This window comes from Photinus pyralis, unplaced genomic scaffold (assembly GCF_008802855.1).
Source record: "Photinus pyralis isolate 1611_PpyrPB1 unplaced genomic scaffold, Ppyr1.3 Ppyr1.4_LG3b, whole genome shotgun sequence".
NCBI classification, from domain to species: Eukaryota; Metazoa; Arthropoda; class Insecta; order Coleoptera; family Lampyridae; genus Photinus; species Photinus pyralis.
In genome coordinates this window covers 7,223,414-7,295,502 of record NW_022170510.1, presented here as the reverse complement: position 1 = coordinate 7,295,502, position 72,089 = coordinate 7,223,414, and the positions used below count along the sequence as shown (strand labels likewise).

Here is a 72,089-nt window from a genome sequence, read left to right as displayed (position 1 = left end):
TAAAACCAAAGGCCGGATCAGCAAATAGACCTTCAACGTCTAGATCTCAACCAACTGGTCATCCAATCTCCAGGAGTCTGCCCCGAGAGACTGGCCAACGGTACCCGCGTCAGCGCAGACAGCAAGAACAGCGGTACACCAAACCAAAGGGACAGATCAGACCAACATACAGCAACAGATTCAATTATCAGAACAAGAGCCGCCAATAGTTTCTTGTCAATTGGCAAGAAATTAGAAACATCCCTATAAAACGAGTTTGGAATCTCTTGCAATAAGAAGAGCTCCCAGGGGGTTTGGTCAGTAGATGAAGGCCAGTTTCACATCAATTGTTTAGAGCTACTGACTGCGTTGATAGGATTAAAGTGTTCGGCCAAAGAACTTACTAATTGTGAAATTTTACTACGGATAGGCAACACCTAGGCTATCGCCTATATCAATCGACTGGCTGGCCGGAGGTCAGCACTTACAATAGCTAGAGACTCAAAATTTTTACTAAAAGTTTTCTGCTATAGTGCAGATGTCCAGGCTCTAGTCTATTTTGAGTTTGATTACTCGTGCGATCGATAATTTTAAACTTTACTAATAAAATACTGACTACCAAAAATGCGCTTTAATCATGCATATGCTGATTTACAATTTTATAATAATAAAATATGTGGCCGGACTAAATTGCTGAAGTCTTTAAACACCTACCAATGATCATGTGGGTAGTGGAAGGGAGGAAAGTATAATTAATGATTAAACGAACTTATCTGCAAGTGAAGTTTGATCACAAATTCACAAGCATCCCTCCCTCGATCACTCCCTTGCCATTGTGGACACAATTACTCCACACGTTCTTTAGTACATTTATTTATTTTTTTGTCTTGCTACTTTAATAAACTGTGACAGAAAATATGAAAATAAGAAATGTGACATACACCGTACAATCATTTTGAACTAAACTAAGAGTATGAGGAGGTAACAACAATAATCTTAATATAATGTGATGGACGCAAGTAGCGTCAGTAGAAGGCTTGGAGAGCTCAGCAAGTATCCACTTGAGTTTTCTGCCATGATTCATTTTCACAATGAAAATATTTCGTCCATTCCTGGATGATCTGGGAGGGTGCCCCTAATGCTAGCGGCGTTTGCACGTTGGATGGCAAGCGATATTCTTTGGAATAGGAAACTTTTAGCACGGCTGTCTCCGGATTCTGCTATGAGGTTTTGTCCAATACACTTCAAAAATGATGTTGTTTCCGAGCTGCAGGGGCCAAAGGTTTCAAAAGCTAGAGCCACAAAGAAAAAATTGTTAGATTTCGGAATATTTTTCGTGCTTCTTCTTGAATTTCACTAGCTGATCCGGCGGTTATTGATGTTTGATGTATGTATGATGCCGTAACAGTGTCCACGCAGGTGACATCCCAAATTAAGCGTTGCCCTCTTCGCCATGGTGCTAGAGTGACTCCATCTGGTCGTTTTCCATGTCGCGTGACAAACCTACAGGCTCCAGAATTGAACAAATCTTAATTGACGCAAGGGCTCTCTGAATTATGTGATTCACCTCTGTGTGCCATGAATGTCTTCCCTTGCTAGATAAGCAGCTTAAACGTGATGCATTGGTGCTTTTGAAACCTCTTTATTTTATAGTTTTCCAATGTTGACATGCGGAATTCGAAACCGTGCGTTTCCTTTTGACACTTTATGTTTGAAAAAAATACCAGGTCTATTGGTTATTTTTTCTAGTAGATATTGCCTTTTGTATTGTACTCTCGAGATAATTTTAAAGGTGAACCCTCGTCATTTGGTTATCGCGTTGTTCTAGTAATGGGATTTTTCTCTTGGATTCGTTGGATGTCTAAATTGTGTGATCAGGTTCTTGATCAAGTACGATTACCGATAGTTCCTCCATATTGGTCAAAACTGGCACGGCTTTTGGAGGTTCCAAATTCCACCCATCCAAGTTTTCTGGAATGGTTTGCCCAGCACCATGTTTCGTCAGTAAAATATATATTCCATCATGTTTCTCCGTACCTTTTGATTGAGTATACATATTATGCTCTTTTAGCAGATATATTGCTGTTGCTTCCATTAAGATGGGCCTATTCTCCAATTTCTATAGGAAAAATTCATACCTTTAACTCACTTTTTTAATTTGTGAAAAATTCGGAGACTCGTCTGTGAGTTACAACTGATTATAATTATCTACTCAAGGGTGCTTGTGCCTTAGGTTAAAACAGGGAACATGAATCGCCCAAAACGTACTCTTACATTGTTTTTATGGAACCTTGCCACCAAACTGAACCGATCTTAATTGGAATTACCGTGAAAAGGACATCAAGTAATAGAACACTCTTTAATAATTTACTGAAGGTTGAAGCAATGTGAAAATTTACACACAAGCACATTATATATTCTCAGTACTAGGAGGAATCCGTATTGAATTTGTAAGGGACATTGATTTCGTCGACAGAAATGCATTTAATAAATCACCAATTTAACGCTCTCAATCTGATAAAAAAGTAGTAAAAAACATATTTCGCCGTATATAAGTATGAAGATCGTGTAAAATATGAATTTGCGCTTGTTGCGTTACAGACAGGCTATATATAACTAACACTAACTAGATTCATATGAAAACTTTATAATCATCTTTCTTCTCAATTGAGATCAAACTAATTTAACTTATACAGGTATAGGTGTATAGATACAAAAATAACTTAACTTCAATTCAACTCTTACCAATTTTCAAGAAGGAAAACAGGAATGCGTAGTAAGTTAATATGAACAGAAATTCTATCGGTAAAATTTAAAAAAAAAGTACAGCGCAGACTGAGAGAAAATAAATTTGGAGAAATTGGGAACGTCCAGCGTGTATGTATATGCCATGAAGGTTATAACAACATTTTTTGTTTCGAATCAATTTCACGTGTACTGTTGTTTCAAGATAAGAAAATACAGGTGTAGTTTATCGTTCAACGGCGCATTAATTTGTTAATGAAATGGAGGCGGAGTTTTAAATCACGGAGACGTACATTATTGTTACTTTTTTGGTGGTGGAGGGTTTTGGTGTACCTCAGTCAGTGTAATTTGTTGCAAAACGTTCAGTCTTGGTGAAAGGTAGTTGAGTATTAAGGGAATTAAAGTCGTCGTGATAAAAGTTAATGTTTTAAATCAAACTAAAAAGTGAAGTTTTCGAAGTAGTTGTTTCTCGGTAACTTGAACAAACATAAAAAGTCATAGAATTTTTTGAATGAGGGATTCATAATGTGTATAACTATAAGTATTTGAAAAGTGCAAAACGAAACGGTTAATTAGCAGAGTTTTTCAAAGAGGGCTTTTTGTCAACGTCGGTTTCTAAATGAGTTATAATCGCATCAGGTAGGTAGCTTTAATTTTAAAGTTCAAGCGTTAGGGCCCCCCAACTGGTGTCGAATTAGTTTTATATTCCGCTAGATGTGTACGTGTAAACTGTGATTGAAGACAAATTTAACGTTTTCGGGAATGCACTCCTCCACATACATTTATTTATTTATTCGATGCTTCGTTATTATTAATCATTTCCTTTCCACGAGTGCACTACGGTTACATTAAAACTGAACCAGAGCATTTCTGCTATGATTTTACTCGCAATCACTGCGAGATTTATTTATATTCATAGAATTTTTAGTTTGGAGTTACTATCTAAAATTTATTTCTACATTCAATCCCTTTTTTTATATGGAAATTGGGAAATGCCTTTTGCGTCCTCTCCTGTTAAAATATGGTGCAAAGGAGTGTGGAGCTTTCACCCACTAAAATCCTTCTCCCAATCCTCCTGCGACGTCCGAGTTCAGTAGGCTACCCGACTAGGACCTCATCTTACCCACCTTATATTAGTTACCAGTACCTAGTGCTCAGAGGGATAATCTATAACTACACGTAGTATTTTGATTGTCTTTTCTGCACTGATTTCTTGTTCCAGTATGTCCATTGTGACTTTACCTATCCTTCTGCGCCCAGTTAGAAGGGCCACTTTTGTCTTTTCAGGCACCAATTTTAGTTTTTTCCACTCCATCCATTGGTTTATATCATCTGTTATAGCTTGGGCCTGGCTATTTTCATGCTTCTGTTTTCGACAGCTATGTTTTCACAGATCGTTACCCCAGAAAGCACCTTTATCCTTAAAACTCCATCTCCAGGTTATCTTCTAGAGGGTTGCTTCCAGAACGTCCCCCCTTCAGCTTCAGCTTCTGGTTTAAATGTACATATCCCCCCCCCCCCCCGGGGTTCAGCACTTCGACCGTCCGATCCCTGGTCCGATCAGTGGGGTAACTTTTACACACTTATATTCTGATGTTTTCCTCAGAATCTTTTCGAATATTTTCCCTAAGAAATCCAGTCTAATCCGGGCTCATTGGTCTATCTGCATTTTTTGCTTTATGGATCAGGGCAAGCCTACAGTGTTTCCATTCCTTGTGTATATACCCTCCCCCAGATAGTTGTTCGGCAGGTTTGCCTATATTTCCGGCCTTCTGTTGACTGCATACCTGATTACTTTTGCCGGTAACATGCTTGGCCCGTGCGCCGCTACCCATTCGAGTACTATTTCCCCTCTTTGTTTGGTCTTGGACGATCCCCATGCCTGGGAATCCGCGTTAAAATTTCTATGATTACTTCTCCCACCCCTATTTCACGTATTTTCCTCCAGATCTCGTCAAGCATTGCTACATACCAATGATGAGGCACATTTGACGAGAGATACCCACCTCCATTTACGCGTGGTCATCCCCGGCATACTAGTGTCACTACACCGGTTTTTTCGCAAGTGTTCGTGATGTTTGCATAATGATGATGATCCCAATCCACAGCCTTGGTATGGTGTCCAAGTGGTTTTTTCACTTCTTCGGTAACCTGAGTGTGGCTGCTCTTTGTTCGCTTTCGACTACCCTAATTTCTGACAACTCATCACTTCACGTTTCCCCAGGGCCTCCACCACAGCCCCCTTGATCTCCTCTGCGTTCATTATCTCGTTTATATCTCGTATGTAGTAGATGACTCTTTCTTCCTCCATCCTCACCCTACACTAGGCCCCCTCGCCCAGTTCCTGCTGAAGCTATTCCTTGAGTTCCGTTGCATTCCCTTTTGATTTGTCTATGATTATTTTTATCCGACGATCATCGGTCTTATTGGGTTACTTTCAGTACCGTTTGGTCCTTGCCCTCAAGTGCTTTACGTGCTCCTCTCAATAGGTCCGCGTAGGTGCTATTCACTCCTTTGACTCCAATAGACTCAGAGGTTCTTCTTATACTACTGCGTCCGTCTGGATTTTGGGGTTTTCCGTCAGGTCGCCCTGGTGGTTTCTCTTATATGCGAGGTTACGTATATTATCGACCCTTAGTCTAGTTAGTGGCTTCCCTACAGTTTCATATACGCTCTTGGCTTTCTCTACGTTGTCTCTCCCCTCCCCTCCGCTGCGAGGAATATGTCCCATCCTTCTCCTCTTCGCGCTCTTCCATAATGGCATCTGAATGTTGCCATCCAGCCTTTATAAGCCTGCACGTTTTCGATTTGTTGTTGAAATTCCGGATGAGGATCGTTAATTTCCGACCTCACCTTGTCATTCTTAGCGGTACCATGCAAGACAATTTCGTTGTTAAGCCATCTTTCTTCTCTCTTGGATGTACCTTTCGGCCATTCTTGTCTTAACTTTTGGCAAAAAATTTGGACCACTTGGTTGGATCACAAAAATACCTGGATAATTCTTATTTGTTGTTTCTGCAACCCTTCTATTTTACCTCTTTTACAATTGTACTTGATGCAGAAAGTTCTTTTACATCTTTGATCTACAGTGTTTCGTTTCTTGAAAATTAGTAGTCATCGTGCTTCTTCTTCGTGTAACATACTCTTCATAATTGCCATCTCAGTGCCACTACTTTACTTAGTTTTTCTTTCGACATTGTGTTGGGAAAACCATTGCAGTAGTAATTAATTTGAACGCAAGATACATGGCATTTCTTTAAAGCGATTGCCAGAACTTCTACAGTATATTGTATCAGCCTCGACATAAAGTAAACCGGATCTAATTTTCCGGCAGTTCTGTTTCTTTGCAAGGAAACGTTTAGTTGTAGAAACGATTGGTGTCCTTTGTTTCCAATCACGCACTGAATTTTTATTTATGTATTTAAGGTTAACTGATTAACCCTTTAAGTATAATTATAACCAAGTCGATTGTCTGCAAAGAGAGACGATTCACAGAGAAAAGTTTGGAAAACTGAGGTACAGTTAAAAACTTTCCAAATTACTAAATGATTTCATTTTTTACAAAAGCAGGTATTACAGCAAATTCTCGTTTTTTAGTTACGAATAGCGGTCAAAAGCGTATTAAATATTTTTGTTTTACTTTAAAAGCTTCCTCCGCTCTAGTAAATATTTGCTAAAATGACACAATAGGTACAGGTATAAAGCTAATTGTTTCTCACGAGGCTGTTTACTTGCTTGCTTATTGATGTGCAAATTAGAGGTAGTAAGTATAGTTCGGTTCGAGGGTTCATGTAATCATATTTTACAAACCGCAACACGTCAACTTCAGTTTTCGGAAATTGTATCTAACTAATAGCTGTGTGTATACATTACAAAGCATTAAATTAATTAAAACCATCTGCATCAAAGACACAAAACCACAAAATACAATTGCACGTATCGACAGCAAAGCTGTGATCTTCAACGATCTAATTAGGTTTTATTTATAGAGCACGTTCTGACAAACCTCATGAGCATCCCCCATCGCGAGTCTGCCTGTTTCCCTAGAAGGCCAGTGATCAATAGGTACAATACTGTGTAATTTTTGAGGAATTCCAAATTTTCAATAAAAAATGACTCACCCTGTATATCTCCGTTAAAAAAAGGAAAGCTGGAGTTACCAACATAATTAGTTGAATCTCACTCTTCGCGTTACTGTATGTAAAATATCTGGTTAAGTATTGAGACACTGCAATTAAATCCCTTGCTGATTAATATAAGCTTTTAAGCTCGTTCAACTTGTCCTTAACTTTCTAATTGCATTATGGTCTTTTACTGTATGCAAATAAGATAAATTAGTTTCAACAAAACTCGGCGTGTAAATTTATCTACAATTTTGCTGCAAAATTAAAGCAATCTGATCCAAACGAGTAACGGAAGTGTGAGGTTAGAGATATAAACTTTAATGTACATGACATTGATTTTCCGAATAGACGAAACTTTTGACTGAAACCGACGAATATTCATTAAGAAACTGAAGTTCGTAATTTATATCCTACTGAGTGAAACAATTACTAATAGAAGCGTTAATCATTTTTCAAAATTACACAATTGTTAACTAAAAGTTTAATATTTTTTAAAATGTAACGTGCCTGAACATCAATTTCACAGAGTTTGGTCATATTGGAATAAAACAAGGTTAGAATTATATACAGGCTTAGAAGTCCCTAGGCTTGTTGGGGTGTCTTCCTCCACCTCCTTCTGTCCATGGCTGCTTCTTCCCACTTCCTTTTCTGCCTCCCTCTTCTCTTTTTTCTACGCTCTTCTATTCTCTTTCCCTCTTGCACTTCCACATATGTTGTCTTCCCCATGTTAATTCTTTCTGTGGCATTTCCATTATTTGCTGCTTACTTCTGGCTACTAAGGCTACATCGTCGGCGAAAGCAACTATTTGGTGTCTATCGTGGTATAGAGTTTGTGTCGAACTCGCCTCTCACTGCAATTTGCTCTAATAATAAATAAATCGGTTGATAACGGGTCTCCCCTAGGGTGTCCCTCCAATTTTTTTAGTTCCTCTTCCTTTTTTCTCTGCTCTGCACATCTTCATACCTTCTCTTACTTTCTATGGTAGTCATCATCTCCATCCTGGCTTTGTTTCTTGTTTCAATCGCTTTTCTGCATTTCCCATCGAAGCAGTCTGTGCGCTTTTTCTTGTGGTCCCGGTCTGTCCTAAACTCTGCCTCTTCCTTTACTAATTTCTATATACTTTTCCAGCTTGCTTCTATTCTTTTGTTCTCAGTTATGTTTCGCAGGCTCTCTTCCAATCCCTTTCTATATTTTTTTTCGAGGAATTCTTTCGTTTTCAGCCGCCATTCTTTTCAATTGGTTTCACTTGTTCCATTTTAACCCGGATTGGCATCTGCATCTACCGTTTCTTACCATTCTGATATGTTGCTATTCCACCGGCACGCAGTAAATCGAATTGGTAGTTCCCCCATCTGGTGATTTCCAGGATCCAAGTATAATATGTCTTTGTGTTTGAAGATAGTTGTAGTTATAAAGAAAAGTAGCATTTCGTAATTGATTTGGGATGAAGAAACTATTTTGAGAATCCGAAGTGCTATAGGTTCTAGGGGTATGCACTGTCTCATCCAGAAAACGCTCATGAAAGTATAGAAGGTTATAAGGGAGTTATCGAGTCCTCCTTTGCTGAGATCAGAATACTGCTTGGGGGTGGGGGTGGGGGTAGTGGGAACTTACCCCCGGCAGTGCTTTTTCTATATCCTTCTGTACTTTCATGGGTGTTTTCTGGAAATGATAATGGACTCATCGTATACTTTGGTATATTCCATACCGCAAAAACAAAACATTTAGTCCACAGGATTTTCACAATCGTTTTTGGAAGGGTTATCAGATTCTGTTTTCCAAAGGAGGATTTCAGCGAACGTAGTAGCGGGGGGTCTGGGGGGTATGGAAGACCTCCAGCAGGTCTCTTTGTAAAATGATTTTCTTGATAACCGTGTGTACATTCATGGGCGTTTTCTGGAAATAACAATGGAACCATCGTATATTGGGGTGTATTCCATTACCCTCAGATAGCGCGGTACCACTATTTCCTACAAAACATTTACTCCTCAGGATTTTCACAATAGTTTTTCGAAGAATTATTAGATTCTCTTCTCTGGAATACCCCTACCAGTACTCCTAACAAAGGATAACTGTTTTTTCTAATAACCTTCTGTACTTTGATGGGCGTTTTCTGGAAATGACAATGAAACCATCGTATACTGCGGTGTGGAATACCCCCCAGGCCCACCTAACAACGCCTATCCCTCAGAATTCTCACAATACTTTTTTTGGGAGGGTTATCGGCTTCTCTTCTTCACAGGATAATTTCAGGGAACGTAGGACCTGGCTGTTTGGCGGATATAGTACCTCTCGAGGTACCTCTTCTATAACCTGTATTTGAGTGGACTTTTCTGAAGATGACAATGAAACCATCATAATACTGGGAGGAGGGAGGGGATATATCCCCCAGACCCCGGGTAATCTCCTACAAAACGTTTAGCCCTCGGGACTATCGTAATACTTTTTTGGGAGATTATTAGACCCTCTTTTTCCAGGTAAGATTTCAGAGAAAGTAGCACCGGGGGTTCGGTCTGGGGGGAGGGGAGGACTCGATAACAGTTTTTCATATAATCTTCTGTACTTGCATGGGCGTCCTCTGGAAACGACAATAGAACCATCGTATACTGTGGGGCAACACTATCTCCTACAAAAAGGTTAGCCACCAGTACTCTCACAATGCTTTTGGGCCGAGGGTTATCAGATTCTCTTCTCCAACGAAGAATTTCAGGAAACGTGGCACCGGGGGCTCTGGGGGGTATGCAATGCACCCCAGCAATACTGTCAGTGCCTTTCCTATAACCTTCGGAACTTTGATCTCCAAAGGGGAATTTCAGAGGACGTAGCACCGGAGGGTCTGGTGGGTATGGAATACCCCCCCCCCCCAGATTTTCCTATAACCTACTGTCCTCTTTTTCTGTGGAATCTGGGAATCATAATGGAACCATTCACACTCGGGGGTCTTCTATACTCCGCACACACTCCCATAGCCAGTCAAGCCCTCATGATTCTCACGATAGTTTTTGAGACTCTTTTCTTCAAAGAACAATTTCAGGCAACGTAGCATCTGGGGGTTTGGCGGGTATAGTACCTCCCAGGACTCTCAGCAGTATACGGGGGGGAGGGGGGGATCTCCCAGACCCCCGGGTAATATAATCTACAAAACGGGACTATCGTAATAGTTTTTGGAAGATTATTAGACGACCCTCTTTTTCAAGGCAAAATTTCAGGGAAAATAGCACCGGGAGTCGGTCTGGGAGCATAGAATATCCCCCCCCCCCCCCGCAGAACTCCCGTCAGAGGAGGACTCGATAACCTTCTGTACTTACATGGGCGTCTTCTGGAAATGACAATAGAACCATCGTATTCTGTGGGGCAATACTATCTCCTACAAAAAGGTTAACCAACAGGACTCTCACAATGCTTTTGGGCCGGGGGGTTATCAGATTCTCTTCTTCAACGAAGGGGGTATGCAATGCACCCCAGCAATGTTCTGCTTTTCCTATAACCTTTGGAACTTTGATCTCTAAAGGAGAATTTCAGAGGACGTAGCACCGAAGGGTCTGGTGGGTATGGAATACTCCCCAGATTTTCCTATAACCTACTGTCCTCTTTTTCTGTGGAATCTGGGAATCATAATGGAACCATCTCACACTGGGGGGTCTTCCATACTCCGCACACTCTCCCATATAGCGTCAAGCCCTCAGACTTTTCTTCAAAGAACAATTTCAGGGAACGTAATACCTGGGAGTGCCTCCCAGCAGGACTCTCAGCAAAAGAGAAGTCGATAACTGATTTTCGTATAACTTTCTGTATTTGAGTGGCCTCTTCGAGAAATGACAATGCAACCCCTCAGACCCCAGGGTACTCCTACAAAATGTTTAGCCCTCAGGACTCTTACAATGCTCTGGGGCCGGGCGGTTATCAGATTCTCTTCTCCAACAAAGAATTTCACGAATACGTTACACCGGGGGTCTGTCAGTGCTTTTCTTATAACCTTCTGAACCTTGATGGGTGTTTTCTGTAAATGACAAACCCCCCTGCAGAGCTGGGTCGAGCGTTCTAAAAAACCGCTCGAGCGACGAGCGATCTAATTGTCTCAAAAATGCTCGCGAGCATCGAGTCGAGCGGCGCTTAATCCTTCAGCGCTTGAGGGCGGTTAAAAGCGTTCACGAGCGAAAAAAACGGCCAGGAGCGGAAAAAGCGCTCGGGAGCGGAAAAACGCGGAAAAACACTCTCGAGCGGAAAAAGAGCACACGAGCGGAAAAACCGCTCGTGGGCAGAATAAAAAGCGCTCGAGTATCGAGCACCAAGGGGCCGCTCCGAAAAGTGCTCGCGAGTGGACCGCTCGCAAGCACTTTTTTCGCCTGGAGCACTTTTTCGAGCGGAACCCAGTTATGCCCCCCAGGTTCCAGACTCCTCCGTCTCCTATAAAAGGTCTAGGATTATCAGATTCTCTTCTCCAAAGAAAAATTTCAGAGAACGTAGCACCGGAGAGTCGGCTTTTCGTATAACCCACTGTACCCTCATGGGCGTTTTCTGGGAATCCGTCTATGTGTTTGAGATGGTAGAGCGTTGGGCTACATAACCGGGAGGTCGGGTGTTCGAACCAGGTCTATGCTACGAATTTTTCATCTGTGAGAACAACCTTCTGCAGAGGCACCTTTAAAAAGATACGTTACTTTTCGAAAATGTAAAACAATACGGTCCTGTGAGGAAATTTTCCTTGAGAGCGAAGACAATGTCATAACATTTTCAAGAGGAATCTTGTTTTGAGAAAGTAGGACGGGGGCAAATTTTGGCGACGAAGATCCGGAGCACATATGTAACATAGAGACCATATACGACGGTAACAGTTAAAACGCGCACAAAACGACAACAACAAATCAACACAAAACGCGAATAAATGAGACTCGCTATTAAAAGCCCTCGTTCTTAGCACTAAGTTGAAGTTCCGTTTGATATTTTACCCACAGGATGCGCAAGTGGCGGATAAAAGTATACAAAACGATCACAAATTAATGTGTTAAGGGTTTTGCGTTTTTGAATGTGGGAGGACAAAGTCAATTTTGGTCGCGACAGAAACCTTCGTTTTTAGCAATATAACCTCAAATTAAAATTCCCAGACCTCCATTAATATTGACGCATAAAACCGCACAAAACGAGCACAAATCGCCATTCAGAGTTTGAATTCGATTGGAAATGTTGCCACATAGTCATTCAATTGCGACCCTGCTTTAAAAATTCTACATCTCCGTTACACGTGATGCACGAGATGTGAAAAGTTAGAACTCAATCGAGCACAAATCAAAGCGGAAAGGACTTTTCAATTCTTGGGTTGGCACGTGTTAATTTCCTTAGACAGTTGACAGTATTTGTAATTATGTTCAAGCGACAAATCTGTGGTATTTTATTAATGTAAATTCGTTTAACGAATTTTAAGTTATTGAAAATTGCCAAAAAACCTTATTGCCAGGATTTGCATTATAAACTAATATAAACTGAACAATTGCTATGAAATTTCCCAACTGGTGAAGATTCGATCGATATCCCCTGTTTAACTGCTTCATAATCAGTTTCAGCCAAAGTGTTCGAATGGAAATCGCGCGCTTGATGCAATTTTGATTATCCAAGTTGGATAGCTACCGTGAAAAAATGTCGCTGTGGAAATGACCCAATATATCGGCGTAGGTAATCGCAAAAATTAATGACTTCATTGAAGTAGATTTATTGAGTCGACCTGTATGGAAATATTTATGAGCTAAGAATGAAAGATAATAGGAGGCACTTGTACGCTTGTTAAGGCTGTCACACTTGATTTACTAATAAAACTGTAGAGGGATACAGCAATCATATTCTTTTAAATAATAACCTGTTCTGTTGCACAACTGCAACTGGGAAGACGTCATTATGCATCTTGACATTGAATAATAAATCAGATTTATTATTCAATGATCTTGATAATTGATTTATTTGGTGTCTAAACATACAATGCCTAAGCTTTTAACACAGACGAGAAAAACCTAGTCTCTCCTTGTCCTCTCCTTTCAACGTCCAGGGGATTAATTGCATAAAGCACAGGTATTCTGAATCAAGGGTCAAATAACATTTAAAAGGTTTACTTAGTAGTTGGCCGACTGTGAATAATTCTAACGATCTTATAAAATTTAATCCTTCCTAATAAAAGGATTTACTATAAGTTTTTCGTATACTCTAGAAACAATTATGTAAATTGAGTAAGCCGCAAACGCAAAGTTCAGTATCTCTATAATTTTATTAAAACCAATTTTAAAAAGGGGATTGAAAATCAATCCTTCTCTTTCGGATCGACTCACTTTGATTGCTCGACTTCGTAGGTGTCCAGTTTATTTAATGACTTACCTACATAATCTTTAACAGTGTCTCGGTTTCTCTGTGACATATGGCCATATATGTCGGAAACATATAGAACGCTAAACGCTATTGTCTGCAATCACCTATACACTCGAAGTACGACGAAAGACTTTTCACTCACAAAATGTACGATATATGGGATTACATTGAACCATACTATGTCCTTGCAAAACTGCAATGCAACATGCAAAATAGGTACAGACATTTTTTTTGCATCCCTTGGTCAAAATGCACATTGGCATCTGGGCTACTCAAAAAAACTTTTTTACTGTAATCGTGACAAAAACCGTCATTCATACTACAAAATCTATTTGGCTTAGTTGCCAGGTGTTTCATTGTTAACTGGAAATGTATAATTTTAGCAGAGACCGTATTCAGCTACTTACCACGTATGTGAGTAATAGAAGTCAATTTGTAAGCTACAATAACATGTTATCAAACGAAATTACCAGTGACTCATGGAGTTTCCCAAGGATCAATCCTTGGACCACTGTTGTTTTTAATTTACGTCAACGACTTAGCAATTTGAATCTGATACTATATGCCGATGATACAACTTTATTTACCTACGACCTTTGACGAAACTGTGCATCTTTATTGGTAACCCCCTTACAACATCTATTTAATTTAGCTTTGCAAACATGTACATTCCCTGAAGCTTGGAAATGCACCAGAATAACACCAATTCACAAAAGTGGAAGCCGAAAATTAGTTGAGAATTATCGCCCAATTGCAATTATACCAGCAATAGCGAAAATTTTCGAAAGAGTGATCTATACTAGACTTTATTCCCATCTCAGCAGTATAATTGCAGATCAGCAGCACGGTTTCACGCGGAACAGATCAACGATTACAAATTTAATGCAGTTTACGCATTTCTCAGCAGGAGCCTTGGATGAGAGAGCCCAGGTTGACTGTGTTTATACAGATTTTGCGAAGGCATTTGATACAGTATCCCATCAAGTCTTGCTCCGTAAACTTGTTTTAAATTGCGTAAGTAATCCGACCGTCAAATTCTTAAAATCATATTTATCTCTCCGTAAAACAAGAGTGAAATTCAATGGTGTGAATTCAGCCGAATTTTATCCCTCATCAGGCGTTCCCCAGGGAACACTTCTTGGTCCTTTTCTGTTTCTCTTATACATAAATGATTTACCGCGAGTGATAAAAAACTCGAAAGCACTACTATTTGCGGACGACCTAAAACTTTTTAATAAAGTCCAATCCCCAAGTGACTGTTTAAATATTCAAGAGGACATTAACTCAGTAATTAAGTGGTGTATCAAAAATAAACTAAAACTAAATATCAATAAGTGTAAAGTCCTTACTTTTACTAGATCGAAAAATCCCTTACTTTTTGACTATAAGATGAATGGAAAGGTCTTACTACGAGTCACCTCCGTTAAGGACCTGGGCGTGTTTTTCAATACCAACCTTAACTTTAACTTACACATTGAATACCTAACAAATGAGTGTTACAAACTTCTTGGTTTCGTTATCAGAAATACACTCAATTTCACGAATATACAGACAATGCTAACCTTATATAATGCGTTTATTAGATCCAAGCTTGAGTATGCTGCATGTATCTGGTCTCCTCAAACTCTCAAATACTCAGACATGATCGAAAAAGTGCAGAAAAAGTTCATCCGAGTAATGTTTTTTTAGGTCAACCCAAAATTATCCACATTTGATCTCTTACGGTACCCAGCTTAATTACTTAAATAGTACTTTCGGCTTAGATATAACGAGGTTAGAAACCCGACGGTACATTGCCTCCACAATTTTTGTCTTCAAAATTTTACACAACTTGTTATACTCTTCCGAATTACTTCAAGAAATTAAGCTTAATGTACCATTTGTTAAGCTAAGGCAAAATAATACTATTTTTGTAGTTAACAACACAACTTCCCCACTTATTAAGATCTTGATCGCTTTAAATAAGTTATCCTCAGTGAATGATATCGACTTTTTTCACGATCCCCTAAATTCAATAATAAATAAAATTAGATCCTAGTCCTAATATTTGTTCAGAGCCCCAGTGCCATGTAATTGGAATTTTTATTCTGTATGGTTTCTGGTTAAATAAATAAATAAATAAATAAATAAACTGCACGTCTAACAGAAAATGCTAAGGAAATGGCCAAAAGATAGTTCACTGCCAACAAACTAGTATTAAATGAAGTAAAAACTAATTCATTACTGTTCGCCCTTAAAACATCCGTTGCATCGGAAGCAAATTCCTTGAATTACCTCGGAGTGGTATTGGACAATCAGCTCGTGCTGATAAACACGTCGCCAAACTCGCCGTCGCCGCTTTTCAACTTAGATTTCTTTCCAATCTCTACGAAGGTTGGTTTATTTTAGTTATGCTCACACTCACATTACTTATGGTGTTATCGCATGGGGTCATTCAGCAATACTGAATAGGGTATTCTCAAAATGCAAAGAAGGTGCATTAGAAGTTTGTTAGGGGTGGGATACAGGGACGAGTGGCCGACTGAATTTACCAACAGGCTGAGTAGGCTGGAGCCTAGGACGGCAGATTTTAGGTGGCGGCAAATTTGGCCCACAAAATTTTAAATTATTGTAGAAATAAAAGCATTATTGTACAGGGTAAGTTTTTTCCATTTTGATTATGGATACCTACCTTTTAAACCGTAAGAGATACAAAGTCGCTTAAATGGGCAAAGTTATGCAGAATATTATGCTGTTAATTTTCTCTTTTAAAGCCCCTTGTACCTTTACAAATAGTGAAGTTATGACCAAAAAAACCGAAAAATTACATTTTCGAGAGCGCGGAAACGTTTGTTAATTTTGAAAGTTATAAAAAATAATTTTAAACAACCCTTAGTGATTTTTTTAAGCTTTCTGATGATGCTAAAATCAAATTTTTATGAATATACTGAATTTTTTCACTCAGTAAAATTACAAAATCGGAGATACCAAATGCTTAGTATTACATTCGGAAATTAATCTTGAATTTTTGCATTGAAATTTATACTGTATTTCTTATGGCCATAATTCCATGGCCACGTTGGTGAACACTATGCCAGACAATAAACAAAAAATGTTAAATAATTTTAAGCAAGCATTGTAAACTTCAATGCAAACATTCAAGATTAATTTTCGAATGAAATAGTATGTCTTTCTCTGTCTACTGCCGCAAACATACATAAGAAATAAGAAAGTTGGTGTAGAAAGGTGAGAAAAAATCACTAAGGGTTTGTTAAGTTTATTTTTTTATATATTTGAAAATAAAAGGTCGCCAGCGCATTCTCGAAAATCACATTTTTCGGTCGTTGGCACTTATGGAGTTCTAAGAAACTTTGAAACGAAAATTAGCATAAAATTCTGCACAACTTTCTCTTCTGGTTTACGAGATCCCCATATAGTGAAAATGAAAATCAGGTGCCGAATTCCTGACAGAACAGCTTCCTAGCTCAAACCAGATACATAATACTCTTTGCAGATACTAAAAAAAAATTTGCTGACAGTCTTACATCCTTTATGTCTAATCAACACGCCAAAATTTTATCGAAATCAAAACAACCGTTTTGCCGAAAAAAAGTTTTAGTTTTTTAACTTGGAAATTGTTTCTCTATTTTTTTGTAATAAAACCTACCATAATTTTTGTAGGTTGTACGCAGAACACGAAAGTCTTTCGCAGGGTCTTTCGAAAAGTTTAATAGAAATATTGCGTTGCTATTTGAAAAATAAAGTTCGATGCCCGATCCGTTGTTTTTCGTTTCCGTAATGCCTAATATACAGATCTAACATTTGAACTTTTCCATTGAGTCATTATTTGAAGGAAACAGAGAGGGTCGATGAAATTTTCAACAAACAAAAAGGAATTTTTCGGGGAGTAGAAGAAACGTTGAGAAGCTTATATGAAATTATACGAAGCTCACATTACGAAATTAATGGACATTTTGAAAAAATACGAAAGAATCCTGAGGAGTAGAGAAAAAGTGGAAAATACTATTAAATTTTTAAGGAAATTCTGTTACTTATGTCGTGTGGAAATTGTGGAAACTTAAGATAACACAAGAAGCATTAGTGAAATTAGTGGAAGTGCTGGGGAAGCATATTTTTTTCGTTAAAAAATGGACAAATTTTAAGAAACTTTGGATTAATTAGATGGAACTACTGGAAGAATAGGATGGAACTTTGGAGGAAGAGAAAATAAGTAGAAATTTGCGACGAATTTTCAATAGACATTTTCCACAAATTGAAGGAAATGCCAGGAAACACGAGGGTAAGTTTGGGATCATTGGGGACTTTCTATCTGGGATCATAAGCTAGACCTATTGTCCAAAGAAATGAAGAACAAGTAAAATACACGCGTGGAAAACAAAGAAAGAAAGTAGCAAAAAAGGAGGTCTCACAAATGACATATGGACTTATTTTGGATGGAATATAAAGAGATCTTTGCGAAAATGTTTAGGGATGAAGAAATTAGGATTTTTAGGTGATCATTTGTGGTGCTGTGCTTTTTGATTGATGTAAAATTTCTACGTTAAGGTCTCTTTCCAGTTTTAACGTGTACGCAAATAATGATGAAAAACAAAATTGATTAAAATGTACTCGGTTTATGTAAATAATAAACAATTAAGAAGAAAGTAGGAGTTTTTTCCCATGAATTGTTGATTTAAAATAGGCCATTTTCATTCAGACAGGAAATCATGTAGGACTACAGCAATTTTAATAGAATATGTTATGAATAGCCTATTAACATTGATGCTATTCCGGAAAAGTCACTCAAGCTTTAAACCAGCATGTCGAAGCCAAATTAACTAACTTTAATTTAACATTTTTACCGTTTACTAATTTAGTCTAAGCGGGTAAGTTATTTCAGTTAAAGTTGGACGAAATACTATACTAAGGTGGTAGATTGAGTAAGTTTTAAACCGTACCGTAAAACCAGTAAAATAAATTTTATTAAATTCATCCTGGTTAACGCTTTATAATTTAAAAGGGTGCATAATGAACATGTTGATGTAGGTAGGTTTTGCAGGGAGTGTACTAAAGTATGTACGTTGCTCCATAAATTACTTAACCACTCAAAGTTACAGATGTCAGGTAGAACCTCAAAAATCAAAAGACATGCTAATTACTGCGACTGCGTTAAACGCGATTCATTGAATTCTAACACATCACCCACCTACAATCAGACAAATTTAATATGAAGTGAGAACTTTTTAATTAGGGGTGGAAGAGATCTATATTATGTCGGTTTAACGTTGTGCTGAATACAGATTGGTCTAAGGTATTGTATACCCTAAGAACGCAATAACGTTGGATAAGGCGAAATATCCCGATTTGGTGCTTTTTTCCACACCAACATTTAAGAAGCAGCGCGTGTAACAATTTTTTTGGAGAATTTCACCCTGTTTCATGATAATGCGTGATTTTTGCAGAATGCATTGTCAGATATAGTAGGAGGGTTTCTCATTAAGATCGTCTCAATTTGAATTTTGTTTATTGTGCAGTTAATTTTATGCCAGTTATAATTTAAAATGGCCGCAATCGATGAGACCAACGTTCGTTGGCTCGGGCTCAGCTATTGTACCCCAAGCCGTGGGAGGTTATTGACTGGTTGGTACTTTATATTTAGTGAGTCCCAAAGAAAATAGCCTAGCAGTGTTAAATCTCACCTGGTAGCCACAATGTGTGGGAATAGAAAACGAGCCTTTTGCGGTTAAGGTTTCGATGGTTTCGACAACCCAATCGGCAAATAGCTACACGACTTGAATTCTTCCCTTAACACAATTTTGTAATAATGCCCAAGTTCCAATCCTCAAATGAACCGTTAAGCTCTTGAGTACAGGATTTATGGACCCTCAAGGGAGTTCACTATTTCAATTAGGTTTACATTTCGACTAATTCGAATTATGGGTTCAATTCTACACGGATTACTGGGACCGCTGTTAATAAATTCGCAGTTTCACACCATACATGCATGCGAAGAATGGAACCATATGGAGAGATTTTTGAAAGTGTTCTTTTCGATTTCGCAAATAATTCCAACTTTTTTATCTAGATAGGGCGTACGCATAATTTGAAGAAAGTGAAATCTCCACATTTGTTTGTATCTGGGTTTTTTTTAATGCGGAAATTACAATTCCAAAATTACTTCTTTTTAATATACGCAAAAGACACGAAAGCAACCTTGCACCGATGCATCGAATTGATACTTTAAATTCGCGTATTAAGAAACTTGTCTCCAAAATGACTGTATTCCATCCCCCAGACCCCTCGGTGTTACCGAGCCCTCCTTTGCCGAGAGTACTGCAAAGGGTATTCCAGACCTCCCGGTGCTAAATTCTCTGAAATTCTCTTTCGGAGAAGAGAATCCGATAACCTTCGCAAAAAGTATTGTGAGAATTCTGAGGGATAGACGTTTTATAAAGGATGGTAGTACCGAGGGGGCTGGGGTCTGGGGAGTCTGGTCTGTCATTTACAGAAAAACCCCATCAAACTTCAGGTTATAGGAAAAGCAGACAAGTGGCAGTATTGCTGGGGAGTATTGCACACCCCCAGACTCCTCGGCGCCACGTTTCCTGAAATTCTTCGTTGGAGAAGAGAATCTGATAACCCCCCGTACCAAAAGCATTGTGGGAGTCTTGACGACTAAACGTTTTGTACTGACAGTATTGCCGAATGCTGGGGCTCTTGTGGGAATCCTGAGGGATAGACGTTGTGTAGGAGACAGTGGTACCGTGGGGTGAGGGGTATGGAGTACTCCTAAGTATACGATGGGTTATGTCAATCCCAGAAAACGCCCACAAGGGTACAGGAGGCTATAGGAAAAGCAGTTTACTCTTTGCTGAGAGTACTGCTTGGCCCAGACCACCCTCTGAATTTCTCCTTTGAAAAAGAGAATCTCCCAAAAACATTTTCTAAGAGATAGTGCTACCGGCAGGTCTGGGGGGTACGAAATTTGTATTTATTTAGCATAATAAATGGATATACAAAGCAATGAAAATTGCCAAAAACCACATAAACCAAGGCTCGTGCGTAGCCGATCGTCGAGTAGGATAGTGGGGAGGGCGGCTCCATCTTCATAGGCATATGTACGATTCCATTTGTGGCTGGTACCACGGATACAGATGCTGGTGGCTCTGATAATATTATACAGAGTGTAAAGCGATAGGGTATACAAGAGAGAATTTTTTTTGAAATATTGATTTATGAAAAAAATTTATTCTTCATGATATTTTTTGCTTGCTTTGAAAGTACCAAAAACGTTTCGATTGTTTGTGGATTGATAGCAATACGCTATCTTGATTATAATGTAGAATGATAACTTTCAATAAAAAAAATTAATTTTATTATTTTTCCAGATTTCTATAAATAAATTTTAGATTATCGAAACGTTATTGGTACTTTCAAAGCAAGCAAAAAATATCATGAAGAATAATTTTTTTTTCATAAATCAATATTTAAAAAAAATTCCCTCTTGTATACCCCATCGCTTTACACACTGTACATATTTATATATTACATCCCATATCCCATATGGTTGTTTTCTTGAAATGACAATGCATACCCCCTAAACCCACAAAAAGGTTAGCCCTCCGGACTCTCAGAATAGTTTTTTGACATCAAATCATTAAAACTTTTCTTTATAACTACCTCTATATTGATTAAGTAGACCTTTGGCTCGTTTTATGTCCGGATTGTTTACTCCAATTTTTCAGATGCTTTGGATTTCACGGACGCTATGGATTCTTCCGATGCATCTTTAGGCAGAGTTGGTCTACTTTAGGAACAAGTATTTGAAAGCTTGTTTTAGAAACACTGTACTAAAGATTCAATTTTGGGAACGATGTAGTAATTTATTCATTTCTAAACAAATTCAACGCCGACTCTTCAGTACCATACTAAGTAGTCTTGAAACACCGTTAGCAATCCTTTTTTGTAAAAATTGGATTGTATAGAGATTTTTGGTATAAATTAAAGGTAAACGTTTATCTAAGTCATTTTATCCTATTTCTTTCACAGCTTTGGGGGGAGGGTTACTTCTTTGGTTATCCCACTAATGTTCAAGTGATAGGGGTGTCACGTGGAGTTATAAACTAGCAATGATAAAAACCTATATCTCTCGACAAGCAGTGTGATTTAACCCAGTCTATTGGCAAATTCGACATAAATTAATGAATGACTAATTAATATTAAGAAATTGTGAAGCATGGAAATACGCAAGGAAGCAGCCCGAATAGAGTGAATGCTAATACGTTAGTAAAGATTGGTTGCTAGAATCTTTTGCGCTACGACGGTAATGGAGAGTGTAACTTCGACTAGTGTTGGAAGCAATAATCTCCTAACAAAGGGAATTGAGAACTAGCAGAATCAGCTGCATAAGTTGTCAATACCGCTTTAACTTAGCTGTTGAAGGATTAACGTTGCATCCCGGTAAGTTCTAACGCAAACGAATATCCAGGAAAATTTCTAGTTCCCCTCAAGCACACATTAATAACATATTAAATCAAACTTTCGCTTCTAACAAAGTTGGTGTTATTGGAAAAATCCCGTAGAAAATTGGGTTTTGTCTGTATAACTACAAAATTTCCAGCGATTACAGTAAATATGGCTCGTTGATTATGATTATCTCAATTATGGATGTCTACTGTTTAGACATATGTTAGATTTACCTCCAAAATCGACGGGTGGGACCTGAAATAAGATGTCTGATTACAGTTAGCGTCGTTGTTTGCTGCCTATTACGTAATTGCCAGTCTGTCCTAATTTATGGTATGAATGGTAATGGCGGACACTATACATAGAAATGTGAAATGGAAAGATTTCCACAAGCTGATGTTCTAACCGCATGGCACTCCTGTATTTCTACAGTATACATATGATGCACAATTGCTCTTAAAAATGGATCCCTAAAATGCATTTTCCTGTCGCTTGTTGCGTTAGGGTCGAGTCGAAGTATGAATGGATCTCAAAATCAATATTGAAGTGCATAAACATTCTTTTCCGACTGGTATCTGTATAATGTGTGTAGCATGTGCGGAATTGAGTAAAAAATTAAAAACTCTATTTATTACTATCCGTGCCCACACTCTCGCCCACACGGGTATTGATACTATACAAATTTGTGATTTTGATAACGATAAACTTCCTCTAATGAAAACTTGCATTTTACGCCACCTCAACCACTGCATACAAAGATAACTGCAAATTATGGTTGTGGTAGGGAAGGAAGTGTCTATTTACTGGTTATATTGTAGCTTTGTATATTTGTATTTTTTATTCACGATAGGCTCAATGGAATTTAAAAAAACAGCACTTCATCAACTGGAAAGTTGCAATACATACCGCGTGATAGTTATCCTGAATACTTCAAAATATACATAAAATTGTAAACATGTGGTTGAGTTCTTTGGAGAAAATGTTGGCCTCCATCCCCTCACGACCCATTTCTTTTACAGGGTGAAAATTTTGCCTCAAATCTGAAAATCGGCATTTTTTTTAAACACGCTTTTTATGGTATCCAAAATTATGGAAAGTTTGCCACTTATTTTAAATTTGTGGTTCAGTGGCGAACTTCTACCTGGTAAATATCAAGTACAGTTTTCATTACATAGTTTTAAAAAGTACATTTTTTTGGATATAGCAGCATAAAAAACTTGGTACATTAGATCTTCAAATTTACTCAAATTAAGGGAAATAGTTTGAAGGTTAATTTCATGATTTACATTGTTTTAATTACAATAAATTGCTTTCACATAAATAACAAAAGAGTAACGTTTTTTCCAAAAAACTAGTGAAATTATTAAATTAATAATTGTTGTTGAGTTTTCTGTTATATGCCGGTTCTATTGCGCCTTCTCCACACTACTCTATCCATTGCTTCTCTTTTCATATCAACGTATCCTCTCCCCTCTTTCAGATCGTCTACTATCCTCACTTGCCTTCTTTCTCTTTTCCTTGTATCCTCCACGGCTCTTTCAGCAAACTATTTCATGACCAAGCCACATTCTCAAAATTGTTTTATATAAAAATCTCCCTTCTTGTATTCTTTTCAGTACCTGTTCGTTTCTGTCTGACCACTTTATTCCACGCATTCTTCTCCACATCCACATTTTCATAGCTTCAATTCGTTTCTTATCTTTTTTCCAAAATTGTCAGCAATGCGATACACACTTCGCTATTCTTTTCCCTATTCTTTTTCTTAGATTCATGTCCAACTTGTATAGTAGTCTACTCTTGACAAATGCCAATGCGGGGCTTTATTTCTTTCTAGCTTCTCCAATCATCTGTTACAGTGGTTCCTAGATACTGACAGTTTTCTATACATAGGGATTTATGCATATTGTTTTTCCCTATGTCTACTTTCAAAAAACAAGATCTCTTAACACTGCTCGCGAAGCTTTGTTTCGGCTAGCCAACATTGTCAAACACACGGATCAGGTTTGAGAAAAACCACTCAAGAAACCTACGGAGTCGCTTCTACCTCTCAGGGGTAACGATTCTCATTTACATACCCTGACCGTTTCTCTGAATCGCATCCGTAGCATGCACTCCAGGAAGATTATTTTGGCTCAAAACCCAATCGGTTTACATTTCAACCAAAAGTATCACCAATTACTAGCTAATAAAGAATTATGGCAATACAAGAACCAAATTCAATAAATATGGTACGCCGCACATAAAACAAACAAAAACCCCGACCAATCGTACTGAATGAACTGAATTTTAAAATCACCTGTTAAAATATATGTACCCAACATCTAAAATATAACCTAAATTGTATCAACATCCGGTATATTACTTTTAAATGAAAGCAGCCCACATCCGTAGAAAAGTTTCGCGTAAAAAATGTACACGATTCCCTAAATTATCTAAACACCCTGTAGATACTAATATCTTTAACTTTAATTAAGCTAAAGGAATTTTCCTAGCAAAATTTCCTCTCACAACGCGTAATTTCTATAAACCTAATTGAAGCGACATTCTCAATAAAATAAGTAAATCAAGCTACCCCTAACTACGACCCTTACTTAACTGTTAACCCACCCACAAACATTGAACATTGAGCAATGTTTTATAAGGCCCTGTAAAATTAAATTGATCATATCAAGTGCTAAGTAATGAAAAACAAAAGCCCTGCAGCCTACTTATTTCATGATAAATTTACAAAGAAAAATAAAGGTAAACTTTACCTAAGTTTCTTGAATAAACGCACGCACTCTGAACTACCCTCGGAACTACCTTAGTAACCATTTTCGTCGACTATAAAATGCCGCTACGATCTCGATCACTTATGAGAAAAAAACCACAGCCCATCTACTTGCCGACCTTGTGCAGTTAAATTGTTCATATATTTCCCAGTGGCGTAGCATGCGTTTTTCTGTTTTTTATCAGTATATCGCACAAAATTGAAAATGGTGGCACTAAAGAAAGTGGTTTTAGGCCGTATTATTAGCCTTTAGAGTTATCTAACAATTGGGCGAGTTACTATGGCATCCCTAGAACAGAAATATTGATTGATTTACAACCAGTAGTTCAATTGACAAATATTCAGTGTCAAAACGTTCATGTTTCATTTTTCAAAAACAAAATGGCGCTGCTGGATAAAATTTTCTCCCTCATTATTTGAAATTGGTCAAGGTGCAAGTATATACTTGTTCACAAAATGGCGGTAATCCTCAACTACACAACGAGAATTTACTCCAAAACTGAAACTTGTGGTACTAGAAAGAATAACTAACTTAAAGTGGTGCTAGCTAGAGAGATCTTCCTTTTCCCTGAAATCTAAAATGTTGAAGAATCCGAATTTTTAAATTCCTGTACTGAAAAGCGCGATCTCAAGTGCAATTGTACGTTATAATTTTAGTACAAATAACGTTATCAGCTTCCAAGACCATTTTCTTGTCCAGAACATAATTGAGGTTAAACAAAGCTTGATGGACAAATAACTTGTAAGAAAGAATAATAATTGGCCAATTATTAGATAAAGGATGATTGAATATTTAAGTTGGTCATTGAAGTGGCAGAGTAGGGACAGTTGCAATCAATTCAAGCACTTAAAAAGGACAAGCGCTTGATGGTCGTGAAGTAGTGTGCAATTGCAGTTTCTGTGACTCAGAGAAGAGCAAAGCTATTGCCGAATAAAGGTTAGATTTTTCTTTAATTTATTTATTATTATGGAATGCGTTTCGGACTAATGGAACACGCTAAAAATGTTTGTTAAATTGTCATAGCTCGTAATTAAACAATTCTCTAGTAAGTTTACACGATTTTTTACTTATGCATCTCGATCAAGTGTTTCTCTCAAAGCTTTGAAAGTAATGTGCAGTTCGCCGTAAGCAGTTTAAAGAAGTGGGTTTGGGATGCTTTAAAATTTGCGTAATTGTGCAAAGATAAATAAACAATCGTCAAGCACTTACTTTACGTGCACAAGGTAATTTAAAAAAATGTCTCTTTTATACGTAAGGCGGCTCGGTGTAACTTATATCAAAAGGGCCGGTATTGATTAACCTTTATTACTCTCGCTGGTATGCTTTGACAAACGATAGCGTTTCGGTAGATGTAATTAGCATTTTTAATAATAATATTAGGATAGAGTGGGATAGCCTAGTTTGAATAGTAAAACGACAAAGGGTAAAATCATGTAGGTACCGTAATTGTGCACATGACACATTCGAATCGGTCGCGTAAAGGAAGTATGTTTTAGAAACATGTTCATTTGCAATGAAGAGAAACAATTTTTTATGGGCATCGTGTTAAGAACAACATATCCTCATAATGTTGTTGACTGTGACACGTTGAAAGTTACAGATGATCTATTTGATTCACGTGAAAGGGCGTTGCTTGAAAAAATTCGCGTTATCCCAATTCGCGATTAATGGCATATATCGTTTTTGAATGAAATTTAGCTAATGCGTTTCGGTCAATTCTGTTGTGGATTATCGGATAAATTAATGCCATTATTGAACGCGCAGTATAAAATTTTATTTTGCTGAAAGCCTTATTTTGGATATACAGCAAGCATATGAACGTCACTAATTCAATGACCACAACCGTGTATTATTATGCATCAGATTTCCTTTTAACGGATACGTCCAATAACACCGCTACTACAATATTTTGCCATTACACAACAAACTATTTTAAAACCCCTTGTATGCTTCATAGTTGCAAAGAGGGAAAACGCTGTCCTTATGTTTTTTTACCTGTCGAAGCGACATACCTTTATCTGAGAATCTTTTGTATTGTTTCGTTTGGGTTAAAGTAGACGACGGAGAACCAAACTAAAATTTTCGAGATGCGGAGATTTAGGTCTTAATAAAATTATTTTGAAAAATAGGGCCTCCTTGCCTTTGCGATTCCAGCCTTGGACCAAAAAATCAGGAAAAAAAGGCGTCTTTGTGAAAGTTCCTTGAGATGAGCAAATTTTGACCAAGAGACATCCCATCCATAATTCTACAAGTAAGATTTTTGCAACACAACATTCCAAATTAAGAGTGGTTTTTAAGATTTTTTGATTTCTTGCCAAGAAACCATTTTCTAATTTAGGGAAATTTGTCTTTGAGACCTACTATATCCTCACCTCAACAACTTTTTAGAGTAAGATTAATTGTTTAAGTCAGTTCTATTCAAATCCGCCTCTGCAACAAGCCCCAACATTTTCACTGTACATAATACGTAAACTTTCCTTGCATCAAATATATACCCACCATCCTACCCCGTGTCGTAGAATACCCGCTCGTAGAGCAGATCCTCGACGCGGTAGTCTTTGGTAGATAGTAAAAACAACGAACCACCAACAGTAACTCAACCTACAAACTCCGCAGACTAGAACTACCCTTAGATGGTGTGTTCAGTTTGAGCTGTATGTCCCTAAACCTCAATAGGAACGCTTACGATGCAATTTATCATCTGGTGTCACGACAAAGGCAGTATAAAATAATGAGATAATTAAATGTTAAACGTAATAAAGTGACAGTTGCGAAATCAAAGCAAATATTAACTAACTGTCTATTATTTAATAGAGTAATTCTCGGTTGCAGTGCTTGCTGCAATTTTTCTATTACGATCAGTTAGTGCAGTAAGTTACTGACGTAGCCTGGCATTATGTGAATTTGTAGCAATTAGATTAGATAACCAACTTGAAAGTGCATAGGAAAGGAAAATACATGTACGTGCCATTTGCAGGCATGCAAATGAATTCGACGTTTCAGAGTAGTAATTCAGAGGAAATTGCCAGATTCCCTGTGATTAGGTATATTAGTAGCATTTCTACTGCCCTAAAACCTTACTTCTCGGTTACATTTAACGATTTTGCTATTTTTCAATTCCTTTCTCTGAACAGTAGGTATCCAAATCCATTAATTTTCATAGGGTAATTTGTTTCATGTTGTGCGCCCTTCCTCGCGCGCTGGAGCCACTTCAAAAACCACGATTCATCGCCGAGAATTAAAACGCCTGTTCAGGAAATGCACGAGACATTTTAAACTTAGTGGACTTTGTTTTATGATAATTCAAATTTGCTGCCTTTCGGCAGTTCTTAAACTTATACTTAGAGAGAATCCTCTAAAGTCGTTTATAGTGTAAAAACTCCGAAATCTGGCATAAACTTCGGTATAACGGTTTTATTACACCATCACCCACATTTCGAAATGTCTGGCTATTCCCTGTTTATCAGAAATTGCAGAATTAAAAAATGCATAATTAATCCATTTTTACTCTGTAGTGCTGCGTATTGAATGTGCCGCTTTTTCCAATTACTCCTTCTTATGATCTATAACAGCTACGGCTGAAAATGAAACTCAATAAAATAACCTTATTATCTTTAATAGCATTAACAGATTGCCTTGCTAGCCATCAACTTAATCTCAAAGATCTCCATGTCAACTGTAATTTAAAGACCCAATTCCAATGTTTCAAATTAAGTCAATGTAACGCTGTAGATTTCTCAATTAATTTTCGAGGATTAATCTCTCAATTTTACAATTAAAGTCATTGGGCAAATTTGACTTTTCGGTTCAAATTGTCCATTTCTAAACAATTTCAATTACACTTGTTGTGAACTGTGGTGCACTTGGAAAATTGAGATTAGTTTTAAAATTTTAACTCAAATAGAACTGAACATTACCAACTTTAGCTTTGGCTTAATTTTTAAATGTTTTTTTTAAACAATTTTATTTGTAATATTTTAATGTTGTAACCTTTTCTTAAATACATCTTTAGTCTAATTGCGGAACTCTAAATTTAAAACATTTTAACTCGCAACCCTTCACCATTTAAACCCAACATTTTAAAAAAGAAACAAAAAGACATTTAAAAAAAACCAGGCAAACGTAATGTTTATTTTTTTGCTCATGTACTCAGTTTAAGTTTTCTTGTTATACCACTGAAACTTTTTTTTTAATTTATTAATAACCAGATCAACATACAAAAATATTATACCCGGCTATTGAATAAAATTTTTATTCAATAACCTGGCTGAGTTGTTATGAACCTGTGTTAATGGTTCAAATGGCTTTGAGGCGAGTGACTGACTCCTCGATATTGGTCGGGGTTGATCCTGATCCTGTTTGATTTAGTTGTTGATGGATAATAGTAGTGGATGGCTAAAAGTTGAGGTCTTCTTGTAGTAGTTTTTTCTTGCGTGTGTATATTTTTACGTGTTGGCGAATGCGTTGATCTGTGATTTTGAGTTGTTTGGTTAAGTTGCGGATACCTCTATTGGATTTAATCCTAGTTCGTAGTGGATTTGTTGATTCCTCATGAACCAGGGTGCGTTAATTACAATGCGTAGTAGTTCATTTTGGAAGGCCTGAATTTTCTTGAGACACTGGACAGGCGTATATGAGTGCTAAAGAGAGCTTTGTATAGGGGATGCCACAATCATGTTGTAATGGTGTTTTCCGATTTAATAATGGGTACAGCTCTCTTAATCTGGAATATGCGACGTTTAACTTGTTGTTAATACGAAATCTCCATGTGAACCGAGTGTCGAGGTATGCTCCAAGGTATTTAATAGCTTCTTTTGTGTTATTCTATGGGATATATCCCTTCCGTCTAGACGTAGACTGGAGTGATTATGAATATGCTTCAATGTAAACATTTTGGTTCGGTTCCTACGGTTTTGAAAAACGGAAAATTATAACTAATAGTATGAACAGATGTAGTACTTCTTTCTCTAAAAAAACGTATTTAGACTTTTGCTTTAAAAAAATTAGGGGAGCTAGTAATTGACTATAAAGAAATTACCATTGAAATCCCTATGCTGCGTTGCGCTAGGCACCACCCTGTATATTTGGAAATCACATTATTTTTGTCACTCAGTTAATTATGGGAAAGAAGTAAATTTTTTGTGTTTAAGTCAATATACGATTTAAGTCCTAAAATCCAAGAGTTTTCCCGCTTTGCACGTAAAACATAAAACGATAAAACGATAGATTATACATAACATTTTTGTACGTACATCTGTTGTCTCTATATTATGGCCTGAATACGAAGAAAGTTTTGAGCCTGTTTTGTTAATCATATTGCGAGAAACGCCTATTCTCTTTTAAGGTCCGTGTAATTTAAAATATTTTCCAGTGTTCAATTTTAAATTTCACGTCACAAGTTTGAACGAAAACATACTGTCCTGTACTTACCATTCCGCTAAGTGGTTTCTTTTATTAACGCTTGTCGGTTCAATAAAATTCTCCAAGCAATGTCCGGTCAGACACTCTGAATCACAATTGCTATCCGACTGGGACAAGTCACATGAATAATTTTACAAAATTTGCGATATTCATGTTGTGTCGGCTGGTGCATGGTCAAGTACGTACTGACCTACTGCTGGAGATACGTAGTCCGATCAGATATGATATTATCTTTTATTTTAAGATTCTTAAATACACAAAAAGAATGGAAAACTACACGTGAAGGAGGGATTTCAAACAGTAAAAATGCTTGCACTGGGTTAAAATAAAAATAGAGGAGCCAAACTTCGACATGCTCTCACACCAATTATGATTGTCATTTATGGTAACTCTAGGAAATTACATATTTGGACCTGGAGTGATCTGTAATCAAACTGGTCATATTTTAATTTACTTTATAAATAATTTTCTTTAATGACGTAGGTAGGTCATTATAAGATGTAGGTATTGTAAGATGATGAATCTGCCGTTTGCCAAATCGGATTTTGCACCGGAACTCGTGTATTCAAGATGGCGTCCGAAACCGGATGCGCATACATGGTTTTTTCACATGTGTGGACCAATTAACGCACTTTAAACGTCGGGATGGGGGTTTTCAATGGTGAGGAGGTCGACCAAACACTTAAAATAATAATTCAACAATATTTTAAGGGAGAAGAAATTTTGAAAATACTTTATTTATAATTTTTAGTGAAATTATGAAAAGTTTGAAGAAGAGATGTCATAGCGTATTGAAATACGTCTCAAGTCACACTACCACGACAATTCACCTCACCTCTCGCTTGGGTGGCGTTTGAGCACGACAAATGGAACGCCTTAAGGAGATCGCCTCTTTAATATCACTTCAACACAGGTGTGCCATGCAACCAAACGCTGCTCAACAAAATTTTGCACCAATTCTGAGCCTTTTATTTTGGCACGAAGAAGAGATTTTCTGTGTATCCCTGTCAAAACCTTCCTGTGACATCAAAGAATTGTTTCCATCAAATGGAATATTGCATCTTCATCCGAAGGATCTGCCTTCTTACGAGACGGAGCCTCTTCTTTGAAACAGGTTTTGGGTTTGAGGCCAAAGTAATGATAAACTCCACCACAAGGCTTCTTGTCCTCTTCACAGCGTTCCTTCAGAAAATTGCCCAGGCTGCCCAAGACTGTACTGTGGGGGACCGCAAATAATTTGTTATAGTTAGGATCTATAGCAGTCAATTTGAGATCTTGTCCGTCACCAAATGAGTGCTCGTCCAGGTAATCAACAAACTACGGATAGATGTGGCGCCATAAAACCTGGAAAGTTAGTTTGTGGACCCTCATGCCTTTTGAGTAGGCCTTTGCCTTCTAAGACTTTCTTGCAGACAGATCCCTCAGCAAGAATACCACTTTCCTGCCACAGTTTAGCGAGATCACTAATATAATCGGGATATGCACCGAAATTTAACTTGGGGTCAATCTGCACTCCAAGAAACTTCACAAACGGTACATTAACTGTATTATGGGGTCTCAATGACAATGTCATTTGGACGGTTTTGTTTAAATTGATATTCAATTTATTTTCTCGACACCAATTCGTCGCTCTATTGAGTAAATCCTTCGATTTAGTGATGGTATCGTCCAAATTTTTAGCGCCAACTAGAAGGGTAGCATCATCAGCATATAATATGCAACGTTCGGTTTGGGAGATATAAGTAGGCATGTCGTTGATATATATCAAAAAAAGGAGTGGATCAAGAATGCTACCTTGTGGCACGCCTTTTACTAAACTAGCTTGGCTCGAATAAATATTGTTAATTCTAACGCATTGACATCTGTTAGTGAGATATGATTGTATAAGCTTTAGACTGACTTTGTCAAATTTATAGATTTGTAGTTTGTCAAGTAATATGCTATGACATACGCTGTCAAAAGCACATGACAAACCAATGAAAACGGCACGAGCATGTTAATGTGTGATTGACAAACGCAGCAATGGCGTCGGATGTAGAAAGACCTATTCTGAACCCAAATTGGCTATTTGTAAGTAAATTGTGTTGCTCCAAATATGAGGACATTTGCAAAGACATTATCTTCTCATACACCTTAGAAAATACAGGCAATATAGAGATTGGGCGATAGTTGCTAACTTCATTGATGTTGCCTTTTTTAAATATAGGAATCACTGCAGCAAGCTTTAGGGGATCTGGAAAAATGCCAGTCTTGAAGGAAGCATTGATTAATTTAGTAATGGGTGAGTCATATAAGCTAATATTAGATTTTACTAAATTGACGCTTATACCGTAAGCGTCTTTTGTGTTGCTGTTTCTTATGGATCGAAAAGCTTCTCTCACGTCACCATGTGTCGGAACGTAAGCTGAACTGTAAGCCTAAGGGAGTCTTGATGCAATGAACATAAGCCCGTGACGAAGGAGGTACATTTAGAAAATTGTTATTATTACTTTCACCCAAACCAGTAAAGTATTGATTAAACGTTTCTGGAGAGATGTTATGGTCTGGTTGTTTTTTAAGATTTCTATGTAAGTTAACTATCCTCCACATAGTGCCTATGGGATTAGATGTACTTATAGCCGTGCTATTAGCGTTAATTTTCGCTCTTTTGATGGCAGACTTGTATCGAAGATAAAATTTGCGTTTAAGTTGAAAGAGGTTTTCAGATTTATGCATTTGGTAGGATTCACATATTAAATGATACGTATCACGTAATTTCTTTAACTCAGTGTTAAACCATTTTATATCTGCACTAGATTTATTTAGTTTAAGTATTTTTTCAGGAAAAGCAATCTGGAAAGCATAAATAATATTATTGAGAAAAATAGTAAACTTTGTGTGTACGTCTAAATTGTAGTCATTTAGGTAGCCCCAATCACATTGGCTTAAGATTTGAAATAGACTGTTAACGCTTCTTCTTGTAATCGGTCTAAACACTTTAACTGAACGGCTCCCATTGTTGGGAGTGCAGGAAACGATGACTTCTTGGCCAGGATGATCCGACAAGTTAGTTGATATTGTACGGGTCGTAAAATTGTTAACACAAAAATTAATGAATATATTGTCTAAACAATTATTTTTACGTGTTGGTTGAGAAATAGTTTTTATGTATCCAAAGGAGTTAGTTAATTCACAGAGTTGTTTACTGTTACGGTCCTTAGTATTAAAATGGACGTTAAAATCACCAGATATGATAACATTCTTATATTTACACAGATTAATTAAAAGGTTTTCAAATTTATTTAGAAAAACACGAAAATCCCCTGATGGTGAACGGTAACATGTTAGGATGACAATGTTAAGTTGAGTATACAGGACAGCTGTAACTTCGCAGTGTACTTCGATGGCTAGCTCATTTATATTAGCAAGTGGTAGAACAGGAACCGAGTTAGGCTGTTTAGTGAGAATTAAAGTACCACCATGTGCAGAACTATGCCGACAAAAGAAGGAAGCTAGAAACCATTTCTCCATGTTGAATCCACTAAGTTCCTTACTTAGCATCCAGTGGTCGCTTATGCAAATTACATCGTACGCCTTATCATGTAGGTATGCTTCGAGAAGATCAATTTTGTTCTTAATCGATTGTTTACGGTGTTGCTTTGGGCTGGTGAGCATTCCAAAAAAAAACGATTAACACATGTTCCAACTGGCCACGTAGTAGGCATTAGAAGTGTGTCTTTAAATTCTGGCAGGATGGAAATTCTAAAAGATGAGTACGTGGTTGGATATTTGGAGGACAGCTTTTCCACATGAGGATCGGCAATATTACTGTTGATTAAGTGGTTGACTATTTGCGGAACGCTAGTACTAGGATGCAATCGCGAAACATGAAAGTTCAGTCTTTTGGCTACACCTTTAAGTGTGCATTCGGATTTACAAGTACCAGTAGTTAGACTTGGGAGTTTATTTTTTCTAGTCTTAGGTTTCTGCCAGTCTCCGTCACTAGCTGATTGACGGTCGGGAGCAGTTTCGTTATTGACGTTGATGTCGCTATTAATTTGAATTACTTTATTCATAACATCAGTTTGGACCTTGACATTATCACGTAGTAAATTTGATGCATTTTCTTCGAGAGGTTTAGAAATAACCTTCGAGTTATCCTTATCAACCTCAGTGTTATGTGCGGGAACCTCTATCTGACGCTTTTGATTAGAAGTTTTAACAACATTAGAATACTTTTTGACCGTGTTATCAATGTTACGAACATTATCGCTTTGATTGTTATTAGCAAAGGAGTCGAGCTTCTTTAGTATGAGGCTATTTTGTCCCTTGATAGTTTCAAATTCAGCTTTCAAAGGTAGCACGACCTGCTCATTATACACTCGCATCGCCGATTTCACGGCATGTGAAATCAAATTGTTTAATTCAATTTGAGTCAACGTAATAATGGGTTCAGAAGAATCCATATTGACATCGGTATCTCTTACCGTAAAATTATTGACGTCCCGTGAAATTTCACATTGGTTACATTTCCACGAGTTTATTATACCATCCTTTTGAAAGGAGGTGTACGTATCTATCGTTAAATTAACGCACGTTAAGTGAAACAGGTTACTACAGCTCCCTGTACAAGCAATGGAATCATCGTATCTACTTAAGGATTTACTACACACACCGCACACAGTGATAGGCATGATGCCTGTATCACGGCTAACGATATACTACTTGGCGGGAGGGGTGGAGGAAGGGAGGTTAGAAAGGGAGGAGTGACAGTCTATTTTATGAATTGTCGTGGTAGTGTGACATGAGAAGTATTTCAATACGCTGTCATTTCTTCTTGAAAATTTTCATAATTTCCACTAAAAATTATAAATAAAGTATTTTCCAAATTTTTTCTCCATAAAAATGTTGTATTATTATTATAAGTGTTTGGTCGACCTCCTCACCATCGAACACCCTCATCCCGACGTTTAAAGTGCGTTAATCGGTCCACAGAAGTGAAAAAAACATGCATGCGCATCCGGGTTCAGACGCCATCTTGAATACACGACTCCCCGTGCAAACTGGTTTGGCAAACGGCAGATTCGGATTCAGCGGGGCAGAAATATGGGATATCAGTTGTTTGCTTAATTGTTACCCGAGTTGCTTCTCGAATTCATAGGGATGCCGTTTCATGAAATGTGTCCCCGACTATCATCTATCAATTCCTGACACTTAGAAAACCGAACCACTTTGTTTGAAACCTGGCTGTTCAATGTAAAAATTGGAAATATGACATTGTGTTATTCAATCTCAGAATAAACTGTATTGAGCAGATTAATAATTAAGTAAAAATTATTGCATAGATTAAGTTACAACAACAATACGGTGCAATTTCAGTGTAAGGACGCATCGCTTACACATTGTAATATCAATGGATACTAGGTCAGTAGATTAATGCCCATTGAAATGTTTATATAATTAGTATTTAGAGAATACTATAAGGTTTCCAGTCTTGGTAGAAGTGACGGTCTGTCGCCTTATATTCTATTTATAGCAAACTTTATGAACGTAATTCAATTGATTTTTGCCCACTTTTGAATTTTTTTAATATTTGGAGCTAAAAGTCCCTTTTTGGGACTCTATAAATGTTTAAAGGCACTCAAGCTGAGTTCATTAAAATCGGCCCAGTAGCCCGGCCAACGTCAAAGAATAACATCAAGCAGCAGCAGAGTGAAAAATGGTCACCTTCATATCATGTTATACCCAACCATTTTGATGAATCTTTTTAACCTTCCTCTGAAAGCTACCCCCTAGGCTACCCCTTTTTCAAGAATACAATTCCATTTTCTCTATCTTTAATGGTTTTTAAACTACAACAGTGCATTGTGCTGTGACGTATAATATCTCTTTATAGCGCTAATTGGCCCAAGAAAGATGCCGGTACTAGGATCCACTTTCAGTCCAATCATTTTTAACATACAGACGAAAGACGTGGGAATTTTGGTTAGTGCGCTTCAAAGAAACCTAAGTTCCAAATGTCAGGCCCCCGCAGTTTCGACTAGAATAGACAATCACGTTTTTGCCGACCCTGTAGGAACTCTTCTTAGTGCTCCCCAAGGAACCCACATGCCAAATTTCAGCTTTTTACGTCCAGTAGTTTCTGGTAAAATCTAACGAAATTGCTACACAGGAAGGATCTCCATATAACATCGAAAGATGCCGTAGCCTATTTCAAGCCCCAGACTTTGTTTGGCTTTTTCCCAAAACCAATACACCTGCGCTGTGCTGCTGGACCTGGAGAATGCCTACTGTAACTTTAACTTGGATAAGTTGGAAAATAAACTATGCCGTCCGTGTGGCTAGAAACATTTGTTTCCATTTCGCGAGAACGCACAGTGTACGTCCGTACATACAACGGTAGTGTAATAGGCCCGTGATTTGTATACAATGGGTTACCGCAAGGGTCAATTTTAAGTATATACTGTATCAGTTTCCATACAGAATTAAAAGATAAAATCGAGGATAAAATAAAATAACATCTGCCAATATGCCGATGATATATGTATATACAGAAAAGAAAATAATTTACCCCAACTCATAGATCAAATGTCACAGGCAATGAAACCGAAGAATGGTTATCGGATCACTCATTCAGTCTGTCAACAAATAAACCCATAAAGAGCGTTTAAAAAAGCGGTAGAGCACCTCGGTGTGACCCCACGGGGTCATTGGATTTGACCCATTTTCAATTGGCTTGTTACATGTGGTATATATGTTAACTGTGCAAAGTTTGAACCGAATAGCTTCAAGCGTTTGCCAGAGGCAGAGAGGCGTGACCTTACGGGGTCATTGTCTTTGGCCCATTTTCAATAGACTTATTACATGTGGCTTATAGGCCAACTGTGCAAAGTTTGAACTAAGTAGCTTCAAGCGTTTGGCAGAGACAGAGAGGCGTGACCCCAAGGGATCATTGGATTTGACCCATGTTCAATAGGCTTATTACTTGTGGCATATAGGTCAACTGTGTGGGGTATTATACATAACACTAGCTCCCCAAGGTATCCTAAATCAAATAGATTCATAGAAAGACACGTGCAACTATTAAACAAATTCTTAAAAAGTGTTAGATAAGAAAGACGTAGACTTAGAGTACAGAAATACTCCCATAAGCAATAAGATCCCTTCACCTGCAGAGTTGTTATTAGGGCTGTTTACCAATGCCGGATGTTCAATTACATCCTCAATTTTAACAAAAACGCTAACCAAACAAAATTGTAAATATCGTCATAGATAGAAAATCACAACAATTGCCAAATCTGAAAATAAGACAAACAGTAATGGTTCAAAATTTTCTGAGAAGAAAACGGGAACCTGGAATTATAAAAAAAATTGATAAAAGACCTCGTAGTTATGTTGTAGAATTGATTAGAAACAGAAAATTTTGGAAACCCATTACTAATAAAAATTTATTTAATAATGAAATATTCAGGAGCAGAAGGAAAAAGTTAATGAAAATGTCAATACATTCTCAAATCGTAATTTGCAGCATACAGATCCAATTAGAGGTGCAGTGAATTATGACGGAAACAATACGTATGTAAGGAAGTGTAGCAAAAGTATAATGAAACCTAGGTAATTATTATAAACCTTAAATTCAGACAATATATACTAATAATAAAGTGATAATTTTGTTTGAATTTTTGGATTTACTTGTCAAGTAATGCAAGGAATTTTATTGTTTAATTTGTTATTGTAATGAGCTATATTATTGTCAGTAATTTTAGTGGGAGGTGAAAAGTAATTAAGATTAATGTATATTATATTATAAATTGTTAAACGGGGAGATGTCATGATATTATTTATGTTTGAATGGAATACATCTAGATGGCGTTTATGTAAATAGTTTAAAATAAAGATCATTGTTGAGTTGACAGTAGGTCGACAAAGTTGGCACCCCCACTTTGCCCAAATCAAGTAAAAATATGCCTATAATTTAAGAGTAATTAAAGACTAATTTGTACCTACAAAATTAGAATTTGTACTCGCTTAGTTCCGTCGGAAAACCGATTTTTAAAGTGGGGTGCTAACTTGAAATCACTTTTTCTGATTGAAATTTTGTTAGTCGCATCAAAAACTATGAATTAGAGACTAATTTGTACCCAAATTAGATTTTCATTCTTTAAACAATTTATACATTGTTTAAACAATTTTTTACTAAAAAAGGGCAATTCTCGGAAATAATAAAAATAAATGGAACGTATCAATTAAAGACTAATTTGTACCCATAACATTAGAATTTAAATCCGCTTAGTTCCGCCGCAAACCCAATTCTAAGGTTCAAGTTAGCACCCCCACTTTTCCCGATTGAAATTTCATTAGTCACATCAAAAACTATGAATTAAAGACTAATTTGTACCCAAATTAGATTTTCATTGTTTAAACAATTTATGCATTATTTAAACAATTTTTTTCTAAAAAAGGACAATTCTCGGACTTGTAAAAAAAATGGAACGTGTAAATTAAGGACTAATTTGTACACAGAAACATTTTTTTTGTAAACGAATTAACTGTTCGGAAGTCGTTTGAACCAGGGCGCAAGCTGGGAAGATGCTATCAGTAACGATCCTTGAGATTGTTTATAATTTTGTATTGCTGTCTGCCTAACTGTCCGTTTGTCTGTCTGTCCATGTGCACAATAACAATAACTGTTTAGTAACGCCCGATCGGTTTGAAAGTTAGTAAACCCGGTCTTAAGAATATAAAAAAGGTCAGTATTGTTTGTCAGAGACGTATAGACTATTGGCCGCCCGAATATGAATAATTTTTTTTAAGTAGTATCTGTTTTTAATGGATTTACATTATAACTCTATCAATATATTTGACAGGACATCTGAGGGCATAATGAGATGACAGTCCATTATGCCCTTTCATTAAGCTCTAGGACATCATGGACTGGTTTATACATCTCATATGACAGATATAATTAGCATATAATACGCAAATGAAAATTACATACATTTAATTAATACATATTTGATATTTCATATTGACAGACGTCTGCCAATCAAACGTTTTTCAGCAATTTCTGGAACATTACATAATATATGATACTAAGCGAATAAACAACGTCTGTGAATGTGCTAGCATCCTATTATTTTTTCTCTCCAATATTATATTAAAATTGATAGCACACGTTTATCAATAAACTTGTGTCTGCCTTGTTGTCAAAATTTCAAAAATTACAAAAAAAAGAACGGACCGCTCAACAGACGTATGATATGCTTTATACACTAGTTCTAGCCTATTTAAAGAGAAAATTGCGGTGACAGATGTTTAAAAATCAACACACAAGATCTGTCGTTATCCCACGGTCTATATATATTTTCGAACCAAAAATCCTCGTAACTTATTAAATGAGTCAACGCATAAATATGAATCTAGAGGACTGAATCTCCACATCCCACTCCACCGCCTATCTATTACCAATAAATTACCACTAGTGCGGACTATAAAACTGTTTATACTGTTCCAGTTTAAGAAAAAAGTAAAAAAGGGCATATAATCTTGAAGAGCGTTAATGTATGTTAAATGTAGTTTTTATCATTTTTATGATCTTTGTTTATGTATATTGTAGCGAATATTCTAGAAATCGCGATAGACATCGAGGGGCCATAAAAGATTAGTCATCGGCAATATGAAACGCAAGCGGATGTGACGCATTTTTTCCAGGAAATATGACGTGTTTGTTTGTTCGAGAACATTCTAGAATATTCGGGAGCATTCGGAAGTGTTCGAGACCTTTCGAAAAAGACCGGCGTTTGCGATATAAGCAAATAGAATTGTGGTTTGAGTCAGTTCTAACATCGATTCGAAGTGAAGTATTAAGCTCCCCCTCGTGTTATATTATATATTGTGAGTGATAAATAGGACTTAACTATTACAAAGTAAGTAAGAGTGTTATAAATGCATTGTTTGTACCCACGAGGAAATTGTAACGTGTAAACACACGTGCATGGTCTTATAATCAAAAGTCTCATCGAAAGGAATTGGTTCTACAAACTTTCACTTTCATCCACGACTCCTTTTTAAGATGAGTAGGTGGCGGGGCGAGGGAGTGGGGGTTAGAAATTTATTTTATCTTTCATGCTATTGCAATTTATTTTTATTTATTATTATCATTGTCCCTCTCTCGTTCTGGGCCCTCAACAGGCTTGCGCCCAATTACAGAATGACCCGCATAACGCTTTACTGAAATGTCTCAACGAAAGGAATTAGTTTATACCAACCACTGTCCTCCTCGACTTCTTAAAGTGATTGGTTCTAATATCTATAGAGCGAAGTGTCGGAGGAAGGTATTCACAAAGGGCAATTGGTTCGTTTGGAAGAAATATATCCATTGGTGATGTCAAATTTTTAGGATCGAATATCTCGAAAAGTATCAGAACCGGATATCCATAAAGGGCAAGGAGAACGCCTGGCCAAGACACATCCACTACTGACCACTTCTAACTTGATTTCAAGTTAGCACCCCCACTTTAAAAATCGGTTTTCCGGCGGAACTAAGCGGGTAAAAATTCTAATTTTGTGGGTACAAATTAGTCTTTAATTATTCCCTAATTATAGGCATATTTTTACTTGATTTGGGCAAAGTGGGTGGGCCAACTTTATCGACCTGTTGACAGTCATGGTGACTGGGAGCTTTGAAAAGTAAAGGCCACTATCGTGTTTAACCCTTGTTTAAATGTAATGATGTCTCTCCTTATCTAGAATTTTAAATTAACGCGGCTAAATGGGTTGTGATCCCAATAAAAGCCATAAAAAAAGTTTTTACACTGACCAACTTATACAGAGTCCTGTCACGGTTAAATCCCCGAAAAACTACCCGTCTTACAGGGAAATTCTATGTAATTGATATCAAATACAACTGCCTTTATTTGTCTGCCATAAAAACTTTATTTTTACAAAGCACACTCACATTAACGCAACAACCATACACAAATTAATATAGAACTACACGGATGAACGGTTTCAAAATAGAAATCCGTAAATCAGTGTCCAGCGGGCACGGTATTGACATAATCGCGAAAGCGAACTGGCATATCTTAGCACATTATATTAAAAGCAATTTCGCATCGATGCATTCTATGGGAAATAACGTAACAAAAAAAAAGAAGTGATAAATCAAATCGTTTGCTTTTGATTCTGAATGGCACAGTGGTAGTAGGTATTTTCACTTTTGGTATAACCTTTCAGCACGGTAGATGTTGTTTGAGTAGTTTAAAAAGGCCTCCAGACCGGAGATGGTGTTCTCCGTACTGCACTTATCTTTTTATATCTGCTGTTCACCGTCGTTCCCTTTAGATATATTTCAGTCAGGTGTTTCAAGCACTCCACAGAGTTACACAGTGGGTTAAGCGTGTCACATTGTCGGATTTCTCAGTCGGGTTCCCTTAGGCTCATAATTTCCCTCAAATTAACACCTAGGGTCTGTACACTGTTAACTATTCTAATTTAACGTGACAGTTTTGCAATATCGACCCGCCGCTTCGAAAAATTAATCTCGACACAAGTATTAATATGAATGGCTTAATCTTGACAAGTTTTTGTTGGAGAAAATAGCATTTAAGTGCACTTTTTTGATATGCGTCAGTCATAATTTTTGTCAACTCCGACAGCCATGTCCGTGTTCATAACACATCTACGACGGAGAGAGTTTGCCCAGATGGTGCCGATCATCTTCCATCGTCTCGTATTATAATGAAGCTCAAAATTAATTTCGAAAGTGTGGAGGTTGGTCGGGGAAAAAACGGAATCATTATTTACGATAAGATTTTTGAATGTAGCGCGGTAATTAAAGTTTCCCTTTTGTCAGCGTTTTCCATTATTTAAAGGTAATTAGTATAACATGGGGTAAACTGTTGATAGTAAATTCAGTGTAAGCTTGATAAACGTAGGGGTAATAATGTGTATCGCACGTGTGATGTGTTCTTTCACAGGTCACGCGTGCGTCCCGACGCTAACATCTCGGTTATAACGCGACTGCCTACACTTTTAATCCTCGAATGTGCACATTTTGTTCGGAAACAGATTCGTTTATTTATCGTTTCCCAATTGATTAGCGGTAATTGATGTGACAAATGCGGTCGGTATCTGTTGTCGCGTTCATTCCTTTAGCTACCAATACAATTTATTCGGTCTTATAAAAGTAAAAACCTCAATCCATCACTGGGGGAAGGGTCGCAAGTTTTCAATTAGAATTTAAAGTCGTACACCAAAAATAAATTCTTTCGGGACAGTAAGAACTTGGAGAGTTACGACGGAATTTAATGCAGGCAAAATTTTCTCGATTACTATTAAATAATGGGTCCGCTGATTCTAAATCTATTTTGAATACAGTACAACGTAGCCTTCCAAGAGATAAAACTTGTCAACGAGCAAAGCCTAGAGCTAACAGAAACAAGAATTAGAATGAAAAAGCAGAGCCTACATGCGAAGATTTCTCAAGATTGAGAGATCTGCATGGCAATATATAGATGTCGAATCGGAATATATCTAAACACGTTTCGCCGAATGAGACTTCTGTTTGAAATTCACTGTGGATGGTACTTTTCATTTTCTCCATCCGTTATTTGCCACATTGCATTAACGCCTTTCATTTACTGCCCACCCCAATCTCGGCTTGATGACAAATTGTTCGTAGTCGTGGCTTTCCCATTATCCTAGCTTTAAACTTGAATACTTCCTTAATTCATTGGTCATTAAGAATCGCCGAGTATTTGCTCGCGAGCTCTATACTGATGATCTCTGTTCGTGGCATAATTCAAGAATATCTCGTTAAAGAACGCGGCTGGCGCGGGTGGTCCGTAACGACAATCCGCGATGCGCCCCGTTCGCTATTAGCTGAGATGCACGGATAATTTATATTCGGCGAGCAATGAAGTAAAGACGATGGGCGGCCGGCGCGGCGCTGAAACAGTTGCGGTACGGACCTAATGAGGTTTCCCGCGTTACTGCCGCACCGGCTGTGCCGCAAAGACATCCTGATATCAATATCAATCATTATATATTTCTGTTTCAGGATCATCGGTAGATGTGAATAACAATATCAGCAAGCCCTTTGTATAAGCACCTTTCAATATGGCAAAGACCTGCATCATCGCTGCTGTATTGGTTTTCGCCTTTCTTACATATGGTAAGCTTTCACGTTTTTATTGCTTTTTGAAGGTTTCTAAATATCAAGAATAGTTTAGCAAGACGCGAAACTCCTTACTTTGGAGTAACTCTACTTACCAAAGTTTCGCCACCTTTTCATTACTGTAGACTAGGCCATTACAGAGTTGGAGAGTGGAAAACCTCCTCATTGATCATTATTACAAACTCGCCATAATCTAAAAGTAAAAAGTTTAATAATCGTACTCATTCGCCCCAACTACTTATGGAATTCCTAACGATCGGTACCATATTTATAAGTGCTTCCTTCAAAAAGATTTATGGCACTATCTAATAACTATGAGGAAAGAATCAACGCTTTCTATAAATGCATTGTCCACATTTTCCAGTGTTGCCCTTAAATTTTATATCCATTTAAATACAGACATTGATTCGTAATCTGATGCTGAAGCACATGGTACTGCAGTAGCATTATATGCGTGCGTGATGGTAGCCAGTACAAGATAGCCGTACCCGCCAGTACTCTGTAGTACCGCGTGAATATTATTTTAAAATGACAAACATAATTTGCTTCCTATTAAGGACGCCGATATATTGATTTACTGACTGGCAGTATTTTGCAGCTTTACTGCTTTTTGGGTACTGACTATATACATAATCAGTTTTTTGATACACCTAAGGGTTGCTTTGTACTGACTACTATGCAAATGCCGCTAGCCAGTACACGAGAAATTGATAAACAGGAGTTCCATGTAGTACTAATTAAGGATTGATTAAATGTACATTCATTATTAGCATTCCAGGGCTACAAGGACGATTGCTTGTTGCCTGGTGGGTTATCTTCCTCGATTGGATCTTGTTGGTCACTTCTTCTTTACAACTACTTATCCGTATTTTCTTAAGGTCTTGTTCAATTTGTTCCTTTCATCTACTTTTTGGTCCCCCTCTTCTTCACTGGTGTTAAGTATTCTTTTTGTGTTTGGCATTCTTTCCACGTGTCCTAGCCAACTTGGTTTTTTGTATGTATTACTCCTATTATGCTTGGCTAATTGTATAGTTCTTTCTCTTCGTCCGTTCTTCTTGACCATACGCCATTTGTTGTTTTTCCTCTAAATATTTTCCTTTCCCATATCATCAATCTGTTCCTTGGCATCCATTGCCCTTGTTTCGTTGCCATAACTTAGTATTGGTTGTATTACTATCTTGTATACGTGTATTTTCTTGTCAGAGTTCTATTTGACGCATATGTGCCATTATTCATTGTTTCTCGGCTTAATTACGAAGAGCGTTCCTAAGTATATTTTCGAATAAGTGCACTCCTGCTGCAACGTCTACTCTGAATTTTTCTCCTTCTTGGAGATTACCATCTGTCCATTCCATATATTTTGTTTTCGTATCATTTATGTACAGTCCTATTTTCTTTGCCTCTTTGTGTTGTGTTTGCTATCATTCCACGTAATTCCTTTCCGTGTTTATTGCCACGTCGTCTGCGAAATAGAAACATCGATTTTTTTCCTTTGTGACTTTTTGCTTCGCGTGTGACTATTTCTAGGCAGACATTAAACAACGTGGATGACAGTGGATCACCCTGTTTTAAGTCGTCAGAAAAATTAAGGCGAGGTACACACTGGTGTCTAAGACATCATGTCTAAAAAAATCCCGCCGTAAATTTTCTGATGACTCATTCCTCATTGTGACTGTTCACTGTGTTTTGTAATGTTACCATTCCTTAACTTCCCACTATTCCCAACTCCGTGACTGTTTCGTACATTTCTTTCCTTTTAATTGTGTCGTAGGCCAGTTTAAAGTGAATGAAGATTGCTAGCGTTGGTATATTGCCTTCGTAACTTTCTGCTTGTAAATCTCTTAGTGTAAATTTGGTCGATTGTTCTTCTACCACGTCTAAATCCGCACTGGTATTCGCCTAATACTTGTGCAATCTCTTCTTCCAGCCTGTTCTTTATATACTTTGCTAGAATCTTGTAGACAGTATTGAGTAGCACGATTCGTCTGTACTTCTGGCAGTTTATCTCCCTTTTTGTGCAAAATGCTTTTCTCCATTCTCCATATTTGTTCTTCTAGTGCTCTCCCTTTAAAGTGATAATTTCAACTGTTATGTCCTGCACTCTTGTTTCTTTTTCGATTTTTGAAGTGAAAGTTCTTTAGGCCCGGTAGTAGGCCAGGTAAGGTAAGTTGAATGCTACGAGCGCCAGCGGTCACGGTCACGAAAATAGTGAAACACTCGGAGGGGAATCAGTGGAGAGAGCAAGGGTTCCCCAAACCTCACGGTGGAAGTCGGAGCAGGGCCGGTGCGCGAGGCCAAAATGAGCGCGGGACATAAGGGCGCGAGGATATATGGACGCGGGACAGAGTATTCTCTAAAAATATATGTTGTAGTTAGTTTGTGTTGATATTTTATACTAACAGCCATTACACAGAGCGTTTGAGATACAAATTTTTTACAGAATACTTTTGTTCGCGTCCTTTTGTCCACGCGCCCTTGCATCCCGCTTAAGTCCTCGCGCCCTTTCGTCGGCGCCCTAATGTCCTAGACCGGTATATCTATTAATTTATCTTGGGGTGTTTTGGTGTTTCTGATTCATCTGGTTCATCGTAGTTGTATCATTTATCAGTTATCGTGGAAGTCCTCTTTCCATCTGGATAGAATTTCTTTTTCTCCGCTGATGGTGTACCCTTTCTTTATCTCGAACAAAAATGGTCTTTTACTAGCATCATCTTCCTTTCGTACTCCTTGGCTTAAGTTTCTGAGTTCTCTTGTGTATCTTTGAGTTTCTCCTCGATGTATTTCCTCTTTTTTGTTCTTAATATCTTTCTTTGTTTTTGGTATGTGTCTTTTGCTGCTGTTGTTTCTTTTGTCAACATCTCCAATTTTCGTTTACTTCTTTCTTCTATCTCCCTTTGGCACTCTTTATGAAACTACGCTTTTCTCCTTCTTTTACTGTAACGAGTACTATTTTACCGTAAGAAAAGTAACATTTCTTTTGCTTTTTTGTTTAACAGTTATTTAATTTTTTTCGTCTTCTATTTGTCCTTCAAGGTGTAATTTTTTTGTTTCCCTTTTAACTGTTTGTTTATATTTTTCTTGTTCTTCTTCTGATATTAGTGTTATTATTCCGTTCACCCTTCTGTTTCTTGTTTTTTGTTTTTATTTTCCAGGATTTTTGACTTCTACCATAAAATGATCTGAGTCCGCATTTGGTCCTCTGCAAGTTCCTATATTTTTTAAACATTTTTTTCTTCCTGCTCTATGTGATCGATTTGATTCGTCGTCTTTCCGTCGAGAACTCTCCACATTCCTTTATGTATTTCTTTACTTCCAAAGTAGGTACTCGTTATAATGATCTTTCTTTCTTTGGCGAAATCTATCAAACATTGTCCATTTTCGTTACTGTCTTTATGCTTGGTCAACTTTCCATTTGTTGGTCGTTTTCGACTGCCCTATTTTCTCTTCTCTTCCTTTCCCTTTCGGTCGACTATTTTTAAATGTTTCTTCGTCTCCTCTTGCCGTTTTTCTCTGTCTATTCGTTTTGTTTTTCTTGAAGACTTAAATTTTGTTAATATGAGAAATTCGGCGGCCTTAACCGCTTCCCCACAATTCCAAAGAATTATTTAACGAGCTTTTAATGACCATCTAACATAATCTTGGGTGCGAATAGAACATGTATCATGAGAACTCCTATATCCTGGGCTCAATTAAACACACAGCTGATAATTTACACACGACCCAACTTTATATGAAAGTCACTCAGGGCCTGAGGGCAAATACCACGCAAATGCGATCGATTGAAACAAATTGTATTTAAAAGAAAATTCCGATTATACTTCGGAATCTTCCCTTCTTTACTTTCACTTTATTCTTGATTTAACTAACGAACTCTTTATCGCATGACCAGATTTAAATGAGATAAACCTTTAAAAAACACTTATTTCCAGATGTCCCTAATTTTTCTCAGACCTAATCTACTGAACAAATAAAAATCAAAATTCAAGGCGATTATTTCCACAAACAATTCTAATACATATCCTGGTTATCAATTTTCCGTTTGGACAGTGTAGCCAGTACAAGTCAATCCTTAAGGGTATCAGAAAACTGATTGTGTGTATAATCAGTAGGTGCCCAAGAAGTACAAAATAGTACTGTTGCATATTAATGTGCCGGTTATCGATATCCAGTGTACTGGCTAGCCTCCAAATACCTCCAGCCAGGAGGCCATGTTTTTGTCATTTTGACATACATGGATTGAAAGCGGTTTTCAAACTTTCCCTTTTTGTACAAGTTTTCTGTGTCCAATCAAATACATTTTTTGAATATGAAGCAAAGTGCGAAGAATCTGTATTAATCCATATTTTTAATAATTTCCTATTTCCCTCAATAGTTTCAGTTGTGTTTACATTTTTAATTTCTCATTTCAACCCATCAGCTAACAAACAATTGACCATATACATTTTGACGGCGATTTCTATTGAACGAGGGTAGTAGAAAAAGCTTTTTTTATTGTAAAAGACGGTGTCCAAAGATTGCCCTTTTCTATGGGTTGTAAGCACTAATTATTTATTACATGCCGGATTCGCGGTTTAATTGTGCTTCATTCATTCGACATGGTTGCGTGTTAATCAACAGCGTAGGTACCGCAAAATTTAAATTTATATAAATTCGAAGGCATCATACAAATCATCATCAAGCTGTCAACAAACGACAAGGAAAAGGAAGAGGAATCACTAATCCACATGTCCAGCTTAAATCCACGTAAGATTTCTTTATTTTTTTTTTATTTTTATCGTTAAGGTTTGAACTGACGTACACTTGACATCGACTGACAATAGGATTTAAATAAAAAAACGCGGAACAATATTATTTCAAAATTTCATTGTTATAGGTTAGATACAGAACCAGGTTTTGAAGCGATCGGGTTAAAGCGGTTCAAAATCAAATGCACTTAGATTGGAATGAATAACGATTATTGAGATCTTGGCTGTGACCAATCGCTTTCAAACACTATTACTTCTCAAACTGGTTCAACTAATGTTAAGTTACCGAAACTAACAATTTCGGCAGATGTTCAAAAACTGCTCTACCTACGATCCGCTTTAAAAAATTAACCTTCAAGTCCGATTGAAACATCCGATGCAAATTATAAGATCGCGTAGACATCGTTAGAAGACAGATATAATAACAAAAGACGGAATCTACACAATAATGTAAGGAAAATTCCGAGATAGAAACTGTCACTGTGGCCGTATTAAGGCAATTAATTGAGAATTTACAAAAACTGTTAAAGACCACCCAACGAAAGTTTGACGCTCTTTTGTATTATACTTCCTAAATAAGATCTTGGCATAATTAGAGAGTACAGTACAGTACCGAAGGGATTTCATTTTTAGCGCTGGTGTATCCTTTAAATACAATTGATCAAAGAAACAAAAATATATGATCCGCACACAAAGTTACAACCCTCGTAATTAAATACTGAAAAGCATGTAAGAACGCTATTAGCCACTCGTCTTTGTTCCATTGAATGAATATCAAAACGTCCTGAGAAAAACCACGTTGCGGATATTCGCCATCAATTTTAAAAGCAATGTATTATACCATGAATGTATTTTAAAAATCTTCGTTGAATATTCTCAATATCGTTTTTATACAGGGTCCCGTGACTCGATGGACATAGTTTAACACCATGTTCCTTGCTCAATTTTAAGTCGAAATTTCCATAAGGACTTTGTCCAAAACTCAATAGTTAAGAAGTTATGGGCAATATTAAAATTAACAATAAATCAATCGAGTAGGCGATGTAATTGTTTTGTCATATTGTTATGGCGACATTGTTAATTCTTTGACCTTATAATTTTAAGATTCAATTGGTTATACGTTTTCAAATCAAGAATATGCGGATATTCACTTATACTGTGACGGAAATGCAAGTTAGTCCTACTTAGCCCTATATGAAATTATGGGGCTTTTGACGATTAAATCAAGCCGCGTTGCACGATTTTTAGAAGGGGAGCCATCCGCCCTCCTCTGGGAGAGGGAATATTCACCCAAAAGGGAACACTAATTACCAAAATTTTTGACTACACATATAGGTAAAAAGGTACAATCCACTCTCTCATTTCCATAGCAACAGAGTACATCATCAAAATATTTAGTCATACATATCCTTAGACCCCTTTGTTAAGACTTAGAGCCAACCATTTGAAACAGGTGACCATTGGGACAAACCGAAAAGTGATACTCCCCATTAGGAGAGGAGGTGAGCCATCCTTAAAACTGCACTTTTGGTTTATAAAATTATACAGGGTAAGCAAATTCCCTACTAACTTTTATCTTTACTGGAACTTTAAGCCGAATAATCAGCTTTTTCAGATGAGATATATTTATAAAACACTAACAAATTAATTAATTAAATTTATATTTCTTAATCAAAATCGATATGCTCATCTTCATTTGACCTAAAAATATATTATGGAGATATTCTTAGTGTTATTATTAATTAATTGTATAACATGAAAATACTTACTATAAAGTACATCTCAAATTTGGGGATTTACATGAACATTTTACAGAAGAACGTCACTTGCAGTTGCATTTAGTCAATACTTCGATTCCTTCATAAACTGCTGACTTGGTGGTCTATATGGGCAACCAATGATCATCCATCCATCTCCAACCCCAATATTTTGGAGAAGAATTTTGGATCAAATTGTTGAAATTACCCCCCACGGCTGTTAGCTGTAAATTCAAGATTTCCTTACTGTATTGTAAAGTAGTAACTCCTTTGCCTTTGAGAGTAAACGATGAAACGCTGTTGCAGCCTATAAAGGCACGAAACCTGATCCTGATCCATTCTTTACAGCCAGGGGAGAGGATTATAATTTCTTTTTGACCGAACATGTTTTTAAGTAAGGTTTTTGGTGTTTTCGTAAACATATCTGTCAATGTCAACTCGAGAAACTTGCGGCTACAGTGTTGCTTCAGACTGATTTTAACAGTTGTAAGGGTATTGCTACCCTAATGAAATAATTTATTCAATAGTATAGCAATGATCAATCACAGCAAATGTTTTAGACAGGGCATAATTATCACTAGCCGTCCACTTTTCATTTAAACCACTTAAAATATTTATCATCTCAAGCACATCGTTTTATAGTCTCAATTAATCAATTACAATTAAATGTCGATAAAACCAACATCGTTATATTCGGGAAAGCAGTTTAAAAGTTTAAATGTTTTTCTGACTACTACTACTACATTAGAAACAACGACTCTCACCTCTAAAAAGGGTGAAGAAAATGTGATTTTCGTCTCTAGTGAGGAAAGTAAAAAAACAATTCCTGCGTTAATCTTACTAATGACATTTAAAATTGAAACACACGCGGTGTCCATACGATAATTTTTCAATTTTGATTGTAGTTTCAGAAAAAAATATGTGTAAAACTTGAGAAGAGTGTGTTTTTCAACTCTCGTTAAAACGTTGAACTCGAGTTGAAAAACTCCACTTTCTTCTCTAGTTGTTCATACGTGGAAAATTTTAGGCCTTGAATTTTAATGAAATGGTGCCAGCATAGCTCATCCTTACTTTTAAAACTAAATAAAGCTTTCTTTCCCCAACCGTGACGTATCACTATGACACATTATGGAGTGTGGTCTTTTGGGAAAACTCAAACCTTACGAGTAGTATATTCAAGCTACAGAAAGGAGCCCTTTGTATTCTGGTTGGATCGTATATAATTTGTGATTATTGAATGTGCTTATTTGCCAATTTATTTTAAGTTTTGCGGGATCCCGCAAATACCGGGATTGAGATTTTGCTGCGGAATTACATTCCGTAATATGGACCTTTCGTACTGGAATATAATTTGTCAAATAGTAAAGAAACGTTTTGTTTAATTTTTCTGGAAGGCTATCGAATTCGGAAATTTGGTGCCATCATCTATCTTTGTAAGAAATTCATAACTTGTTCCCCACCAATTCTATTCTATTCGCAGGGGAGCCCGACCGGGCAGCACTTAGGCACACCAGAGGCCCATTGTGCCTACCCCCTTTCTTCGCAACTGAGTTCAGAGCCCGTTCCTCTCAATGAAGGATAGGACCCTGTTTAGCCTAAGTTGCTTCACCCTCTTCGGTTCCAGGTATCTGTCTCCAAGGAGTTGATATCTGTCCCTGATCAAAGCGTCACAGTGACAGACCACATGCTCGGTAGTTTCATCTGCCTCGCCACAGAACCTGCACGTTGACTCCTCCGCGAGCCCAATGTTATGCAGGTGATAGTTGACCATCCAGTGTCCCGTAAGGACACCAGTGATCTTCCTAAGCTGGCTTCTATTCAGTTTTAGAAGCTTAGAAGACCCCGATTTGCCAACGGGCCCTGTTAGAAAGGCCTTGGACTGTCGGAGTCCGGTTACTTGTTGCCACTGAGCCTGGAATTGACTGGTCAACCAGTCTTTAATCCTGGCCCTAACAACGGAGGGAGCAATCCCTAGGGTAGGCTCGGGCCCGACGAAGACCCCACCACTGCCTTCGCGAGCCAACTCGTCCGCCCTTTCGTTGCCCCCTATTCCGCAGTGCGCTGGCACCCAAATCAAGCTTACCCTATTAGACTCACCTAATCTATCTAGGGTTCGCCTGCAATCAAGCGCCGTAGCTGATCGGAACCTGTCTACCGACAGGGCCCTCAACGCCGCCTGACTATCACTGCATATGTATATATGCTTGTTACGGTAACCTCTACGGAGGTTTTCCTGTGCACAGGTCATGATGGCTAACATCTCTGCCTGAAACACGGTGCTATGCTGACCAAGGGAGACGCTGACGCTGGCTCTCGGTCGATCACCATATATACCCATGCCCGTTCCCCTTTCTGTTTGGGACCCGTCTGTAAACCACACGAGCCCCTCAGGTTTGAGGAACGAGCAATCCGAGTTCAGCCACTGCTCCCTATCCGGGAGAATGACTTTATAACGCTTTGGTCTTAGCAAGATAGCCCGGATCACGTCCCTCCTTGCAAGGAGGGGATCGGTTCTGAGGGTTTCCTCCCAGATCCGCCCGTGCCCAAGGCTGCCTCGATCCTTCCATTCATCCCAATCGTTTAGCCGTATGGAAGCTTTCCGAGCCTCTGCCTCCACAGCTAAGTGTAAAGGCTCTAGTCCCAGAAGTGCCTCCATGGCCAAGGTTGGCGTGGTTTTTAGGGCTCCAGTGACTCCCAGACAGGCGAGTCGCTGGACCTTTCCTAGCTGCTTCCTGTAGGTTACCCTGCGCATGGCAGGCCACCATACAAGTGCACCATACAGTATTATTGGCCTTATCACTGCAGTGTAAAGCCAGTATACCAATCGAGGGTTAGCGATACAAATGCAAAATGGCTTGAAAAATCAACTTTTACTTTAAGCCTTCGCGACCGAGTACGTTTTGACTTTGTGAAACGAAAATGTGTCCGATTTATTATCATTTGAAGAATCATTATGGAAATAGTTTTTTTGTTTCATAAGTACGAAAAATGTGCGTTTTCAGGACGAGGAAGGCTGCGGGACGACGCGTCACTCTTCTCCGACAAAGCTTACCCTAAGGTATGCGCATTGAATAAGGGCGCAAACAAACAATTCTCATTTCAAAGAAATTTGGTATCTGGTTTCTAATGGAAAAATTACGAATTCCAATTTAATTTTTGATTAACCTTAGAAGAACACTGCACCAGGTTCACGGTATTAAAATTCTCGTTCGAAATGCGGTTTTTTAAACGCACCCCTCTCAAGTTTCTTAAATGTTCGCAATTAAATATGCATATTTTGCATACTTTTACCATGGAAGAAATGCGCCCGGTCTATTTTACAATATTTTCAATTAAAGCAGTAAATTTCATACAATACTTTTACCATAGGAAGTGAACACGCGCATAACATGTTTGTTTCAATCGGAAGAATTTGTTGAACAATTTTACCACAAAAAAGGGACACCCTTGCAAATTGTCTTAAATATGCGTACACACAAGCGTATTAAAGGTTAAAATGACCGAAGTTAGTACAATTTTCGTTCAGGTACGGAATATGCGAAACCATGAAAAGAAGGGCTATAAAAGTCGGAAAAGCCCTATTGATTTAAAAATGAGATTAAAGGAAGGTGTAGCATATTCAATAAAAGCTCAACAGTTAAAGAGACTAAAGAATGCGATACAGTGTGGCTTTTGAGATTGTTTGCTTGTATACCTGCATGTCCTTTGATCCAGTAAAACGCAACAGTATGTCCTTTCTTTATAATTTTAAAGTCCTCTGCTCTAATCTTTCTTCATTATTGATTTCTACCACTTTGTAATCAGGTATCCTCACATCATCTGTTACTGGAACACTATGTTTCGGCCTTTCCGATCCCGCTTCTTTTAACTGACGGTAGCCTTAATTTACCGTTACAAATGATACATTCTGTTTCATCACCTTATTGATAGTTTGGGATTCGAAACAGTTTTTGATACACTGGTCACAGTGGGGAATTCGGTTAATTAGGTTAACTCGATTAGAATTGTATTTGTTGTTAAATAAACCCCATTTCAATGCTCCCGTTACACAAAAAAAAACGATTTTTCAATTTTTGATGTTCGTTCTTGAATCCCCTGTATTTATAATGAAAATATCAATACAGTCCATTAAAGCTTAATGTCTTTTAAAGGAAACCAGTCCCAATTAAATAATAAAAACTTCCATATAGAGACAAATTGGCAATTATTATTTGGGTATTTTTCATTTAAAAATCGAAATATATCCAATTATTGCATATTGTGGTGCTATTCATTGTGCTATCTGAGATCATACAGAACCTCATACGTAAGGACATTTGGATCATTATTTTCAACTAAGACTATCTAGTACTGTCTTACTGTATATTAATAAAAAAGGAAACAAATCTACGTGGATACGTAATTTACTACTGTAAATAGGTGTGACAAAAATGTTACCCTATTACATTTTATTTAAAAAAAAAGTCTTATTCTGATAGCTATATTACACATCAGTATAACAAATGGAGTTATTTCAAGATTGAGTAAGAAAACTTCATATGGAGGTGTTAATGAAACCGAGAAGGAGAGTGAGGGTGTTTCAGGCCATAAACGATGGAAATTACATCTTTACTTACTCCGCTCTTCGAGGAACTATTTCTAACCTCCGAACTTTTACACTGTTTTACGAGTATAGACAGACTAAATCCGGGGAATTGGAAGTTTTTGATACAATTACAGGTATTCTATTCGTCGAGTAGCTACATATTTTCCAGCGCTAAATTTGGTTACGATTAATAAAGTTATATTGCCAAAGCGCAGGAAGATTTGGATTTACTAATTAGTTGGGCTAAATTTCGTATCTCAGAAAATGTAAAATGCAAATGAGTTTCATGTCACACGCTGAACCCAGATTATCGTACTGAGAGTAGTTGTAATGAAAAAATTGCGGAGTTAGTTTTACTAGTTATACGGGGAGGATGGAACGGTCACCAATAATGTTAATTTACGGTCACGTAGTAACGGTGTACAAAAGGCCGCCTTTAACAAGGTAGATTACTTGCCACCCATGACACCCTCTCCTTGCTATGTCCCGGACTCGGCACAAGTTTTAATGAAGACACTTTAAATAATGGAGAGAGGTAAAAGGGTTTTGGAGATGAGTGCGCATGCAAATAAGACGAAGGTGGCTGTGCAACACTTCGCTAATAAACCACAACAGGAAGATCGATGCTCAAGCGTCGTATCACGTCGGATCTCGTATTTAATTAGCTCGACGACGTATGGGTGCGGAGTTTAGAACATCGCGGTCATATATCGCAGTAGAAGTATGTACTAAACGCTTTTAATTAATGATACACGTGCTCTAAACACATACAGTCATAATTAGTAGTCATGCGTGGTAACGTTAGGAGATTAATTGCTTGCAATTTGTAGCAAGAGTAGGCGAGGTCGGTGCCGGAGGTTAGCCCCATAATAACTTCACTTCCAAGCACACGGGGTTCACTCCAATATTTATGTAGCGGGTCGCGACATCACATTTGTCTTGAGCGCCATGGTGAAACCTATAGGATTGGCCTCCCTGTGTTGGGCCTCCTGGTGCTACTCTAACGCATCGACTACATTGTACATTGAAAATATGTACGCTAAATTGTGCGAAATCCGCGTTACACATTTTACCCTCTGAAAGGGTAAATGACACTTTCGTAAGTTGCCATTATATTCTCACAAATTTCGCGAAGGAGTGTTGCGTGATAAGCTAACACCTCCAAGTTCGTACTTGTCTTATCTCGGAAATAATGCCAGTTCGCTGTACTGACACTAGTTATTCAGCTGTCGCAAACTTGACTTGTTAGCCGCAATCTTCAACACTGTTGCATCGCTGATGTTTGGGTTTAGTCCAAACGAACATTCGTGTATCAGTAGGCACATAATCCCACGTAAAAATTACGTAACCATTCCCGCGATAAACTAACGGTCATGTCTCAATGGAAAGCATTTTCGTAAAAATAGCTGATTTTGAGTTATTCTGAAAATTATTGCACATTATACAATGCGTGTGCGTCCCTGAACCACGTATGAAACGTTGCGACTTTGCATCGTGACTGTTTATGATACCACCGCATTGGAAACAATTTATTTGGAATCTCACCGGCAGGTGTGTAATGCAACATAGGAAAATACATATTGTTATAACTTATAACATGAATGAAATGTAAGAAATGTTAACATTCGTATTCGAACATTGAATATAACATGCACAAACTCAGTGACTTTTTATATAAATCCAATATCCATAGATTGTGAGTATGTTGAAAATGTCCGAGGATACACGATACACCTTTGGCACAGTTCACATAATACATAGTATGTACGCTTTAAATATCTTACGTAGGTACTTATGTATCAGACATGGTATACTTATAAATCAGTGCCGGATTTACAAATTCGCCGCCAGTAGGCTTTTCCATTTTTTGCCGCCCTGAAATTCGGTACCCTAGTTCGAAATATTGATTCCAATTATTGTTCTAACAATGAACTTGTTGTAATGTGTTATATATCGTCTTCATTAAAACAGCTTTTTTCCCTTATTAACATGATTATTGTGAACTAGGCCCTAGGAGATCTTTGTGTAAGTTTCTAGTATATTTTTACAACCTAAGATTTAGCGCAATCATGTACACAGCATACACAAAACTACTAAATTTCATTCGTTGTATGATTGTTGCATTATTGTTCAACGTAATTACTAAATTTCAATTGTAATATTGGATCGCGTAATTTTTCATATACAGGCGCGTATACTGCAGTACCGTACCAAAATATTGAGATTTTTGTTAATTTTTAGAAACTCGTTTCCTTTAGTTATACAGGGTGAGTTTTTAAGCAACTTTTAAGGAATAAAAGTTTTGTTCCGAGATAACGGTTCGACGGTTTTGTTCATTTTGAATCTGCATATTAAGCATACGGAAACGAAAAACAACGGGTAGGATTTTTAAAAAAAAATTTTTGCCGCCGTAAAAGCCACGAAATTTATTTTTCTAAAAAAATATCTATTAATCTATTCGAAAGACTTTCTTGTTCTGTGTATAACCTACAAACATTATGGTAGGTTTATTTAAAAAAAAACTGAGTTTTTTAACACATTTTTTTCGACAAAACGGTTATTTTGATTTCGTTAAAATTTTGGCAGGGTTCATTAGACATGAAGCATGTAAGACTGTTAAAAAGGTTTTTTTTAAATACCTGGTTTGAGCTAGGAAGCTGTTCTGTCAAGAACTTGGCACTCGATTTTCATTTTCACTATGAGGATCTCGTAAACCATAAGAGAAACAAAGTCGCTTAAGTTATGCAGAATTAAAATATAATTTTCCGTTTCAAAATTCTTTGTAGCTCTACAAATTGCGAAGTCCTGACCAAAAAATCGAAAAATTTGATTTTCAATAATGCACTGGTGACCTGATGGCGTTCATTTATTTTCAAAAATATAAAAAAATAATTTTAACAAACCTTTGGTGATTGATTCTCATCTTTCTACATCAATTTTGTTATTTCTTATGGATGCCATATTAGATTTTTAGGTCACTAGATAGGGAAAACCAGTGTCCAAATTCTTGACAGAGCAGAGCTTCCTAGCTCGATGCAACTATTTAACGAAAAAAACGTTTTTGATAGTCATACATCTTTTATGTCTAATGAACACTGCCAAAAGTCATATTAATTTGCTGTATGTGCCGTTTTATTACTAAACACTACTGTTTAAACTCCCACACGAAAATTGTTGTTGACCTCTTACAGAATTCAATGCAATGTTTAATATATCTTAAACTATTATTAATTACGGTCAATTTTTTATTGGTACATAATTGGTACCATAATTGCTTTGTTTTGGATTCCTTCTATTATTTTTGCAATGTGCTCGATTTTGCGGGCCACCTAAAAACTTCGGGTTTTCGTTAATTGATAGCTGCTATGGTCTATATTTGTCCGTTACTTATTTTGTAGTCTTGTAGTACCAGATAATTAATAATTGTAATTCCTACGCGGCAACACCCACGAGTAGGTTTTGAAATTGTTTTTAAATTTTTGTTCATCTTTGTCTATTGATTTTTTTTATTTATTTTTATTTTAAAGTCACAAGGCATCATATAATTAATAATTATTGTAATCCCTAATTAGAATTAATTTAGTTTTGTCAAAAAAACTTAGACATTTTTTTTGTCAGTTTATTTGTAATATATCATATCATACAATTTATTATTTGTCACAAATACATTCAGTATGATTGTATAAGAACAGAACGTACGTAACAATGTGTCATATGTAAATATAAATATAAATATTTTACATAAAGTAATATATTAAAAACAATAAAATCATCTTTTGAGATATTCGTTCAAGTGACTGCTCCATCAAAAAGTTTTTGAGCGTTACTTTAAATTTTGAAAAGGAAGTAATTTTTTTAATAAAAAAGTTCGATGCAGTTATGCGCTCCAGCATTTTTTTCAAAAACCCGGCCCAACAACACGTTTACAAGATACCATAGTCAAAATTAAAAAAACTCACCCCGTGCAATAATATTTTTTTGATTTCTGTAAGATACAAATTTTTGGGCCAAATTTGCCACCCCCTAAGATCTGCCGCCCTAGGCTCCAGCCCTGGCTCCAGCCTACTCAGCCTGCTGCTAAATCCGCCACTGTAATAAATAAATATACCGTGAATATTCAAAAATGTCAATTCTACATTTCAAAAAACCTAATTTCTCAAATTTGAAACAATTATACAGGGTGTTTTTTTGGGAGGTTTAGTTAAACGTTTCTGGGAAAGTAAAATAGGTAGGTTTTTGAAAATTTGTACTTAGGAGTTACGCTGAAGGCCGAATCGATGTAAAATATTTTCAAAATTGCCGCACTTCCGGAAACACCGGAAGTAGATAGTAGCTTCGTTATTTTAAATAGCAACCCCAATTTTTTATTGGGTTTTTGGATTCTACGTGAAATTTCAGTTCTTTGGATACCCATATGTCGATATCTGCCATTTATGGTTTTTAAGTTATTTTGACTTTAATAAAAAAAATGGCGGATGCAGATGGTACCTTGATAATTGATTACTTGAAAGCGGTTGTAGTCATGGCAACCTATTGTTATCAGTGCATATAGAATGAATACAGCTTTCTTTTAGTGTACTTCAAAAAAAGTTAAGTTGCGTAAGACCGCCCCTATGGAGATCCAAATTTATGAAACTTCAAAGACTAAAAACTCAGTTTTTTTAAATGGAATCACCATTTTCTTAATATTGCATGAGATAAAGAATCGAAATGGGCATATTTTGACAATACATGTTCCTATAGCTATCTTTAACAGTTTCTGACTTATTCCCATTTTATTGAATTGACACTATTTTTTTCGAATTTTCTTTTTAGTAGTCGGCTATGATTTTATAACAATTGAATTTTAAACAATTCTAGTGACACTAATCCGTCACCTATTGTTATAGGTTAACATAAGTTTTTCAAAAATCGAAAAATGACTCGCAGTGGTTTCACCTATTTTTGAATTTAATTGTTATTTATGGTGAAATGGACAGAATCGCGGCACATGCTTGCCGTACATTCATTCGAAGGCTGGAACGAAATTGTATGAATTTTGGAAATGTTGTATCCCCAAATGCACTACAAACCGTTGAAGCACAAGTGATAAAAAGCTCTACAAGAGAATATTTAAGAAAATGAATTGAATTGCAAATGCAAGATTAACAAAATAAATTCAATGTAAAATATAAAAAACTTCGTTGAAACATTTTTTGTATGGAATTGTTGCTAGAACAGATATCGCATTACCTCTCTGAATTTTTAGACTTATACGTTGTTTAAGAAATTCAGTTGAACGACTCTGTCTAGATTTCTCAAAAATTTTCCGTCCTATATCCTTAATAAATGACTTATTTATTAATGAATTATTTAGACTAGAATCAATGATATTAAAGAATCCTTTTCTTGATTTGTTTAAAATTCGATTGTTATAAAATCATGGTGAACTACTAAAATGAAAATGCAAAAAAAATGGCATCAATTCAATGAAATAGGAATAAATCAGAAAATGTTAAAGATAGCTATAGGAACAATGTAGTATCAAAATATTCCAATTTCGATTCTCTATCTCATGCAATAGGAAGAACATGGTCATTCCATTAAAAAAACCTGAGTTTTTGGACTTTGAAGTTTCTTAAATTTGGATCTCCATAGGTGCGGTTGTACGCAACTTAATTTTTTTTTAAGTACACTAAAAGAAAGCCCTATTCATTCTCTATGCACTGATAAAAATGGATTGCCATGACTATAACCGTTTTCAAGTAATCAATTATCAAGGTACCATCTGCATCCGCCATTTTTTTCATAAAGTCAAAATAACTTAAAAACCATAAATGGTAGATATCGACATATGGGTATCAAAAGAACTGAAATTTCACGTAGAATCCAAAAATGCAATAAAAAATAGGGGTTGCCATTTAAAATAACGAAGTTACTATCTACTTCCGGTGTTTCCGGAAGTGAGGCCATTTTGAAAATATTTTACATAAATTCGGCCTTCAGAGTAACTCCTAAGTACAAATTTTCAAAAACCTACCTATTTTACTTTCCCAGAAACTTTTAACCTAAACTCCCAAAAAAACACCCTGTATACTGGTATAATATTAGACTGGTGCACTTTTCGAGGTTTTTCTGCCCTAGGGCCATTTCCGACAACATTTGGTCAACTAGGATTTTTTTACTAATTGGTACCTGTTGAACATAAATATCGATGTTGGTATCTCGAAATCTGAGTAGAAGGTTTACAATTTAAGATGACGGACAATTTTCGAAAATGTTTCACTCATGCAACCGATTTTTTCGATCTAAAAACAGATTAGGTATAATGTATTCCTGACGTACGTGACAATAATAAGAGTTAACTATTACTATTATAATTATGATTATTACTGCAAAATTTGGTTTTGCGCATGCGCAATGCCCACTTCCTTATTTAAGGAGCTTGGAATACAAGCAAATCTAACACCAGTTTTAAAATTTGGTTTTGGGCATGCGCAATGGCAACTTTCTTATTTATGAAAACAGTCAAATGAAATATCATATGTAGGCACTTTGAATGAAACTAAAACTAATATCGGTTTCAAAATTACTCTTTACGCATGCTGTATGTTTTATTTATGAAGGGATTCAATGAAATTTCTAATGTAGACAATGCGCAATGCTATTTACGAAAGCATTTAAAAAAAGTATAATAATGTAGACATTTCGAATAAAAGTAAAACTAATGCCCATTTCAAAATTTGTAACTGTAAACTGTATAGACTTCGACGATAGGCAGCTATTTGAAAGAGAATGGGGTAAGGATTTCGTCCCAAATTGTTTATTATCACGATGACAGAAGTTTCTTTAACTGTTGATCACTCGACAGTAATATTCGAACGTTCACTACTGGTGTCCCCTTTTCGCTCAAAAATGCTTCTTTTTTAACTCGCGTTCGAAAAGCGTTTCTTCCGAGCTGTTTAGAGCAACATCGGAACTATTACTATTTTGACCGTAATAACGATGCTAATTTGAACGCGTAGGCAACGTAGTTATTATTTGACTGTCAAACGATGAATGCCCCCTTGTATCATTCTTAATGACATCTCAAAAACAAAAATAGCGAATTAATTTAAAATGGCGATAGGTATCTAAATTCTCTACTGGTTAGTGGTTTGTTTCAACCAATCCCGAGCGGTTGTCTCTTTTCAGTTCACTTTAATTTAAAGTAAATGTAAAAAGATGTAATTTAATCCAGCAAGCAGAGTTTCTGGTGCGACTGGTGATTAGAGACCATTAAAAAAAACAAAGAAACAATCGCTGTGGAAAATGACGTAAACGCTCCTCGCTCAGATGAATTCTTTACATTATTATGAACAATATTTATTTGGAAAATCACTGCACCTTGAAACATTCAAAAATTCTAATCCAAATCTAACGCTCTTTTCCATCTTGAAAGAAAACGTTTAATCTAAATGTAGTCAATATAACAGTGGTATTCTTCTGATATTGGTTTATAGGCAAGTAGCATTTTTGGCTAGTTTATCTACTGCTTCATTTCCAGTAATTCCCATATGCGAAGGTAACCAGTAGAAAAATATGTCCGAGTTGCTTGTGTTTCCGCTTTTGAATTAGTAAATTAATTTTCTAATTTCTATTATGTATGGGCTAGTTTTTATCGAAAGGCTTGTTTTTTTTTGAGGATTTGTAAAATACTAAGCGAATTAGTTATGATAGAGATGTTCCTAGTTTTGTATTTTATGGCTGTTTTCAAAGCTTCAATAATTGCAATGCATTCCCCTGAAAAGGCGCGGTTTTGATAATGCTTTTAGTACCAGATGTTGGAATACGAGGAGCCAGAAATGCAGATAATACTAAAACGTGTTACCATATTGACCACTACTTCCGTAATTTGTCTGGCATTACAAGTTGTTGGGGTGGAAACGGCAATTGGCGCAGGGAGACGAAATGGCTTCGTGGGTCCATCCAAAGTTGTTTCTTTTCTTTTGTATATTTATATCCAATAGCAAAGCAATAGTTTATTGATAACCGTTTTAATTGTGACTTTCGACTTACAGCATTGACTTGTTCAATATTTGCCTATTTCCCCATTGCCTAGTATGTTATGGACGTAAGTTGCCAAAGCTTCATTCCAACGAAGTGAATGTACAATGGGTTCCAAAGTCAAACCGAATCAACAGCTCAGACTCAATGGATCTGAGGCTCAAATCGGATCGGTAGGTCTGCAGACTCGCTCTCAGAAGCTTAAAATATGGATGACATAATTCTATTCTGACACAGAGAGTACGTGTCAAGTCAATCGTCCTTGTGTTGGTTTGATATGATGTCTACTGACAATGAGTACTAATTTTACTTGTAGTTTTAACATGGTATGATATAATAGATAGATAAATATGTGGGTTTATAGGGAAGATAATTCAAACGCTTTGGAGAAATCAGCAATAAGAGTTCCGGGGTGAGGCGACTCGAAATATATCTGATCCTTATTTCAATGTACCTGATTGTACCAAATTTGTTTCTATTCCACCCCTGCTTTTTTTCGGAAAATCAGTTGAGGTATTTTCACGTTTCCTCAAATTTTCAAAACGCCTATAGTTTTATATTCAGGTCGCGTCGTTCTATATGTCCACATTCAACACCCTTAGTTTAGTTTTTCTTTGTAAACCACAACGATATGATGAATTTGTTCTGATACTCCCTGCCTCTTCTAGCGTTTCGAAAACTACACTATATTTTCATTTTCTTATTGTCGACGTTAAAAAGAATGATCCAAATTTCTAGTTGCGAGGTTGCTTTCGTCGAAATTCGAGGGCCGGATCTCGCAAGACAAAGGCAGAGAGCTTAAATATCGCGTTAGTTATTCAGTGGCTAATATTTTCGATTGCAATGATAAACCAAATGGGCGTATTTAATGTGAACTGCTACTGACAGCGTAAAAATAACATCGCAAACTGTTGCAACATCATTACATAATCAAACGCCCTAGTTATTTCCGTAAGGTTTTCGTGTCGTTTATATTTTAGTATTTAAGCAGCCCCATTTAAGTTACGATCCTAAATAAAGTGAACGTCGGGGAATTTTCTCAAACAAGCTAGATTGTTTACCATTACAAGGTTAATTGCTATTGAAGTTTGGTTAGCACGAGAGACATGCTTCTTAATTACTTAACTATAGTCAGGAGAGAACGGAAAAACTGTAAAATTTTCCAGCTGTAAAATTTGAGATTAAATTTTCTACTTCAAAGCTTAAGGTCAGTAAGTCATGAATGAATCTGTCAGATTCAGCTGCAAAGAAAGGCAACTCAAACAGTGTGTCTTTGTAAACTTCAAAAAAGTTTTAATTAACATAAATTATGTTTGATACAGGTTGTGGGATTGGCAAGTACACAATACTTATGAGAAGTGATGCGATATCTCCCACAAATAATCCCATTTTTTTCATAGAGTATGACCCGAGTTAGTTTCAAATTTATAATGCAATTGTTCTCATGCATATATGTATAGTAATTCCAGGACTAATTATGGAATTGATGTGTCTGTGCACTTCAATTTGCTTATAATATACGAATTTAACAGCCGTAAAGTAGTTGTCAATCTATACAATGCCAACATGTAATCGGAAATTGTTGTAAACGAATTAGTGCCACCAGAAATAGTACTTACTTCTACACAAATCACATACACCCTTGTTTTAGAATGGGGGCACATTTTCCTTAACAATATCGAATTGGTTGTAAAAATAAAAGGAAATGACAAGGCGCAAAATCATAATTTGGTGAGTCAATAAAACTAATCCAAAATTTTTTATTTCGGTGTTAATAAGAACGCAAGTGTCCATCTGAATTGTGCTCGTTTTGTGCTCCAACTCTCACGTATTGTCAATAACTGAACTTTTCATTTACGATTATCTTAATTGTTAATAAGGAAGGTCTTCTTTGGCTAACCAAGTTCATATCTGCACTGTGCGTGTTTTGTACTGTCCACTTATACGTCTTGTGTGCTAAAATTCTGTGGGAATGCTACAAAATATAGAAAACTGCATTTCAATTCCTTCAAAAATGAGAGAAATATAATACCGAAAACGAAGGGGAAGAATGTAACCAGATGGCGCAACTTTCTTTTAGGAAAATACGCTAAAAATAACAATCTGGTAGGAGGATGCAAAACAAAAGCTCAATGTGTTTCGTTTTGGGAAATACCCTCACAAAACTCCCAATATTTGCAACTTCTGGAAATCCCTACCCTTAGATGACACGACCCTGCAATAAGGTGTAAAAGTAAAAATAAAAAATACAGAATTAATTTATAAAATTTGAAAAAAATCCAACTGCAATTTTTTCCCTGGTCACAAAAAAAACATAATATACGTTACATAAACGAAGATGATTTTGAAATTCTGAACAAAAGCTGTACAAAACAAAATCAATTATTGTTCGCCGTTGGTTAGCCAATTCTGTACCAAATTACCTTTTTTGGTAGTTTCGTTTACTGCAGATTTTTACCCTTTTCTCTGAAATTTAACTGCAACATTTCTAAAACCCTGTTCCACTCGTCAGCAAAAGTGAACACCAACTGGCCATATTGAAAGCAATTTCATTTCCAAATATTTTCCACATACACCTTCAATTCATGAATTTTCTTACAATAGGTATATACAAGTTTTAAAGTAATTTAAAATGAAATGGCCACTTTTTAAATAACCTACATTCTCAAATTTGAAACAATACATATATTTAGCACGCAAACAAATTTTTTTATTTGCATTTTCATATAGAAGGAAAAAGTACCACAATTAATAAACCCCTTGAATTTGGCTGATCAATTATTATTGAAATTGTGGTATAACGATTAAGTTATTGAACCGGACGTTATTCTTGAAACTTAAACAAAACCAATAGGTTATTCAGTTTACATATTACAGTTTAAATCAGAAATTTCAAATTTGTTGATTCCTTTAGGACCAATAAATTAATCAAAGCTTTACGTTGAATTTTATGCAAATTCATTTCTTACGTTAGATCTTAATGGGATTCAATGTTTACTTTGAAAATACTTAAACCAAAATAAATACTTTATACTACGGGTCTTCTCGTTCAGTGAAGCCCTTAGTATCAAATTACAGCTGGATTGTTGTAATACAAATGGTTATAATACAAATGTTATCAGATATTTTCTTTAAAAAAAGTCATTTTGAAACTCAGGAAACATGGCTTGATTACAATGCGCTCGATTTCGGTAGTTATTTTTGCTTGTAAATGGAAGATTTACTTCGAAGGCTACTTTTACTGAAGTTTGTTAGGTTTAGTATCAGTGGAGAAAATCCTCAGTAAGCACTTGCACGAAAAAAAAGTTCAGATGCGTCTCTCACAATGAGATCGATTGAACTAAGTTTATTATTGAAAATATCAACAGTTTTAGCCTCGACATGTCGCAAGATTTATTTACTGCTTAAAGACTGCAACGCAAAGTTTTTCTTTAACACGTATTGATGAGGTTCGGACAGCACATTTACTTTCGTATTCGAAGAACTTTACACTAAAGAATCTTCCTCTTCATTTTATCACGTAATATTAATTCTTTTTTTAAGTGAATTGGGTTGAGATCTCTCCTCGTTCGCTAAGAGATTTCATCTATCTGTTAATTCAACCCTGAATGGCCTCCTCTTTAATTACTAAGTAAATTTGTCACACCCACAAATGGCGAATTTGTTTCAAAGTGGCGATGCCTAAATTTTTAATTGGTTAGTGTTAACATTATCAAAACCTGCACGCTCAGCAAATCCCACGGTAACTTTATTTCATGATGAGTTTACTAATGTAATATACCCCTATTAAAACGGACATTCGCCGCTATCTTGACGCCTCAAGTACTTAAAGAACAACAGCCCATTGAAAATTACCTACACATATTTCGTTAACTGCAATTATCGAGATAAATTATTTACATCACCAAAGTTTCTTGAGAAGACACTACACAACCTTGACATTTTTTACAACCAGAAAAAATCTATTTATTCCTGCGAGAAAATTGAAAAATTAAATCAAAAATAAAAGCTTCCGTCACAAAGTGCAGGGTAATAGAATTATTATTTTAAAAGAAAAAGGGCTTGCAGAGGTTCTTGCAAAAAAAATCGAATTTTATGGGGAGCCAAAGGTAAAAGCGGACGAATAAGGCTCGGATAGTAAGGTCTCCTTCTCTGTGGAAAAATTAGCAAAAACCAATGCCGTTATGAAATTTTCCACTGGGAAGATTTACCCGCAAAAATCTTGCAGGCGAGTACTCCATTACTCTTTTTATAACAGGAGCCGATTTATCAAAGGTCGTCGCACAAGAAAATTTTAGTGGTTGATATCAGTTCTTGCTCATATTTTTCTCCCTATAATATTCGACTTTCTGCTTTTTTCCCCCCTTAGACCATAGTGTGAACCTTTCTTGTTTCTGAATAATAATACTACTGCTCCATGGTTAATTTTGGACATGTTTGATCGCGGCTTTTATTTATTTCCCTTCGTAATGAAACAATTTTGTCGTGCAGTCAATCTAACCTTCTTAGATCCTCGTGCAAGTCTTGTTTGTTTCTGAATGATAATTCTATAATATTATACCGCGTTTGATCGTAGTCATTTATTTACTTCTTTTAAATAAATTATTTTCGTGTTTTACCAGAAAAAGTTGAGCGCCACTCAGTTTCCTTAAATGATCATAGTATGAAATTGGGAAAGAAAGAGACCAAACACAATAGGTGCAATTTCCCGCAATTCCAGCGATTTATTTACAATTCTTCAAAAAACAATAATATGACTAGTCAATTTGTTACCAAAATTAATCTTGATCTTCCTATTTAATTCGTGATTCAATTACGGCTTTACAACCAAACACAAATTCAGAAACGTTCATTTCTTATGAAAAATGGCGCCGATAATGAAAATGCAAGTATCCCATAAAAGAATCACGAACTTCTTACCTTTTAATCACGAAATAGTCCGCGAAGGAAGAGACCTCTGTTCCGAGGTGTGCCGAAATTTCACTCTAAACCAAAAAGAAATAAACTTGTAGCAAATATAGCAAACGAGCTCATGGGTCACGGAAACTTAATGAACTGTTTCTTGGTTGATGATAAACATAAAGTCCAAAATCGCGAATTCGCTTTAGGAGCTTTGTAATAAGAAACCCGAATGACGATGACTTGTATTCCGATCCATGATCGATTGCGTTAATTACATTTAGAAATCCCTGAAGGAGAATGCACAACACTCGTTAATAACTCTCGAAACTTAAGGAAATTAACATTGGCATCATCTCTGTGAAGGGGAATTATCCACTAATTAAAACCTTGATTGACCCCTTAACCCACTTTCGTTATCTCCGCTCCAAACGCTGTCTGTTGCCGTTATCTCAGATAAGAAGCTGTCTTTGTACGCCAGGCTGCATTCCCCGAGTTGATATACATACGCCGCTTCAAATGGAAAAATCGTATGCATTCCCTTTAAATTCAAATTATAGCCTCCAATATGGGAGAAAACGGTATCTAGATCCAACGTCAATATTGTCGCTCGAAATTGTCCAAAACGACCTCCTCCTAAAAAATTGACAACGCGACTGAAAACCTGTCCGGCTAAACCTGATGGTGTGAACACGCGTTTTTCTGCCCATACTTCACCGTCACTCGATCCAGCGTCAGGGCTAGTATGTAAACCATTTTGGAAGTAAGCTCTGAATCAATAAATTAATTTTCACTATGCCAAAGATAACTGACAGCAAATTAAATTCTTTGTTTCCCATAGCAAAAATAAGTGATATTTTCGTTTGTTTTTGTTTTCTATCTGAACAAATTGAGATAGGTCGATTAAATAAATTAAATAAAGATTTTTCAAATTTTCTAGAAAACGAATCCACCGATTTAAAAAAATCAAACGTCAAAATAAAGGATTTCGAAAGACCTTTCAAACAAGCTATAACTCGATACCACTTGTCATTTAAAATTGTTGGGTGAATGACCCTGGGGGCAGAGGGTAAATTACTTTTTTGTAAAAAAGTTGTCCCCCTTGACAAATCTTTTGACGTCTCTCGGCGTTTTTTTCCTTTTATCAGTCATGGTTTTCGATAAATCCGTGGTAGGAAGTTTTCAAATGAACGCGCTGTATAAGGATAACCAAAAAGAGTAACTTCTAAAAACGTTAAGTTGGCTCCCCACCATTTGTCATGGCCAAACCATTATGGTGAGCGCATAACCAGATGTATCAGGTGGCGTAGACACCAGCCACAAAATAGGAAGGGGGGCGGGGGGCTAGGTATTGGCCACTCCAACATGTATTTTCAGTTTGCTAAAAAACAATAATAGCGCAAGATTTATTATCGGTTCCGCGGTGCACCAGTAAATTTTCCGGTAAGCAACTCGACCAGAAGGATCACCTCAGAACAATTTTAGGTCCCCAAGCTTTTGAGCTCCAAGTTCTAGGGTTCTCTTACGTGAAGGTCCAAGTCTTGGTGGAACAATAGGCAATGTTCCTACAGTCTTTAAAATTAGCACATTCTCGCCGATTTGTAGGATAACGTAACACGGAATGTAGAAAAGGAACCCGAAACGAGCTCATTTGTGGAGCTTAAACGTAATTGTTGCATATCCGTTCATTAAAATGATATACTCGACTGTTACTCACTGTGTTAAATGGCTGTAAAGTGCTTCCTCACAAAAGACATATCTGTCTTTATTTGTTCGTTTAGCAGTTGAAAGCCGTTCGCAGAGGGAATCGGGTGTCAGATAATTACTATTTCGGTAATGCCGCTTTAAACTTATGAATTAAAGTTCTTTACGAATAAGTGGTTAGCATTACGTCGTTTTGGCGACTACTTTAAAATTTCTTCTGTTCAGTAATGCGATGTTTTTTCCATTTTCTTAATGGTATTTACACAAATGCATTCCTCAACTTCCATTTAGAGATCAAGATAATCATAGAACGTGTTCAATTAAAGACCACTCTAAAAAAGTTTGTGAAGGGTTTTTTTTAAATGCATACTAAGTAAACGATGTTATATGATTACAACCTTATAAAGGAAAACGCGTGGTTTGATGAATAAACAGTATTTAAATTTCACTTGTCACACTAAACGTCTCCCTAAAGAGCATTTGGTCAATGGGGTTGGAGATACCGAATACGGTTAAATTCCGCCTTATAAAGACTGAGAAATGTGATAATGCATATCATAGTGGTTTTACATTTCGCGTGGCTTTATTATTTTATGCGGCACTTTAGTGGCAGATATAAGGCCATATTTTAAACGACTGGAGCCACCTTGATGTTGTGAGTAGAGTATGATCCTGGCCTGAAGCGGCGGGATCCTCACACCGGTGAATATTGTCGCTTAAGTTTTCAACAGAAAAATGTTTTGGAGCCCAGAACCCCTCGATACACTTTCTTATAGGCCTCGAGCTATTTAAGGTATTTTTTCGTATCTCTATGAAAAAAGACAACTCTTTAGTGTAATGGGAAGGATATGGAGAAGGCGGCTGAAATGTGTAGTCGTTTATTTCTTTCATGATCTTCAGCCCAACGTTGACGTACGGTAGGAGTCGGTGAATCTTATTTAAGCTGCAATGTTACCAGACATTAATCAAATCAATGGCAATTAAAGGGGTTGCTCCGATTTCAGTTCCGATTACGGAATCAGTTGTATAACTGACGGTATTTGTTTGTTCGTGCCAAGATTGCGCCGCGATATCACGTTTAAAACGGTGTAGGTGAGAAAGCAACCCGGATAAGTTTTGTGGGCCAGCTGCCTCTTAGTTTTATGGATGACAAAGAGCACTTTGGCGCGTTATAGCTCGACCGGCTGTGCCTGTTCTATACTCCTTACCTTGAATATCCACCCTCGACGAATGTAAAGTCGTACCTGTATCAATGTATTTGCACCAAAAGTTATAATACAAAAACCTCGCGCTTTTATATTAACGTAGTTTATATTTTCATAAGGAATTCTGGTGTAATTTTAGCTTATAGCGTGGCAAGGACTGGCAATTAAAAAGGTGATAGGAATAAAATCGCACCGCCCGTAATATTGCCAATATTAAACAGAATAGAGAGCGGCAACGCTGAACATTATGAAAAGGAGCAACAGCAACAACAGTAGTAACATCGCATCACGTTGGTGGGTTATGTCGTTTGGTCTGGTAAGCAAATGACACAACATCGCTGCGATACTGAATGGAAATTCGGGGAGAAATGTGGGGACGCAATCCGCTAATACTATCCTGTTGCCAGTTTACCCCGCTTATTAACATCCCACCCAAGAGACGGATGCGACCACTGTCCTAATGTCCCTATACAAACTCACGCCATTATCTGCTGGCGAACATTCTGCATCTTTCACTATAACTACGTCTATCTAATGGAGCCGAGCCACTGAAAAAACTGCAAATAAGCGAGCTACATCATTTTCAGACTTAGGAACGCGTAAGAAAATCACTAAATCACTTTAATTCGGCTTCGTTTGTTAAATGTACACTAAGTATAAAAAGCGTGTTTGCTCATGTCAGAAGGGAAAATAACTTTTGAATTTAGATACTGCCAGAATTTCTCGACATAATTGCATTAACATTATGTGTGGTCAAACCCGAGAAGTTACTAATTTGTCTTTATGTCAGAGCGTATTTTCCAGTAGCCTAACGATATATTTCACTTTGCATTGAAAATTTGGTCTGAATAACATGTCATCTTATGTACCTACTTTGGAAGTTTCACTGAAGGAAATGTTACCTACCACCCGTTACTACTAAATGCAAAATTTCCAACTGAAGCCTATCCGCTAATTGACGCAAATGTAGTGAGCCCGACCTATAGCGCTTATTTAGTCAACGGGAACGGTTTTCAAAAAAACTAAGGAAAAGGAATCATCATTTTATTCAAAGTATAATCTTCATTCTGTGATGTCGACGCATAGTAATTTTAGCAAGCTGTTTCTTAATGTCTTTGCAATTAAATTTAATCGTTTGTTGCTACGATTTCACGACGTGCACTTGATTTTTGTTTCCATAAATATGACTCTCCCGAGAATCATGTAAAACATGCTATTAAGAGCGACTGTTTATAATTTGCTTTTTTTATGAGGGAAATGCGAGTGCACTCCTTCGCTGGTGATACAGTTGATTGTATTAGCATGTTACTGCTGGCAATGCTGCAACTAGTTGATCTCACAGAACGACGGCGCTGAATATGACGTTCTGTAATTGACAATTTGGATTACAGTTTGCGGTTCGCCTTTGTGGTCTAGACTCGCAAAGACAATCGCGTTTGAACATGTCGAGATTTTAGAAAACAGAAAGCAGCAAAGAAGCCACTTCCTTTAAATTGCGTATTCCAGGAATTATTGCTCACGCATAGTTTGTCGCAATACGTTTAATGAAACGTACCCAAGACAGAGTTTTCTTATAATTTATATCTAACTCTCACATTTTTTGCGATCAAAATTGAACTTAAATTGGGACCCTATATAGCACATATTGAGGGAGTTTATTAAATATTGGGTACATTTTGTAAATGTCTGGTAGATTTTAAGATGTTGAGTAACCAGATGATACTTGCGGCACCGCCATTTTGCGGAGCGTGGTTTGTCTATACCCTCGTGGCTTCCTTTGTGGTATTCTCTTCCATTGCGTCAGAGAAGTTCTTCGGTTTCTTTACTTCTTCATTTTCGTAGTTTGCCACTTTCTCGAATATTTTAATTCGTTTTTTAATTAGTATTTGGTCTATTGTTTGTATTTCCTCCTACTGCCATTCTCATATTTTTTTTCGTATCTGTGTCATTTCGCATGTGCCATATTTCCCCTCGATATGTTACTGCAGGTAAAATTATCCTCATTTTGTTATCGCGCGACATCTTGCTTTCGCTGTTCATTAACAGGTACAAGTAGGCGTGTGTTTTCGTGTTCTTTGTACATTAGTTGTTCGTCGAGGATTACCCCAAGGTATTTGGAATTCCGTCTTTGTTCATTTTGATTTGTTTGGGTTTCGTTGGGTTGATTTTGATTCTC

General features: G+C 36.9%; 1 long non-coding RNA gene across 1 annotated transcript; it reads left to right on the top strand.

The window, feature by feature from the left end:
* The first annotated feature begins 25,224 nt into the window (after positions 1-25,224).
* On the top strand, positions 25,225-47,746 carry LOC116167464. The gene is made up of 3 exons (XR_004144533.1): positions 25,225-25,352; positions 42,877-42,990; positions 47,650-47,746. It is a non-coding gene; the product is annotated as an uncharacterized LOC116167464 (long non-coding RNA).
* The last annotated feature ends 24,343 nt before the right edge of the window (positions 47,747-72,089 follow it).